The sequence below is a fragment of the Colletotrichum orchidophilum genome, assembly GCF_001831195.1.
Source record: "Colletotrichum orchidophilum strain IMI 309357 chromosome Unknown Scaffold_201.1, whole genome shotgun sequence".
NCBI lineage: Eukaryota > Fungi > Ascomycota > Sordariomycetes > Glomerellales > Glomerellaceae > Colletotrichum > Colletotrichum orchidophilum.
In genome coordinates this window covers 1-62,036 of record NW_019173157.1, presented here as the reverse complement: position 1 = coordinate 62,036, position 62,036 = coordinate 1, and the positions used below count along the sequence as shown (strand labels likewise).

Genomic DNA, 62,036 nt, shown 5'->3' with positions numbered 1-62,036 from the left:
ACCCTAACCCTAACCCTAACCCTAACCCTAACCCTAACCCTAACCCTAACCCTAACCCTAACCCTAACCCTAACCCTAACCCTAACCCTAACCCTAAAACCTTAATATTAAAAAAACTAAATATATTCATTTTAATAATAAATAAAAAGATTAATATTACGTCGTAATAAAATGAAAAAGATTATATTATATTAAAAATATATAAAGTATTTAAAATATTATAATATAAAAAAATCATAAAATTATTTTAAATTACTTTTATAGTTTAAAAATAATTAAAATATATAAAAAAGATTTTAAAAAACGGAAGTTATTTATTAAAAATTTAAAAAGTAAATAAATTATTTTTGTTATAATAAAATTATTTTTTAAGTATTATACTTTTTTTATAAAAAAATAGTTTATATAGCCGACTTTGTTAATTAATAAAAAACTATATTAAAATTAAAAGTGGTTGAAAACTTAAAACTCGTATATATAAGGCTTTTAATCCGATATAAATATAATTTAATATTAATTTTTTATATATAAATTATCTATTTAATATTATATTAAGGCTTATAAAAATTTAAAAACTTTTATTAACTTTATATTATTTTTTGGTTTTTGTTTCTTAAAACCTAACCGTTCGGCTTTTAATTGATTAGCTTTGGCGCTTTTTGACATTCGGGTTATTATGTTGAATAATTAACGTCATTCAAATCATAAGGCCGTGATGATAATGGCTGCGATGCTCTCGCGTGCTAATAAAGTGCTTAAGAATATATTAAAGCTGCTAGCGAAAGCTTCAGCTCCCAAAGCCGCTGTGAATATAAACAGTCTTCTCGAGCCGTCTGTCTAAATCCAGGTCCTTATTGTTTGGTGTAGGTTTTCAAGCTGGTAGCGTGTTGACGTCAGCATTTAGGACAGAGCCCTCCGGCTGTTCCGGTAAGACATAGAATCTCGCTCGGGGTTTATTAACCGCGGCTATTCTGTACCAAGCGAGCCGACGGGATATTTATACTTTCAGTCCAGTCCTGTGATGCCAGAGACGAGACGAAGAGCGGCGCGGTCGGATGCTATTTTTCAATTCAGTTTCACATGTGAGAAATAACCTTTGGCATTTTGAGTCTTAGAGCCTGTCAAACGTTGTTGAGTAGTCTGGCTTGTGCGCACCGGGTCCTCGGACTCGCATCGAATTCGTAACCGTTTCACGAAGACAACTTAGCTGTTAATTAACGAGCTTAAATCATCTCGCAATCATGTGGTTTCTCAAGAATCAATGGTAATGATGACCTAGTGGATGTCCCCAAAAGGCAACTAGCCGCGAGCTCATTAGCTTCGACGGCAACTCAGTCCACGAGCGAACCCCGAACAGAACACAGACCTAAGCTGAATATATAAACGTCCAAGAGGAGAAGGCAACAACACTCTCAATAGTGCGTCCCACGGAAAAGAAAGCCAATCAGACAATTCGGATACGATCTTGAACATTATCAATCTCAACATGACGGAAACTTACAGGTCTACCATTGTCCTAGACGACGATAGTGCTGTCAAGAACATCCACAACCTTAACAGTAGAGTCGATCACTCCTTTGCCATTAAAGAACATTCCCAAGGGAACCCCCTCGTCTCCTCATGGCTTCCCACCGTTCAAGACACTCTCTCCTCACTCCTATGCTGGACAGGCTCCTACTCGTCCGAGTTGCGTGAGCACTATCTCAACTTCGCGCGTGAGATTGTGGTTCCCTGTCTCAACCCGCCTCGTGCGGCCGACTGGCCCCGCTATATCGGCTCGCACAATCATGGGCCTTACGAGCTAAGTATCGCTTTTGCACCTCAAAAAAAGGCCAAAGTGCGGTTTTCAATTCAGCCACTGGCGGATGGTAATTCTGTCGATGACCCCCTGGGGCAGAAGGATCTACGCAAGAAAATCGAGGACATGGCGTCCGCGTGCGACGCAGACCGCAAGCGGTTGAATACTTTTTTCGATTCAGTATTCCTCACTGATGAGGAGCTGGCCAACCTACTTGAAAAGCATGCTAGTCAAAACAACACGGCTGACGTGCTGCCGCAGCAGAACTGTATGGTTGCGTTCGATCTTGAACCCGGGAGCCCGGCCATTCATATGAAGCTGTACCTGTTTCCGCAGCTAAAAGCTCTCGCGACAGGCCGGGACCTGATGGACGCTACAGAGTCGATTCTAATGAGGCTTGCGGATGGTGACGAGGCGCTGCTAGCGTCCTGGAAAACGCTTCGAACGTTTCTCACCTCTGATGGGAAGGATAACCTCATACATTTCCTTGCCATCGACTGCGTGGGGCCCCATATGGAGCCTCGCTTCAAGGTCTACGCCCACACACACGTCAACTCACTCGCCTCAGCCCGCCGTGTCATCACCCTGGGTGGTCGGATCCCCTCACCCAAATTCCTAGATACTCTTTGGCCCCTTCTTATGGATATGGAAGACGTTCCTCTAGCCGAAAGGGACGGACTGCAGAAGCCGCTCCGCGAACCGGATAGCAAGTACTGCGGACTCAATCCCACATTTGAGCAGATGCCAGGAAATGCAACCCCAATAGTCAAGATGTACGTGCCCATTTGGCAATATGCGCGCGACGAGCCCGGGATCTTGCAGCGCTACCAGCGCTTGCTACAGACCCAAGGTTTGGGGCACTACGACATTGAAGCTGCTGCTCAATGCGTATTGTAAGTACTATACCCACAGCGGCAATCCTTCCAGTTACGTCAATGATTGTACGTAGTTACTAATTAGTTCAAAATAGCGGCGATGAGAGGGACAGAGGCCTGCACAACATGGCATCAATTGTTTCTACTGGAGGCGGAGAGGGCGCAGCATTCACTGCCTACCTTGGGCCAATTTTGTGGGAATAAGCTGGGTGTTGATCTACTAGGAGTTTACTGAGTTGTGGTATAGGTCGTGTGTCATGTTTCAAGTTGTCCTTGAGTGCGATTCGGAAGCTGCGTGAATTGCGAGAAGTTGAATTACAGCGAAAGCCTCTCTAAAAATTGTTAATGATGCTATTTACACCTCTCGACACACCTCCATGATTTCATGAAACTTGGAAGAATGGTTCTTGTGTAGCGCGAGTCTCTAAGCTGGTCTTGAATTAATAAAGACCACTGGTTCTATCTGGTTTGCGTGTTATTCATTCCTTGCCTTCTTAGTGAATGCTCTTTTGTGATAAATTCGGTAAGAGAAGTTTCGCTACGGAGCTTAACGACGAAGTCAGCCCGGCGCATCTCGCATAAAGCTAATGAATATAATATACAGATAATAACTAAGTACTTTTTATTAAACATAAACGATTTTATTATAAATAGAAATTCTATAAAAATATATAGTTTATAATAAGACAATCGTAAAACAATATAATAATAAATAATATAACTTAAGTAAAATATTAATTATCTAAGATAATATTTATTTATTCTATTTATTCAATTTTTATTAACTTTTTTTTTTTATTTTAATAAGTTATGTTTGTTTTATTAAATATTTTTTATTAACTTTATTATAGTTCGTTACGTTTATTAGGTTAGGTTAACGGTAATTATAATATAGAAGAATGATTGAGACATATAGAGATAATTATTAGTAAGTCGTTGTTCTGTGTGCCGGCCTTGCGGGTAGCGATAGCCTTGGCCTGGCGGGAAGTGTCTTTAATAAATACGACCTTATAGCGGGGGAACACTTGACTTTACCTTCACCTTAGTAGTTGCCACCGCTGCGTCGGAATACGGCGCGTCCGTGTCACTGCTCGTGGGCTTAGAGCCGGGCTGGGATCTCTTTGATCGTCGCAGCTGGGCGCACGTCAATAGCTTCCTTAGTCACGTGTCCGATCGCCGTAATTGCGAAGTAGGGACGACAGTGTCGCCTCTTGATGACTCTATAGACGTTGACGGCACACGTATGTGACAGCAAGGATAGATAAGTAGATCCAGAGTGGTTGGTTCGAACCTGGAAGGATAGCGTGGGAGACATAATCGTAACGGTAGTCCTGAGACAAGGATTGAAAAGTAATGCAAATTGAACCCTGATTACTTATTCCCCGGATTATTGGCGGCAAGTGGAGCCACAGCCCGGCCAGCCAGTCGGCACAGCCCGGCCCACAAAACTCAAACGAGAAGCAGTTCCCAAGATCGAAACGTTATCTTCTAAAAAGATACGACACCTACATTAGGTTTCCGCTAGTATTTTAGATAGAACGTTCATTATTCGCCAGGCTCATGTTTCTAACGCCAAGTAACTAAGTAAAAGACGAAGGGATCACTCTTGCGCCCCTCATTCTTTCAAAGACAGGGCTCCAAGTCTGCAACGTAGTTGTTTCCTGTGTGAAACCCGTTCCGTATATCTTACTAACATCATAAGGCCGGTCAAAGTCCATCCCCGACACCATAGCATGCTCCCATGTGGGAACCTGGAAAGGCCTTTCGGCAAAGCCGCGCTGTAGGTCATACTTCTTCTCCATGCTCTCCCACGCCTTGTGGTTTTCTTTGATGAAGGCCCTCATCTCGATCGGATCATCGGCTTCTAGCTTGACACCCTTCAGCCCGAAGTACGAGCAAATTGCAGGCCACCTTTCGCTCCAGGTAGACGGTTCCAACGAATCTGCTCCGTTATAGGCCTCACCCTTTTGTTGGCTGTATGGCGGGGTCAATGACACATGAATAGCCTGTCGGGCAAGCATGTCAGAGCTTGAGCTGCTCCAGATTGCTTTCCAGCTCTTCGCCGTTCCGGGATAAGGGCACTCAGCCCCCTCGCCATGAATTTCTCGGAACAGGCTGCAGAAGACGCCGATGGTTGCTGCGAGGTTGTAGGCGTTGTGGCCGGGAGCAAACCCAATGACGATATCAGGCCGAGTCTCACACCAACCCCACTTCTTGTCTGCCGCATAAGATTCCAACCACTCTAGTTGTGCGTAGTAAAACAGCTCGTCGCGAAACGGCTGAGGGATCATTGGCATATTCTCTTTGTAAGGGGGAAAAATGCCGTCTGTGGGACGGTCTTCCCCAAGGTGCAACCCGTAGTATCTGCCGCCATGTTGCAAGACGACAAATTCAAGCGTGGGGGCGAGGCTGTCTAAGGCCGTGATGGCTTGCCGCAGCAATTTCTCATTATCTCTGACCTCTTGGAGAGCGTCCGTCAAGCTCGCCTTGTAGGCTGGTTTTGCGTTAGTGTTGCTTGAATGAGAAGAAATAGAGTATTAAAAAGGTATTTTCAGCTCACCCAGGAAGTACGCATGGGTCACTTTTTCAATGCCCGGCACCTGGCTCTTCAACGTCGCCGTAAGTTCTTCCTGACTGGAGCCGAGGAGGTCCACGCCTGACACGATGCTCAGTCTCTCGGTGTTCGGCCAAACTAACTTCTCGCGAGAAAGGGGTCTGTTGAACAATGCATGGACCTGACCCCATGTGCCTTGCGAAGGATAATCGTTCAACAACTGGTTCACAAACGCCCAGCCAGAGACACCGCTGGCGCCGAAGACAATAGCCGACTTAGGAGCCATGTTGAAGGATACGGTGAGTAGAGAAGATGAACTGTTCAGAGATAATGCCAAGCCAGGGCATGTGCGGATGAGTCTTTATACTGTCGTTTGGTTAGGTTCCATTGAGAACTTTCGGTCGCGGACTTGAATAGGAGTCCGAAAGATCGGCACCCTGACTAAGGGGAATCCACATTGTAAGAAGGCAAGGGCCAGAAGTATTGAGGTATCTGGGACCCTAGTCGCCGTGTGAGGATCACAGGCACACATGCTTAAGCTACAGCCGGACTAAACCCGGAGTCCGCCTTCTACATACCTAATCTGAACGTTTCCAACCCTATCGACAAGACGTGGCAGGATATAAAGTAAGGCAATTTGAAGCCGATTACTTACCTACAGCCGATGCGAGGTCGAACAGCAATGCGAGCGAGTCAGACACACAGTGTGAAGAGTCCCCATTAATAACACTTGGCCTCTGCGTCCGTACCTGTAGCGGAATTCGTCTGAACAGCTTATCTGAACGGGCGCTCGTTCGAAGAGGACGGGATCGACAGATGTGACAGCAGCGAGACATAATACGACCATCTCGGACTCCAAAGTCTAGCCCGGTCTAGGAAAGACAAGGAGCCCCTGTAGCGGGTTTAGGTGCCGTCCGCCCCCATCTGTCGATCGCGGGTACTCCACATTATGCGCTGAAAAAGGGTTCGGGCGCCATCGGCCTCCGAAGTTTTTCCAATTTTCCTTATGTAAGCGGCTTAGGTTCCAGATTTCATGACTGCTGAATATTGAGACCCATGTCGTGTCTTGGCCACTGGTTGTCAACAACATGCAAGTTGTCTCAGACGCACAGTGTGGAGTTTTACTGGGCTTCCGTTTACGATAGTGAATCATCAGTTTGGTCTCGACAGATCAGGATCGTTGGGTCTCTGTCCTTGGCCGGACCGGTAATCTCAGCGGCACCCGGTGCTTGACCATGCATTCAGCCAACTGGAAGAGTAAACAGACTTGCTGGTTGATTGTTTCGGATTCTGTGCCCACAAGTTTCTAGAACCAGAAATTATAAATATTCCTCGTCCTTCCATCATTCAAGACCTCTTCTTAATCAGACATTACAAATCTTGCTCACATTACAAAATCATCTATCATCCTCTTACATCCTCTAACATGGCCATCTCTCAAGATCCCCAACGCGACCACCAGGCCGAAACGAAGACGGCAAAGCCAGTGCCAACTGAAATCAACTTCAAGACCAACACTATCGTCGATGGAGTCCTACGCTATCCTCCTATTGGTGTCAAAGCCGTCATCGTTGGTGGTGGAATTGCTGGGCTTTTCGCTGCCGTCGAGTGTTGGAGGAAAGGTCTCGAAGTGGTAGTCCTGGAGAAAGCCGATGAGGTCTCCATGCACGGTATTTCCTTGCATAATTCGCGGACCCTGGGTATTTTGTCACTAATCATTGATAGGTGACGTGATCGGCGTTGGCCCATCTGCATTGTCAACCCTCCAGAATTACCCAACCATGGTTCAAGAGTACAACGATATCGCATACAGCGCACATTGGCGTTTCTGCTTCGAAAATGGCGAGCCTTTCACTGAACCCTTCGAGTACGAATATAATGATGATGGACTGGCACAGCATGCCGCCTATCCTCTACGCATCAAGTCCATCATCAAGCGGTCAGACCTTGCCAAGATGTTGGCGGGCCAATGCGAGAGGTTTGGCATCCCCATCCACTTTGGCGTGTCTATCGCGGAATACGAGGAAGACGACACCACTGCAACGGCTATTTCCGAGGATGGTCGCCGCTTTTCTGGTGACGTCGTGATCGCTGCTGATGGCATCGGAACCAAGTCGCATGCTGTGGTACTGGGATATCCAACGCGGGCCAATAGCACGGGTTTTGTCAAGTTCCGCGCTGTCGTCCCCACGTCCAGTCTCGCCCATATTCCCATCGTGCAAAAAATCATGAACAAGGAGCAGAGGCCGGAAGTGCGTCTTTACATGGGTGGTTCGGAAGGCCGACACCATGCGGTGACTATTTTGCCAGACGTAGTCTGCTACGCCTCGGCAGTCAAGGTAAATACCCTCTCCATCAAGCATGTCGTTTTGCCTAACACCATTCTTAGGACAATGGCGGCGCATCTGAGTCCTGGTCTGGTCGCGTGGACGGTGCTTATGTGCTATCCCAAATGGACAACCTCGACAAGATTGATCCCCTCATCGTCGACGGATTCAAGGCATTGTCGTCAGACAAGTCAATTGTTCATTGGCTCTTGGCCATGCGCAATCCCCAGGGAAAATGGGTATCAAAGGGTGGTCGCATCGTGCAAGCTGGGGATAGCGCACACAGCTTTCTCCCGACCTCGGGCAGTGGTGCAACTACAGCTATCGAAAGCTCCCTTACTATTGCCGAATGCTTACGGCTTGGGGGTAGCAACGTCAGCCTTGCTACTAAAGTATACCAACTGCTCAGGTAAGTTCCCGTCTGGTTGGTTCTGATATGATTTCTGAGTTTTAATCTTTCACAGATACCAGCGCGTGTGTATCCTCCAGCAGACAGGCTTGCGGAATCGCCAGCAGATGTCTAGTCAACCCTCCAGTGATATCCTACGCCAGGGCAAGTGGCATTGGGCTCATCAACCAGAGACGTACGCAAGGGACAACTTCTCTAAGGCTCGGGCTCATATTGAGAACGACGCTCCGTTCGAGAACACGAACTTGCCCCCTGGCCACAAGTTCAAGGAGTGGTCACTTGAAGACGAAATGGCCAAGGAGCAGGCTGGTATCTTTTCAGCCGACTTGAAGACCAACGGAGACTGGGGCTTGGTTTAGTAGATTCAAGCTTTGCGGAGCTCGCGCTATAGAGTTGAAATTATGTTTCGTTAAATAAAGCTGTCTAGTGGTGTTTGTTTTCTATATGCTTGCGTGATAAAGGCAGAGAAAATAGTTTATAATATTCCTCTTTAATATTTTTGCTAAGCAATTATCGTAAAAGAGAAATCTTACTTAGCTACTTAAGTTAAAGGTTTATTAAAATATTACTTTAAAACTATATAGTTTTCAATATTTATTAAAATTATAATATTCTTTAGCCGTTATTAATAATAAACAGTTTATGCTTTGATAAACTCTTTTGATTATTTATATAAATTATAAAAGTAAATTTATTTTATTTAGCTTATCAAATTAAAATATATAGTATAGTATTAAAAGTTTATAATAAAAGTCTAAATCAAAAAGTTTAATTAAGATTAATTTATAAATAAGCCTTTAACTTTTAAATAATCTTTCTTATATTATTTTTTATTATTAATAAAAAACAATTTTATTTAAATTAAATAATAAGCCTTTATTATTTTTTATTAATATTTTTAAAAAAATATACCCTATTTAAGAGTTAATACTTTAAAATTAATAATCAAAAGCTATATAAATACGAATATTAATAAATAATAAGTTTTAAATATTATTAAATTATTAATAACTTGAAAAAAATCAATTTTATAAAACTAAAACTATAACTCATTAATATACTATAAAATAATTTAAAAGTCTTCTTTTAAAAATAAATTTTATTAAAGTATAATTATTTAACTTATATGAAATTAAATTTGAGTTAAAAAATAAGTATTATTGTAAGTCTTTACTATGGATTTAATAAGGGTTAATAAATAAAAGAATTATAAAATTTAAAAATTTATGATCAAAGTCTCTTATATAATAATATTTTATTTAAATTAACATTTAAATTTAATCCAAATTAAAAAGCTTTATAATCTACTAAAACTTTAGTTCATAATAAATAAGTTTTTTAAATATTAAGTAAATATTAATTTAGATAAAAAATTTCAGTTTAGTAGGTTCATTTGAGTTTGATATTTAAACTTCCGAATTTAATCTATAATAACGCCTATATGGACGGCGATATTTAGGGTTATAACCTAAGCATTACGAAATAAAAAGTGTTTTCTACTGAGCCATAAGGAATGAGTCTGATTTCCGTTCCTTGCAAGCATATCTTTTGTTACTGTTGTTCTATTCAACGCCAGCATGTCCTCTTGTACGGGAAACGGTGTGCGCGTCATTACCTAGCTAGCTATCCTACTAATCTAATTACAATACCATCTACGTCTTTGAGGGCATACCATATCTTGCTTGCACTCTCCCTTGATCCAGATACTCCGTGACCGCATTGTTCGCCTGGACTGGGTCATCCACATGCAGTAGCACGTGGTGGTCTGGCCTCACAATGATCCCTTTCCCTCTCTTGATTTCTGGGACCACCGTAAACCAAGTTTCGGGCAGACCAAGGCTTGCCACATCGATGGCCCAGTCGCAGGATGCGAACGCGGAATTGGCATAGTGCAGCACGGTGAATCTATCGTAGGGCACGAGGTCCAAGAGTGACAGCCCATTATTAATAGTCCCATGTGGCAGCCTTGCCCCAGGACACGCTCGTGGCACGTATGATTTGGGGTTATCAAGAAGAGCCCGCGTGCAGGATGCGTCGTCATATATGAAACCAAGCTGGAGGCCCAGCGAGTCAAAGTGCTTGCTCGCCTCCGTGACTGCTCCCGCTGCTGCAGCGGAAATGGCGGGCCGTTGGAGGAATGTATCCATGGCGAGATCCGGCGCTTGCGCCCTTGCTTCCTGATATTGAACAGCGAGGCCAACCAGTGTCATACTGACGGGGTAGAAAGCCGCCTCACTGGCCTTGGAGTACTCGATATTTGCTAGTGCAACGGGTTTACGCTCACGGGTGAAACTAGTGAGAAGGTGCGAGGTGCCTTTTCCCTGGATGATAGCAGCCAGCTTCCACACCAGGTTATGGGCATCGGCGATGCCCGTGTTAAGACCCAAACCACCATGAGGCGGCAAGCTGTGGGCTGCATCTCCTACAAGAAACAGTCGGTGCTTCGCGTCGCTATACGAGGATGCCACGCGAGGGGCTGTCTCCCAGGTGGTACGAAGAACCTCTGAATACTGTAGACCCGGGAGGCAGGCCTCGATAGATGGTGGCTTGGGTTGTCCGCCAGCTGAGGCGGGGTCCATGACAGGCGTCATGTGAACGAAGGAGGCGTCGAGATTCTGTGCGATGAACTCGCTGGGATGATCAGGGTGGAAGCAAAAGTAGAGCATAGCCTCGCGACCCGGCGGAAGCGCGGAGCGCAGACTGCCTTTGCAGACGATCGACTGGTAGACATGGCCTGTTCCCATGGACTCGAACTCGATACCGGCCATCTTGTTCCGCACGGTCGAGTGGACGCCGTCAGCGCCAATAACAAAATCGGCCCGAATGCTCTGTCTGTCTGCCGCGTGGCCTTGCTCCGTTACACTGCACGAGATGACGCAGCCAGCTTCCTCAGTCTCCGCGACATCGACTGCATCGACCTGCCAACCCCTCCTGACTTGAACGAGACCTGTTTTGGCTACCGCCTTCTCGAGCAGGCTCTCGAGCTCTGGCTGCGACCAGTTTACCAAGGGCTCGGGCGTCAGGCTGCTCATACTGTCGTCCTGGCGTTCGTACGGGAAGCAACCAATCTCGGTGTCGGCCAGGCCATAGACAAGACGCACCTGTCCGGCATCTTTAATCATGGCTGCATGCTTCCGGATATAGGCAACATCCAAATCGGCCTGGCGGAAGATCTCGAGCGTCGTCGGGTTGAGGGTGTGAGCTTTAGGGTGCTTCGATACGCTGTATCGCCTCTCCAAGACGACGCACTCGATCTTCTGACTGGCAAGTAGGTAGGCCGTGAACAAGCCCACCGGTCCTGCGCCTACAATAACGACACGCGTATTTTCCATTTTCTCCGTGAATGTTGATCTCACAGTACGTTAATTGATCGGTGTTGGATTCGCCGGTAGTTCGCGATAACTATTCACCAGTGTTGAAATGTGTACAAAGTGTGGAAATCTACATGCGTGTCCAGCGGCAAGATAAACTGGGATATATATTCCTCGAAGTGGCTAAGCGGCTGACCTCACCTTCCCAGGTGTAGCTGGCAGGCTCATGCTTTCCTGTCTCCTGCTGCCTCCGCTTACCTGATTGTCATTCGGTCGGAATCCTGCCAGGATTCTCGCGACAGATTTCCCCTTTGTGATTACACAGGTCGGTCTGCACGGACCAAAGCTTAACTTAACTCCTCGCCAGCGCTTGGCGGCCGAGAGGCAGGTCAAGGTACATTCCTTGTCGAATACGAACCTGACGTACGTCATTATCTTGATCCTGAATTTACAAGCAGTAAGTGTTGTTGCTGGATGTCTTGGAGTGACATGAATTGTGTGAGGGAACTGACGTCAAAATAGATCGCCAACTGTTACCAATGTAGGTTTAGCGTAGTAAACTTTACGCTGTGACCTTAGAGGTCTACTTTTAGGTTTCTCTAGAGCATACAGTAGCTCGACCAATTGATCAGTGCTCTATGAGGAAGGTTCCTCGTCGACAGATTCCCAGTGTCTTTTTCTGCCCAATGCCGCCCCATACCCCTCATATCCCTTGACACTTAGACTCTCGGAAAATTGGAAGAAAGTTTGTTATGCGTTGACACCACTCGTAAAGATTTATGCGGATTGAACTCTGTTTTCTTTTGTTCTTTTGGGTGCTGGGGCACTCTTTTGACAGGCGGGCCGGAAATTCTATTCGGATGGTCGCATCCATTACCTCCAGCTGTCTACACACTCTGCCAATACCTAAACGTCAGCGAACTACTTTCTTGCTGTTTGAAGTTTCAGGGTTGGTTTCATCTCACACCGATGCTGGGCAATAGTGAGCGGCCTTTGACGCAAATTTTCCTCCCCTACCTTTACAGTTTGCTATTATTTAGATTCTATCTCAACAGTCACTGAGGCATGCTCAAGCTCTCGATTGGAAGTATTCAATGTTGGGTACTAGCGTATGGTTACACATCTTGAATATATATCTTGAACAAGACGCGGTAATGAGAGTGAATCTTGACGCTAATTCTTTGTCTTTCAGAATAATTATTGAAGGTCAACATTGTATCTCGCCTAACGTTTCGTTTTTATTTTTCCAGATCAAGCAGTCCGGAGGGCTGTAGTTAAACTAAGTGAACTATTTTCCACACGGGTATCAGCAGCTGAACACACCTGCATCTTGGTCACCGGCCATGGCTACCAAATTCCCTGCAGAAAATATGGCAGAGAACGGGCGGCCAGTATTACGATCTTCGCGTCGGGCTCGCTCTCGCTCCTCCCTCGTGAGCTATCCGGGTATTCCCAGCGGCGACCGGGCCCAATCTGTGCACATTTCCGCAGATGAATACAAGACCATTACAGATCTCGTTGAGTTGGCCAAGAAATTTCTCGAGAAGCAACAAAGCGACGACATCTCGACCTCGTCGACCGAAAGTAGCTCTTTTGACGTCTCCAAGCCTCCAAAGGAAGGCGGGCCCCTCGACCCCTTTAGCACCAACTTCGACGCCCGGGAATGGGCCAAGTCCTTTTATCGCCTCCGCTCTGAGAGCTGCCAGGTGCGCAAGGCGGGTGTGGCCTTTCGCAATCTGAGCATTTTGGGCTACGGGTCCGACACGGCGTTCCAGAAAACGGTGGGCAATGCGTGGTGGCTCAAGGCCGTCGCGGCTGTGCGTGGGTTGTTACGTATGAAGCGTCAACAGGTGCGCATCCTGCATGATCTCGAGGGGGTGGTTAACGACGGCGAGATGCTGTGTGTACTGGGTCCGCCGGGCAGTGGATGTTCGACATTCCTGCGGACGATCGCTGGAGACACGCAAGGCACGCAGATGGGGGAGAATGCCTACCTTAACTATCGCGGCGTGAGTGCCGATGAGATGAAGCGCTATTTCAAGGGCGACGCCATCTACACTGCCGAGGAGGACGTTCATTTTCCGACCCTCTCGGTAGCGGACACGCTCTTCTTTGCCGCACAAGCGAGGGCGCCTAAGACCCGTCCCGGGGGGCTCACGACGGACGAGTACGCACGGTGGGTGCGCGACGTGACCATGGCCATGTTGGGGATTCAGCACACGATGCAGACACCCGTCGGCGGCACGGACGGCGACACGGTGCGTGGGGTGTCGGGCGGCGAGCGCAAGCGCGTAAGCATTGCCGAGGCGGCGCTGAGCTTTGCACCGATCCAGTGCTGGGACAATAGCACGCGAGGGCTCGACAGTGCCGCGACTGTCGATCTCTGCAAGACCCTACGAGTCCAGAGTGACATCATGGGCATGGTGAGCGCGGTGGCCATCTATCAGACCCCGCAGAAGGCCTACGAGATGTTTGACAAGGTCCTGGTTCTCTATGAGGGACGACAGATTTACTTTGGCAAGACGACGAAAGCCAAAGCCTATTTCCAGCGGTTGGGCTTCGTCTGTCCAGGGAACCAAACGACGCCGGATTTTCTGACGTCCATGACCAGCCCAGCCGAACGTCAGGGTATCGTCAAGCCGGGCTACGAGGCAAAAGTCCCGCGCACCTCTGATGAGTTTGCCGAGGCGTGGCGAACAAGCAGCCTCCGGCACCAGCTCAGTCAGGAAGTGGATGCCTATGATGCATCCTTTGGCTTGAACAGTTCGCGCACCCACTATGCCGACTTCCTGGCGAGCAAGAAAAGCGACCAGTCATTGCTGCAGCGATGGAAGTCACCCTATACCATCTCGTATCCACGGCAAGTTTTACTGTGTCTGTGGCGCGCCCTCGCGCTGCTCAAGGCTGCGCCGCAGATGATGGTGTCGATGTTCATCATCAACTTGTTCCAAGCGCTCATCGTGGCCAGCGTCTTCTTCCGGCTGTCCGACACGGCCGAGTCCATGAAGGCGCGCAGCACGCTCCTTTTTACGGCTGCACTGGTTAATGCCTTTGGGTGCGTGCTCGAGGTGTCGGCGTTGTACGCCAAGCGCGCCATCGTCGAGAAGCATGTACGATATGCCCTGTATCACGCCTCGGCCGAGGCCATTGCAGACCTGGTCATGAGCTTGCCTTACAAGCTGCTCAACGCCATTATGGTCAACACCATATTCTACTGGATGTGTAACATGCGCACGGAAGCCGGAGCCTTTTTATTCTTTGTGCTGGCCCAGTTCGCCATGACGCTATCTGTGAGCTTGCTTTTCAGGCTCCTTGCTTCTGTGACCAAGAGCCACGCGGAGGCCATGGCACCGTCGACCATAGTTCTGCTTGCGCTGGCGCTATACACTGGTTTCGCGGTCCCGCCGATGTATTACAAGCCGTATGCTAGGTGGATTGCCACGCTCAGCCCCGTGGCGTATGGATTCGAGGCCCTCATGATCAACGAGTTCGGTAACGGGCGCAACTTTCCATGTACGGCCTTTGTACCATCTGGACCGACCTATGACGATGCGGGTATGACAGCCCAGACGCACGTGTGTGCCGCCCAAGGGGGTGTCGCGGGCGCCACATTGATTGACGGGAGCGCGTACATCACCGGTGCGTTTGGGTATCGGGACAGTCATCGTTGGCGGAATGTCGGAATCATTTTTGCGTTCGCGGCGGCCTACTTCGTGCTGCATCTCGTTGCCACAGAATTGGTAATAAGCAAGAAGAGCAAACACGAGGTGCTTGTTTTCCCAAGGGGAAAGGTTTCGATGAGGCGGGCAAGAGACGTGGAGGACCACACCACCAAGGGATGGACAGAGGCACCGAACACGACCACGAGCACGCCCACGGCTTCCATATCCGGCATGCCTGTTGTGCCCGTCTCTACGAAAGGGGGCCATGGGGAAAATGAGATTGCGGGCATGTATCCGTACACTCATGGTGGTTCTCCGACGACAATGAGGACTAGCAAGGTGTACTATAGGGCTTCTGCTAGCAGAAGCAGGATTCCTACGGGCAAGACCCGGAACTCGCCAGCGCAGGAGCGAGACAGGTTTGAGAACCGTAGCGGCGGCAATGATGATAACGACGAGTGGGGCATCGACCGCCAGACGGCCATCTTCCACTGGCGCAATGTCTGTTACGATGTCAAGGCCAAGAAGAATGAGACGAAGCGCATTTTGGATTGTGTGGATGGATGGTGTGAGCCGGGAACGCTCACTGCGCTCATGGGCGTATCGGGCGCCGGCAAGACCACTCTCCTCGACGCCCTCGCCTCGCGCCTGTCCACCGGCGTGGTGACGGGCGAGATGCTGGTCGACGGCGCCCCGCGCGACGCATCCTTCCAGCAAAAGACGGGCTACGTCAAGCAGCAAGACCAGCACCTCCTCACGTCGACGGTACGTGAGGCCCTCACTTTCAGCGCCGTCCTCCGCCAGCCGGCTCGGTTTTCCCATAAGGAAAAGGTTGCGTATGTCGACAAGATCATTGACATTCTGGGCATGGAAGAGTACGCAGATGCCGTCGTTGGCGTGCCCGGAGAGGGTCTGAATGTTGAACAGCGAAAAAAACTGACCATTGGTGTTGAGCTGGCCGCCCGTCCAGCACTTCTTCTATTTTTGGATGAGCCCACCTCGGGTTTAGATTCGCAGACGAGCTTGTCGATTTGCACTTTGCTCGAGACACTGAGGGAGAGTGGGCAGGCTATCTTGTGCACGATTCATCAGCCGTCAGCAATTGTGAGGTTTTTCCCTCTCCCGCTTAGGCGCTTCTCCTTGTTCCCTCTGCTATCAAAAGTACACTGCTAATATGATATGGGATCGAACACCAGCTGTTTGAGCGGTTCGACAGGCTCCTTCTCCTTGCCCACGGCGGACGGACTGTCTACTTTGGCCAGATTGGACGCAACGCCAACGTTCTGGTCAACTATTTCATCCGCCATGGCGGGCCACGTCCTCACAAGGGGCAGAACCCCGCCGAGTACATTCTCGACCAAGTCCGCGCCAGCGGGAATGGGAAAAACGCCATAGACTGGCCCGACACATGGCGGCAGAGCACCGAGTTTGAAGAGGTCAAGGCCTACCTGGCCCAGCTGAAAGGAAGAGAGCATGCCGCGAGGTCGCAGCGCACGAAACAACAGCAGCAGGACGATCCCCCCTTCGCTGCTCCCTTGGCCATCCAGCTCTCCGAGGTGACCAGGCGTTTGGCCCGACATAATTGGCGCTCCCCGAGCTATATCTATGCAAAGATACTGTTGACATTTGGCGCAGCCCTCTTCATCGGCCTCTCGCTGCTCAACCTGCCCAACACGCAGGTGGGCATCACGATTCAGACCATCGCTATCTTCATGTTCCTCACGACGCACCTTAATCTGGTACAACAGATTGTACCCGTCTTCGTGGCGCAGCGCACGCTCTATGAGGGTCGTGAGCAGCCCTCACGCACGTACTCGTGGGCCGCATTTATGGGGGGGCAGATAGCCGTCGAGATGGCCTACAACGCGGTCATGGCTGCGCCAGCGTTCCTGGCATGGTACTATCTCGTCGGGCTGAACCGCAACGCGGCAGAGACCAACGACGTAGCCCCGCGTGGCGGGCTAGCTTTTTTATTCATGCTCGTCTTCTTCCTGCAGGCCAGCACCTTTGCGCACATGATCGGGGCGTGGTTCGACCTCGCCGACCAGGCCGCCGGCATCGGCACTCTTATATTTCTCGTAATGTTCATCTTCAACGGCATTCTCGCGACGCCGCCTCGCTTCTGGGTTTGGGTGTATCGCGTTAATCCGTTCACTTACCTCGCCGAGGGGCTATTGGTCACAGGGCTCGCGAATGCGGGCATACACTGCGAGAAGAACGAGTTTCTGCGCATGAATCCGCCACCCGGGCAGACTTGCGGCCAGTACTTGCAGACATACATCGCCCAGGCGGGCGGATATCTTGCTGACCCGGCCGCCGCCGGAAATTGCAGTTTCTGTCCGACGAGCAACACAAATGAGGTGTTGTCTGGGGTGCATGTTGAGTTCCGCAATCGCTGGCGCGACTTGGGCATCTTGTTTGCGTTCGTTTTTTTCAACGCCATAGCTGCCTTTGCTTTATACTGGATCCGTGTGCCCAAGCCCAAGAAAGAGAAAGAGGTCAAAAAATCATCAACATCACGCCAAGATGGCAGCAATACAAAACCTCCTGCAGAGACTCGGGATAATCTCACATGGAAAGAAGCGCGAGGCGGTGCTGAAAATGGTTCGCCAAAGCTTCCGTGGGACAAGGCTGAGAAACGGGCGAGCAAATCCTTCCAGGCCACCCATGCCAGGAAGGTATTGGGAACGCTTCGGTCGTCCATCAGCGGCAGTATACAGGGGCTCGGGGGCAGTGGCAAGAGGTATTGGGACGATAATTTGGATGATACTGACGATACTCAGGCACTTGATCATGAAGTAGAAGGACATGAGGAGGGACGGAAAGAGGAGGATTTGAGTGAGGGTGAAGAGTGGGATCAGGACGTCCCTATAGGCTATTTCTCGATGCAAAAAATGCCGGCGACTCCTCAATATTGGATTTGATAATAGATGAATCATGTGGTTGATTAAAAATCATGGAGAACTAGATTTCCTTGTCATCCTGAAGAGCACATCTGAACTAATACGCGTGGTTCAAGCAAGGTATATCTACTACAATCCATTGTAGCTACCAACCAGTCTCGCCCTTGTTTCCCATCCCGGCATAATCAGTCAAGGCATTGAGACTTCAAAAAAAATTTACAATGGAAAAAGAAATATTTTCCTTTCTGGGGGTGCAGTCATGAGACTGTATTTGTGTGCGCCTAGCTATAAGGTTCTGGTATAATGTGAGATTTTTTCCGCACCTTGGGGATGATTGTGGGGCTTTATCCGTGCCTCTAGGAGCGTCACTGTGGGAAACTAGGCGTTGGATCTTTGGACATGCGACTGATTTTTTCCGAGACAAAATAGAAAGAAATTATATTCAACAAGTTTGGCAGCTCTCGGCTGGGTACTACCGATCGCTGGTCGTGGCCATCTACACATCCTCCTTCAACCGACACTCAATGACATTCCCCAGACCACGGCAAATCCACACCTTCGTAATCTTTAAGCCAGCCGCCCCAACAACATTACTCAAGTCATCGAAAGTTCTCTGACGACCGTTGGCGCTGACGGCCAGAACGAATCCCGAGATGAGCCCCATGGCCTGAAACTCGCCATAATTCTTCAGCAACGGGGATGGCGCATCGGGTAGCAGGGTGTCGCCGCACGTCGGGTGCATCATGTACTCGCCGATGAGCAAGCGTGACTTTCCGGGCGCCATGGCGTTCTTGATGTGCGTGAATATCGTGGTCAAGTCGTCGTTCTGCCAGTCCACAATGACAGACCGGAACCAGTACACATCGGCGCCCTTGACGGGATTCTCATCAAAAAAGTTGTGCGCGGTGAGCTTGACCGCGCCCGTGGCTAACGCCTGCGGGTCCGTCTTTTGCCAGTAGGACGTGGCGTGCTCGATCATGCCGGGCAGGTCTTGAACGATGCCGACAAAGTCGTTCTGGAGGTCGGGGAAGTTGGTCCGCAAGGCCTGAATCGAGCTGCCGATTCCGCCGCCGACGTCGACGATCACGGCGCCATTTCGAAGGGTTAATTCCCAAGGGTACCCGCGCACGTCGGTCAGCCCGTGCAGGTACTCGCTCGTCGAGGCGAGCCAGAGATTGAAGCAGTCACGCCACTCGGTGTGCGCGTTCAGGTATTCTATCAGGCCCATGCCGTTGCCGACGCTCTTGGAGAAGGCTGAGTCTCGTGGTGCGTAGCTAGCACAGAGAACCGGGTCCTTAAGGAGGCTCGGAAGCACGTCGGCCGCGGGGAAGACGAAGGAGGCGTAGCGCACCGAGTTGGCGAGGCACTCGTCGGTCGCGAGGGCGGTCGACGCCTCATCGTTGGCGAAGACGTCGAGGGTCGTCTCGGTGAAGACGTGGTGCGCGCACAGGGTCCGCATCACGAGCCCCAGCTTGCCCGTGTCGACAACGCCCGTCTTGGAGGCGAGGGCTTCGAGGCGCATGGGACCATTGGTCTCCAGCAGCTGGGGTATCTCCCACTCGACGGCCATGTGCAGCGCGCGAGACACGTGGTAGCTGTGAGCCAGGTGGCCGAGGCGCCACTGGGGCGTCAACACGGCCGCCGTGATCGAGGCCGTGGCGGCGATGATGCGCTTGCGGGCCTCCTCTGCCTTGTGATTTCTCGGGATGCGAATATCTTGATGGTCTGATGTGGCTTTGTTGCGTGCTTTGGACTCGGTAGACGAAGACGAGGAGAGTTCGGCGATGAGGTCGTTGGTTGAGGTGGTTAGTACGTCCAGAAGGGAGCGGAGGTGGGTGATTTGTTGTTCTGCGGTAGCCATGTTGATTGACGATTACGATTTTCTTTTCCCTCTTACTTTCCACGGGTGCAATTGTTCTGTGTATCAACCTTTTTGTTTTCGCCTGCTTCACTGCCTTTTCAGAGGTCGAGGTAATTGCAAGTAGCTTTGCAAGTTAAGATGTGACTTGAAGTTTCAATTGTGACAACTGTGATTAATGTTAGAGAGGCGGACGTTTTTTGGCGTTTTATATTCGGAATTGCTTGTATTCAGATCTAATGTAGTAATTAGAAATAGTATTTATGTTCTCTGCAAGGCATATGAGCGGGAGAGCTAGGTCCGAAACTCAGTTCCGAGCGATTGAGTTGCAGGTGGCTTTGAAGTTAAGGTATATCAAAGATTTTGTGACATTAGAGATGACGCAATTCTTAGTCTTTCGTATGTGTGGTCGGAGTGACTGCAGCAGAGGAGCTAGTGGTGCTCATGTATTGCACGATTGGGAAGTCTACTCTATGACATAGCATTCTCACAAATTCAGGAATAGATGTGCCCTAATTATGCCCATGATACTGTGGCATCGTCGGCATTGTCGTGCTTTGGTAGATTCAGAGAAGAATACAGCATGTTGCTCCTGCGCTCGTTGACAGAGCCTCGCAAATACACCATACTTCGGTCGGGCCAAGGCGGTAAGAACCAGATACCGGCGGCGGAAGGGACGATTACCACAAGTTCAAAAGACATGCTTCGGTGAGTTCCCCGCCATTCCGACGAAGCGTTCTATTAAGGTTAAGGTCCGTGAGACCTTCGGCTTTACAAACCGCTCACCAAAACTTGATTATTCCACCAGTTTGCCGAGATGGTCCCAACGAAACCCTAAATTCCGCATGAAACTTGTTTTTATACCTCGAGCCCAGCTCTGTCTTCGTGTGCGTATTCGCTCTTCATGAATCACTTTGCTTCTGAACATCGTCATTTTACCTATGCCGACCCAGTGATAGTTCAAAAGAGGCAACTCGGTGCGAACTTCGGCATTGAACACATACGCCGCCAAAAGCAGTGGCCTGAATAAACTCCAAATAGGGACCTCGGGTCAGGACTTCGGATCATGCTAGATCCCCAAAGATAAGAAGTCGTCATCAAAGCGGAGACAGACAATTCGAGTACGAGTATCAGCCAGAAAGGCAGCTAGGATGCCAAAGTGGACAGTCAGAATACCATTACGGACACCAATATACTCAACATGGAAAATCACCACTCGACCACAGTTCCACAGGCCAACGGCACCACCAAGAGAAACATCTACAACGAAGTCGACGATTCCACGTCTTCCAAAGGAGGCCCTCTCGTCTCCTCATGGCTTCCCGCCCTCCAGAACACCATCTCCTCGCTCCTAAACTGGACGGGCTCCTACCCGGCCCACATTCAGGACTCCCATCTCACCTTTGTGCGTGAGGCCGTGGTCCCCCGCCTCAAGCAACCACCTACCACGTCTGATAGGCTGCACTACATTCTGACGCACAACCAATCGCCGTACGAAGCAAGCGTCGCCTTTGCATCTCACAAAATGGCCAAAGTGCGGTTTACGGTGCAGCCGCTGGTGGATCCTAGCCCTGCGGGAGACGATCCCCTGGGACAGAAGGGACTGCGCGAGAAGCTAGAGGGCCTGGCGTCTACTTGCGGTGCAGACCGTGTCTGGATGGATGCCTTTGTCGATTCTGTCTTCCTTACTGCCGAAGAGGAGGCGGGCTTGGTCGAAAGGGAGATCAACGGTGGCAGTGAAGCTACTGCTACTGATGCGTTGCCGCGGCAGATTTGCTATGCTGGGTTCGATCTCGAGCCCGACGAGGCCGAGAATGGGGAAGCGGCCATCGGCATGAAGGTGTATTTGTTCCCGCAACTCCAAGCTCTTGCAACGGGCCGGAAACTTGTGGATATCACCGAGTCCGTTGTGACACGACTTGCCGAGGGCGATAAGGAGATGTTGGCCGGGTGGGAACTGCTCAGATCGTTTCTGGTCTCCCACGGCGAGGACAACATCAACATATACTTCCTCGCCATCGACTGCCTTGCGCCCTACATGGAGCCTCGCTTCAAGGTATACGTTCACACCCATGCCAACTCGCTCGCCTCGGCCCGCCACGTCTTCACCATGGGCGGCCGCCTTCCGCCTTCCTCCGCGGACTTTTTACCACAAGTCTGGCCCCTACTCATGGACATGGAAGACGTTCCCCAGGACGACATGGACCTCCTAGAAAAGCCGCTAAACGAGCCGGACAGTAAGTACTGCGGGCTTTGCTTCGCTTTCGAGTTGAGTCCGGGCAAGTCAGTCCCGCAAGTCAAGATTTACGTGCCCATATGGCAGTACTCGCGGGACGAGGCCGGGCTCGTGGAGCGCTACGAGCGCTTACTCCGTACGCAAGGGATGATTATTGGGGATAGCGACTTTGGAGCTGCTGTTCAAGACGCCTTGTGAGTACTATTCTTGCTGCCGGTTTTTATCTAGGCGCTTGCATTCTCGTTAATGCTAACTTGTAAATCTTTTTCAATCCACAAAGCGAGAACGAGAGAGAGACAGGCCTACATACCATGGTATCGGTTTCCTCTTCTGCGAAGGGTGTAGGGCTTAGCACATACTTTGGGCCAAGGTTTTGGGAGAGAGCTTTCATTGGTCGACTTCATAGGAATCAAGGCAATCGTTACCTTACAGTCGTGAAATAAATGCTTTGAGGAGATCTGTTGATTTGGCTCTCTAAAGCTGTGAAGCTGGAAAACAATGAAAATGTATTTCAACATATACGCCCCAGTTTGTTATGGGATCATCACTTACACGAGGCTGCGCAGAAGGTTGAGCTATTCCGAGGGATCTGGGCTGTTTCGTTGGAAAAGTTGAATGAAGGACATTCCATGTTTGATAAACATGGTGCGACGACAAGATCAGAGATATTACAGAGGAAAGTATGACTGACAACGTCATGAACTACTTGAAGATATCGTGAGCCTCCAAATGGGTGTGACTAAGACGCACCCACTTATGTGAGGTCGATCGGCTGAATCGCTAACCCTAAATCATAGCGGGCGTCATTCACAACACGTCATATTTTCATTAATAGTGATTGGATTGATTTACTTATTAAACAGAAGACATTGAAAATATGAAACCGTTAGCAAAACTTTCTTTACATTTTACATTTTGAGTACAGTTTGAGTTTCACGGAGCCTGCATAACTTGGCGAGGTACCAACTTCACCCACAGCGGGTGCTTGTCCCAGATCCCGTAACTGTTCTGGTCCAACCAGTCAAAGCTAGGGTCAGCCAATTCAAGGTCAAAATTGTACAACAGACTGGCCATGATGAGCCTCATCTCGGGGTACGCAAGACTGCGTGAAAGTTGGCCAATAATTAGCACCTTTAACACAGAGGTAGAGACACATCACTCAAGAGAGGAGAGAGAAAACAAATAACTCACTTCTTGCCAATACAGTCTCTCGGCCCCGCCGAAAATACCTTGACGCACTCCCTCCGATCCCCAGCAAACTTGGCGGGCCGGTCGTTGTCGTCCAACCACCGCTCCGGCACGAATTCCTCGGGATTGACGAAGTTGTCCGGATGATGTGCAATCGCGTACAGAGAGATATCGACACGCGTGCCCTCTGGCACGTAGCGCCCGCAGACTACACGACCCCCCCGGGGTACCATGCGCGGCATGGGCGTCGGCGCGGGCGGATACAGGCGCATGGCCTCCTCGATACACGCGTTGAGGTATGGTAGCTTGCGTAGGCCAGTGAAGGTCATGTCCTCTTGAGGGTCTTTGATGGCAGCGTCGAGCTCGGCGCGTAGCGTGGCCATCTTGGCCGGGTGCGTGAGCAGTAGGTAGCTCAGGGCCGACGTGGCGGCCGTGGTGGTCTCGGTGCCGCCGATCATGAACGTCGCGGCGTTGGAATACATCTCGGCGCGGGTGATGCCGGGCCGCTTCTCGTCACCACTATTCTGCATGATCATCGACCAGACGTCGCTGCCCGAGTGGTCACCGCGGTCCAGGCGCTTGTCGACGCGGTCCATGGAAAAGCGGTTGTGCCGGGCGCGGCGCTCAACATTGTCGCCCCAGATGTATTTGAGGAGCAGCGGCCCCAGGGGCGGGTGCCAGCCCATCATGGCCATGCCGAGCGTAACCGTCTTGATGGTCGAGTACGTGTCGCGTACCCACTGCCGCGCCGCTTGGTCGCTCTCGAGCATGCCGAGCGGCTCGCCGTACATGAGATCGCCCATGATGTCAAAAGCTAGGTAGCTCAGCCAGGTCACGAGGTCGACGCGGCCATGAGAAGAAGCAGGCTCCCCATCCTCTTCAGCCAGCTTGCACATCAAGTTGCGGACATGACTCTGCACCAGACTCTCCTGCTTGAGCACGGCACGGTCAGAAAAGGCATGTGAGAAGATACGGCGCTGCCGCTGATGGTTGGCGTCGTCGGCGCGCACGATACCATTCTCGGGCGCTGCCATGTCCGGCCCCAGCCCGACAAAGTCCTTGGGTATGTCGCCCCCGCCGCCGGCCTTGGCATAGATGTCGTGCCAGGCATCGGGATGGCTGTAGCTCAGCTCGTTGGGGCCGATGCGTACAATGTGTCCGTACTTTTTATGAAGGAGCAGCGGCCAGCTGTGGTTGGTACCATGGGCGCGGTGCCAGAGCGATGTGATGGTGGTGATGCGTGCGAGCAGCGGCCCTGGGTATCCTGATAGAGGATGGAGGGTCAGGTAATAGATGGTCCGTAGCACAAAAATTCCGAGGATGGCTGAGCCGAAGCTCCATAGGAGCAGCTGGAAGTCCCACAGGTTTGCTACGTGAATGTAGGAAGGTATGTCCAGAATCATGATGACCTTGTTGGTGGGCCCTGGACCAAACTACTTTGCTAGTTGTGTTCTCGCTTATTGACTTTTCTTCGTTCCGGTTTCTTCAAGTGGTAGTTATTCTCCGCACAACAAGACGGATACGAGGAATGAGAAGACACTGTCGTCACTGTCCCGGCTTCTCCACATGACAAATATGACAAGTTTACCTAATAAGGCTTACTTACGCGGTGACTCTAACAATGCAAAAGCGAGCATCCCAGAACAGGATTTCCCGAAACTCGTATTATTCGATAAGCTCCGATCTTGAAAGTGACGTGGTTCGCATAGTCCGAAAGATCCGAAAGATCATTTTGACGTAGCCGGCGCCGGCCGTACGGCAATGCGGTAGAACCTCCTGGCATTCTTCCGAACTTGATCAGAGGCTCTAGAGCTTTCTCGCAAGATTTCCTACAGTGTGAGACCCAATCCGGAGATTATAAAAAAAGTATGATTTCCTAAACCTAGCGGCTAAACCTAAACACGTACAGTCCCCAATTTGGATAAAAGACTCGATCGGATGACATACATTGTGTAGAACCATACGTGCTCAAGCCTGGGCCAATGCACGACACATACTCGCAATCGTCTCGCTCGCCATTTTGGTTGCAGGTGGACTTTCGGACGGCGGTTGGCCCATTGGGCACTGCCGAGCCTGCTTGTCTGCGTGGGCTGAACGACCACTACGTAATGTATTTATGCCAGTCCGTCGTAGGTATCATCCGATACAAAACACCTCCCAATTAGAACAAAAGTGTAATGATGTCTTCGAGGCTATTTTCGAGTTGAGACCATTGGTGCTACAAACTTCCAAGCGCTGTCGGTAATGTACCTGTTACGCAGCAAGATTGACAAAAAATGCCTCTCTCCATGTGCCCGCATTGAATGTATATATATCTGTCTGTGTAAACTTACCTGTTCATAAGATTCATGAAGAACCGACTGAACCAAGCACTCGGGTATTTGATCTTTGAGAATAATTAAGGCAACGTGTCTTGCTATCTTTGGCGAGCTGGAAACGTTGATACCGCCTCCCCATTCGTCTTGTTGCGACGACTGTAAATCCCACTTTGTCTATTAGTTATAATTTCCACTTTATTTGTTGATGCCCCCTTTCATTACCATGCCGGTCTTTCAAAACCCTCCAACACCACCTTCGCCCCTCACACCACCATTATCCTCTCCCTCGTGGGAGAAGGCGAAGCAAGATGTGGTCAAGTGCATGACATCTTCATCGCCGTCACTTTCAATTTCGCTCAGTGCCCAAAAACCATCTGGAAGCATAGGCCTCATCACGCCACCTGAGACTCCAGTGAGGAAACAAGATGCTGCAAGCACAACAATCGAAACGGTGATCGATTGCCCTATTTCCAGGGCGAGTTTTCTGCTTGCTCAAGCCTCTCTGGCAACGGAGCTGTTCGGAAGCTCATCAACGACCGAATTCAAGTTCCGGGACCCGGGGTCACTGCGAGCGGGGACGGGAACGCGAACACTCCGATTCGGCACGGGCCTTGATGGATGTTTCAATCGCACCAGGGGCTTCCTGGGAGGTCAGGAACCTCATCAGAATCACGACACCACCCGTAGTGATGCCCCGGCACTCTCAGGCCAACGCCTACCAGCGTCCCTGGAGGCATGGGAGGTGGTTCATGGAAGTCTGCCGCGGTTACTCCGAGCGCGACGAGTGCGTCAAGCCGTCGACGCCTTGGGCGAGCGCGCGGCAGGAGAGAGACACGCGTGGGATAACTTGGAACAGCGCCATCTAGCGCGAGCAGCGCTGGTGCTGAGCGCGCTGGCTCACGCGTACATGTTTGGCGAGGAGCAAGGCAAGGGCAAGGAGAACCCTAGACGGCCGCAGCTACCGCGCCATGTCCTCGATACGTGGGAGAGGGTTTGCACGAAGTTGGGCAGAACTTTGACTGGGCGGGTAAGTACGGATGGATATATACTCGAACCACATAATCTACGCAGGACATGAGCTGACGTTTGTTCTACGCTACGACAGGTGCCCGCCGACGACGTTCTCAACAACGCCGTGGGCAATGACACGTTCAGCCTGAACAGTACCTACTTTGGCCTTCCGGAGGAAAGGCTCTCCTCGGGACTCCAGGGCACGATGGAGGCCGTTTTTGCGCCCGCGCTCTCGGCCATGGCGCTCGCGCAGAGCGGCGTGCTGGCCGACCAGCCCGACCAGGTCGCGCATTGTCTGGAAAGTCTGGCGGCGCGCATCGTAAAGTGCGCCCACGTGTTGGAGGCCATAACGCCGCGCGACACGGCGCACTTTGACCCCGTCGTCTGGATCAAGACGTATCCCGCCATGGGCCGCGCGGTGACGTCGGGCGAGCTGGGAAACAGCGGTGTCGATGCACCGCTGTTCCATGCGCTGGACGCATTCATCGGCCGACAAGACGTCAAAGGCGACTTGAAGGGGATGCAGAGCGACCGACGGGCCACGCTGCCGGCCAACATTCTCGCCTTCCTGGATGCCCTTGGTGACGGGGCCGGGAGTGTCAGGGACTATGTCGCTGCTGCCCGTGCTCGGCAACAGCATCTGCCCACTGAAGAGCAGTCGCAATACCAGCATCTCTCGGCGGCGTGGGACGGGCTTTTACAAATGTACGTCTGGTTTCTCGAGCGGCACCGTGTCAAGGCCGTTGGTGTTACGGGCGTAACCCTCAACACGGGATTACACTCGACAAGTAGCGGCGTCATGAGCGGCGACCAGAAAAAAGCAGCGGCACCAGGGAAACCAAAGATGAGCCCCGATGCCATGCTCAGCATGCAAATGAAGAAGGGTATGGCGTCACGGCTGGGTGGGCGGCCGCTATGGCAGGACGCGCAAGTGCAGTCGCAGAGAGTGTACCAGGACAGCGTGGTGGTGGCCGTAAAGTTGGATGCGAATTTGCCGCTTGAGCCGGGCGATCGAGTGCAAGTCTGGCCGCCGAGAAAGAGGAAGAAGCTCAACAGAACACTTTCGTACCAGCGACGGTCGCGGGCCTCCTCCCCCCCAGATGATCACGATGCGTCGCCAAGCAAGAATGACGATGATGCTGAGCCGAGATTCTACTCCGTCGCCAGTGCCACGCCAGAAGCGGCTGATGGGGTGACAGACTCAGGGGGGGGAGGAGGAGGAGGAGGAAGAGGAGGTATGACCATCACTCTGACTGTCGGCCAACACTCGCCTGAGGGACTGGTTTCCTCGTTCCTTAGCAGCGCCGCTCAAGGCACACATCTGCGTCTTCGTCCCTGGCCTGCTCCGCGTTTCCGCCAGCCACGCGACCTTGCCGTGCCGCTGGTTCTGGTTGGTCAGGGCAGCGGCGTTGGCCCCTTGGTCGGCTTTCTGCAAGAGCGGGCGGAATGGCTACAACGGCTCGATGATGACCAAGACGAGATTGGTGAGGTAGGCGATCTGCTGCTCGTGGTCGCTGCCAGAACACGCCGCCATGTCCCCTGTCCACTCGACAGCCTGGAGCAACTGACCAGGGCCTTGCCATTGGCCATAGTCTTGGCTCTCAGCCAGGACGCACACTTCATGATCCGCGATGGAACCTGGACTCAGCTCCCCCGGGGAGAAGGGCATGTCACCCGCCATTTGGTAGAGTACCGAGATTTTGTCCAGCGGCTGGTCAAAGAAAAGGGCGGCCACGTCTATGTCTGCGGCAGCTCCGACTTTGGGGATACAGTAATGAGCAATCTTGGGCTGGGCCGTCCGCAACACCAGCAGCAGCAAGAACGACAACAAGCAAAAGGTGCAAATGAAGAGTGCTACGATGACAACCGCACACAAATGCCCTCATCTCCAGCGTATTGGAACCAACTGCACGAAGATCTCTCTACCACTGTGCAAAGACCTTCCATCTCACGATATTCTCACTCTTCCTCTTCCTTGTCCCACTTGTCCTCACCCCCAGCAAGCCCCAAAACCCCCGTCATCGGTGCCTCCAACCTCGCAACCCACAACTCCATCACCTCGTGCTGGACCGCCATCGACGGAACAGTCTACGACATGACGCCTTTCCTAGCCACCCACCCGGGAGGACCGAAAACGCTCCTTGAGTCTGCAGGCACCATTGCCGACGCGCGCTTTGCCGAAACGCACGGTGGGCCGCACGCCCAGGAGATCAGGGCCTATCTCCAGCACTATGCCGTCGGGCGTCTGTCCACAGCTACCACAGACACTCGGACGCAGATGACCACGGCAAAACTTATCGATGTCCTCGTCAGGATGCAAAATGCGCTCACCAATAATAGCGCGTTTGACGCAAATCGTGGGTCGGTGCCAATGTACGTGTACGAGGATGCCTTGCCCGTGTTCGCCGATGGCCTAGACGACGTGGTAGGCACCTTGCCAGACATTGCCACCGACAATCACTCCTTGGAGCTGAGAGAAGCCATAACAAACACGCAGGTGCTGTTGAGAAAGGCTTTCACAGCTCTGAAAGATGGGTGTAAGCAGCACTTGATAGGCACTGGACCTGGCCCCAAGGATTCCAGCACCCCCACCTCAACATTGCTTGAAATGAGCGAGGTTTTGATCCAGAGCTTTTACAAGGAGCCCACCAGAAAGGTGCATGCGGCTATCAATGCTTGTAAGAAGGGTATCAGCGAGATTGAGTCAGTGGCAGAGGCGGACAGCGGTGACGGCATCTGTGATTCTTTTGAAGACGCATGTGCTGAGGTACTAAAGCGTGTCTTGGAGAAGTTTTGCACGAGTCTAACAAGCGTTGCCGACGACTTGCTCTATGTTATGGCGGTGGCTGCGGATCACGGTGGAGTCGCGGAGTTTCCGCAGCGCGGCATTAACGAACGGAAAGTATTCGAAGAACGTAACCTGCCAAGCCACACATAGACTTCCAACCTACCAGACCTATTAATAGACTAGCACGCGTGCCTATAGCAATAGACATTTTGCCTTTGATCACCTAATACTCCACCGTTGACACCGTGATAACCTCCCCCAACCCAGATTCGGTTTTCTGCCTAATTAGATAATCCACAGCTGCCGGATTCACCTGTAGTACACTTCATTACACCTTTCTTTATTGTAAACCTTTTTAAATGAATGATATCGGAGCGCCACATGTGGCGCTGCCTAGTATCCTGCCACCGAATATCGCTTACCCCAGAACGACTGCTCCGTAGGCTCGCTCCGTATGGCGTATAAATCCACGATCCCGTGCAAGGGCTTCTCTTAGCTGAATCAAGCCACTTACTATTGAATATGCCTTCCGCTCGATGGTTTGCTTTGGGAATATAAATGGTATCAATTGCAGAATTTGAAGTGCTTGACCTAACTTCAATGAACAATTGTAGCTACCTTTTGTTATCAAAGATTAGTAACTTTATTTTGGTCTCACTGTGGGAACTCAAACAGAGCAGCATTCCACTGCTGGCTTCCTGGCTGTGTGGGTGGTTTGCTGGCTCATGCATTGAATACAAAAGGACTAGATAGAGGTCGCCCTGCGTTGACTGGCTATAGACAATCCAGTGTTTTTCTGGCAACTCTTTATAATCTGACAGGTTAGGGCTTTCAGACGTGCCCCTTCCCCCCGGTAAACACACCAAGGAGCTGCTTGCAAGGAGTACTATTGAACCCACTCACATCTCTACCAATTCATCGAATCCTGTTGTGCCTACTTCGTTCGTTGCATTTCGAGAGATGAAATAGCTACCACCGCTCTGAATCACCTCGTTGACGAAGTAGATGCAGAAGATCATGAAGTCAGCAAGCCACTGCACTTATAATCTTCGCCAGCTGGTGCGATCGGTCGTTTGTTGACGCAAGGCAGCCGATTATTCCTTTAAAAGACATACGCGCTGATCAAGTTGTAAAGAATCATAGACTTTAACAGTCTTTCGGACATGTCATGTATGGTCTTGAATGTGCTTGAATAGTGTGCAGCGCGATTCTCTATCGGTGGCCGTGCCCTATGGCTTATATACTGCAAACTCGATCCGTCGTAGGTGTTAGAAATGAAATACTAGCCCACGAACTATTTTTCCCAACGTTTAGTGCCATAATCAAAGGGATCACTTGAAATTTTGATGTGATATCATGCTATCTTGCCCCGGTCGTGTCTGATTTGTGTTACAACTACCTTGGCTCAATCTTGCGTCTAGATCAAAACCCCCTTTCGGCCCCGGAGCTTTAAGGAGATGATTTAAGCACTGTGAGAACGGCTTTGGGGATAGTAAGACCTACGTAATCAAAACACAATAAGCCGCTTGTGAAAGCAATGCTATTATCAGGGCGGGTTGGTACACAAGTGAAGAAATCAGTAATAGGACACTTAACGGAGGGATCTCGAGGTAGGTATTGGTAGTTTGCAGCATTCGAGTCTGGCTGGGCCCCTGCGAAGGCTCTAAAGAAGGGTTTCATATCCCTAATATGACTATTAGTAACCCACCAGAGGGCACCCTTGTCAGGCACCTGACAACTGTAGTTAAACTTGACAATGGGAGCCAGCGAGGTGTAGTTAGGGTCTTTCCGAGGCACTTGGCCGTTTTACCGGCAATGGTGGCCAAAGGAGCTATTTATCCAGATCGGACCAGCCTGATTGACTGGATATTTAACCACCACCAGATTTACCCAACTTTAAGCACGAAAAATCCGTTCAAAACTTTCTTTTGCATGAAGTCCCAAAGTTGAAGGCGTGATGGGACGAGTAATCAAGTCGCACCCCGCCCTGGCAGAATTCCATTGGAGGACTCCACTAGCGCACGCCCTTGCGATGACTTACCGAATTAACAAGGGCGTCCGCCAATTTGCGAAGTGATAGGTAAGCATAGCACATAGTAGATACTAAAGTTGCCCGTCTTCCATCAGAATCTTGGTGATATCCGAGTGAAGTTACCACACACTACAGATTATAGCTTTCATCATCAAAAAGTTCCTCGACGACAGTCAAAGCTCCTCCATCATCATGCGCCCTGCATCCAGCACGCCTACGGCGCTCATCCTAATTGACATTCAAGAGGGCTTCAAGCATCCTACCCACTGGGGACAGTCACGTAGCACGCCAAAATTCGAATCTAATGTCGAGACGCTTCTGGCCACTGCGCGCAGATACAACGATGCGGCCAAGGCATCCCCGGCTTTACAAAAGACTTCGGTTCTTGTGCTTCATGTCCACCATCAATCCCTATCACCCACATCAGTCCTCCACCCGTCACACTATCTCGAAGGCTCATCAACACCGTCTACAACGCCTCTGCCGTTCGTAGCGCCCCTCGACCAAGAACTCGTATTTAAGAAGCAGTTCAACAGCGCTTTCATCGGCACTGCGCTCGAGGCGACACTCAAGTCCGCCGGTATCCGGCAACTCGTAGTCGTCGGGTTAACAACAGACCACTGCGTGAGCACCACGACGCGAATGGCGGCCAACCTTCAAGTTCTAGGCGACGATGGAGGGCCAGATGGCAACGGACATGATGTACAAGGCATACTAGTAGTACGGGATGCGGTTGCCACATACGAAAAGGGTGGGTTTGACGCCGAAACTGTGCATGCTGTCAACCTGGCTAGCCTGGATGGAGAGTTTGCGAAAGTTGTAAGCACCGACGAGGTTTTGACGAGTGTGTTGAATATGTAATTTCAAGTACATAATACATAAAACGCATCGTTTATACATCGATCACGAAATAATACCGAAGCAAAAATCGCAGGTTCGCCAAGTTCAAGGTTCCGTACCTGCGTGGCCCAGGAACCACCGGCCCCACCACGGGAGTTCCTATCGATAAGCCTCAGCGGGTCCGGAGCCGGCGGTAAACCCTGGCAGAATATTTGCTCCACGAAGTGAAGCCTCGTCGCATTCGCGACCTCCCCGTACCTCTCAATGCACGACTCAACACTCCAAGCTTCCCATACCCCACACAGATGCTGCTCACTTTATGTCGCACGTGGGTACGTTCTTCTTCCTCACGATGCCTGGTACAGACAGCCGGTAGACGCGCCGCTTCGACCAAGGCCACCAAGGCCGTCTTCGCCCAATCCATTTTCAAAGAGACGACCCCGACAGCGTCAGCGCTGGCCCAGACGGGTATCTGGACGACAAAGCCACGGGCAAAGAAGGGAGAAACAGTTAAAAATGTCGCGGCTCAATCCAAGACAAAGAAAAAGGTTAAAGGGGACAAGTCGCGTGTCAACATTGTGGACGAGAAGCTATGTGGTGCGGTCACGACGCCCGGACCCAGGCGCATGGCAGATGAATATGCTAATCCGGGTTGCTGCCAGACGACATCCTAAAATACATAGGGCCTACACTCGAAAGACATGTGGGCTGCGACTTGGTCGACATCAACCCGGGTGCCGGCGTCTGGAGCCGCAAGCTCCAAGAGGTGCTTCAACCGCGCTCCCACATCCTCATGGAACCCGACGAAGACCTGTACCGACCCTTCCTTGAACCGTTACTCGCCCATTCAAATACGCAAGTGAAAGCCCAGTCTGGAATCCTTTGGAATGAGCTCAACGAGGTGCTCGGCCACATCCAGAACCAGACCCCTCGGCCAAGGGGCTCTGGTATCGAGCCTACGCGCAACGACACACTCCTCGTGACGGCGAACCTCTCTTTCTACCCCAAGAAGCGTTACCGCAACTTCGATTCCGTCGCATCACTCGTGCTCTTCCAGCTCATTAGCAGCATCCGCACCGGCGCGCTTTTTCAAAAATACGGCCTCGTACGCATGCTGGTGTGGACTAATAACGACGATCAGCGCTCGTTCCTGGCAAGGAACCTGCAAGGCCGGCGCAAGTCGGCGCTTGAGGCCGAGTTCGCGTGCGAATGGCTCGGCGTGGTCGCCGGCAAGGAAGCGCACGCGAACTCGGACTCCAAGAGAGAGGCCTGGCACGTTCGCGATCGGTGGATCGACGTTGATAGCACGAAGGACACGCTGGCGAGGATGAGAAAGAATGGATTTGAGATGCCGGAAGGACGAAAACTGGATTCTACAAAGCAGGCTGAACAAGGCGCCATCAGCACTGGGCGTCACGCAGGCGAGCAAACGCCGTATCTCAGCCGGCCGTACATGGCGGAGCTCAAGGAGCTGGAAGGAGAGTTGGCGGCCGGCACACTCGAGACGTCGAATACGTCAAAGCCCTGGAAACGCCTTAAATTTCTGCGGCACCAAGTGAAATCCCACGAAGAGGATGCCGAAAACAACAAAAATCTTGTGGCGGAGATGTACGAGCTCAACCGGCTGCGCATGACCAAGGCCATCTCGGACGCGGAACTGGACGAGCGCGAGCGGGCGTGGGACGCCAAGGTCTCGGCGCTGGGCAAGAACTTTCTCATCGACTTCCGTATTATCCGTGACAACTTGCATGTCTTTCGGCAGGACCCGCCGGTGATGCTTTGGGACCGGCGTCCCTACGAGCCGCTCGCCGTCAAGCCGGCAGAGTTCTTTCCCAATGTCGAGTGCTGCCTGCTGGACATCCAGCCAAAGGCCATGCACCCTCTGCTCCGGCAGTCCGGGCCGGGCACGTCGAGAGCGGGCGACATGTTTGAACTGTTCCGGGGGTCGATGCTGGCTCAGGGCCTGGAGCCCGTCAGTAAGTCTCTCGAGCGCATCTGGCCCGGGGCTTCGGAGGGCATCCTGCCAAACTGCCCCAGCCTGCGGGACCCGGCGCAGGGCGGGCTGGCTGGCAAGGGGCATGGGGAGCTCTGCTCCAGGGTCCTGAATGAAACGCAATGGACTGAGTTGCTGGAGGCGTTCATGGCGTGGCCATTTCGGCCATCGTACGAGGAGATGATTGGGCGGCTGGCGGACGACATCGAGCCCGCGGATGACGATAACGGCGGCGGCAGCAGCATGTCGACGGATGCGGCACTGTCGTAAGGGGATTCAGGAGGAGAGAAAGCAGCGATCTTGTGATACCCCAGGATCGGCGGAAGCCGCGGGTAGCACCCAGGATTGACTATGCATGTACGATTAGTCAACCTCCCTGTAACTTTGTATGATGTAAAAGTAGCATATATCTTGTAAGTAAGTGTACCATAATAGTATCACAAGAAAAATATGAAGTGGTGGAGGGTTATTTGCCGATCATACGTTAACGGCCGGGGTATTGCGTTGAGCCACTCCAAGTCGGGACAGGTGAAAATGACGGCAACCTCGTTTTCATCTTCGCTGAGTTGAATCGGGTAGAGACGAGGGAGGAAATTCCCCTGCTCGCATTGTATTCTTACTCAGCCCCCAGACTCCAGTCGCATGGATGCGCGTACTTCTTTAGTCTGGAGTATTCGAGCAGCGGGGTGCGCTCGTTCGACGAGGTTACTCCGGTTCGAGACAACCATCATTCGCAGCCATTGTTCAGGAAAAATGTGGGACGCGAGCGATATGCCGTGATCTATCGGGGACACCTCGAAGCAGTCGCACGTTGTCCGTAGTCGATGCCTCGTCCGTATCTATCCGGCATAATGCGGAAGCTCGACGATACCTATATTCCCCTCCGGATTTCCCTGACCGAATTTGGCCGCTCGGCAGACGGCGTGTGGCAGACGGTGTAGCATACAAAAAATATGCCCAGGTCGGCACCGCCGTTCACCGCTGGAGCGGAAAATGAGGTGAAGCGGAGGCTAATCTGTCATGTCATTGGGAGATACGGATACGGCGTCATAGTCAAGGTCCCAGAACGAGGCTCGAGAGGTGGTTGGGATCGACAGGGGAGGGGATGGATAGCAAGCTGCGGAGGGGAGAGGGAGAACGCGCAAGCCGCGTCGCGGGTCGAGGGCCAGATAGATGGACAATGACGACACTGGACGGGGATGAGTTTTTTTCGAGGGGAGAGAGCCCGAGAGCGTCGTCGGGTCTTGATGGCAGTATATGACGGTAAATAAAGATATTGTATCCGTAGTAGCGTGAGAAATTGCCAGGAAAACAGTTTGGTGAAGGCTTGCGCAAACAACCTGGGAAACATACGAGATTGTGATTGGAATGTCGGATGAGCAAGTTCTTCAGTAGGCAATGCTGCCGTAGTCATGTCGCAGTTCGAATACACGCGTCGCCCTGCATGTCACTCTGCTGAGTATGCTTGGTTCACTCTTGATGCATGAGATACATACATGATGAGTGGTGTACGGAGACTTTGGTAGTCCACGACTCCACACAGTACTCGACTCCTCACTCTCAAACACGATACCAAGACTGATCCCGCGTGTGGTTTCGAGATGATGGAGAATCTGATCGTCTGTACAGAGTACTACCTACTATGTATGGTATGATGGGCAAGTTTAATCCCTGGCCGTGTATTGCGGGCAGCGATCCACTGGTCGTGAAATGCTGCAACACGAAGAGAGAAGTACGGAGTACTGCTGCTTAGATAATCTGTTGAGCACCCTCATTCCCTGTAGACACTTGGCAGGGTTTTACTTTGGCCCGCAACCGCAGTATTCAAACTTCAAAGCACAGCCATGATCCATTGACGGCGTTGCCGCAATTCGGTTTCTCATACAACGACGAGATGACACAGGTACTCAATTCCGGGGATGGAGAGACAGGACTGGGGGAACAGGTGGAATCTCGGCTCTTTGTTGCATCTCAATTGGATTGACAGTGGAACCGGACCGGACGAGACGGCGACTCACTCCCCATCCCCCATCATCTCTCATTTCCATCGAGAAGCCCACACTCCACAGCCACGGCCGAGGCCCATCTGTGAGATGATGCGAGGTGGTTTGAGGTGATGTGTATATATGTGTGTGTGTGTGTGCGCGCGCGCGCGCGCGCTCCTCTGTCTGTCTGTGGTTATGACGGATAGGCTGGCGAGAGGCAAAGGACACGTTTCCATTATTGCATACACTTGCTAGAGGTGTCTGAAGCGATTGTGCTCTGGGTGGCAGAGGCAGGGAGGGCCAAGCCGAGGGAGTACTCGAGATATCTAGAGTGAAGCCAGATTCAAGACAGACTCATGGGCGGTCCTCACATGTCGCTAAGATGAGTGAGTGGGAGATTAGTGTAGAGACATTCATGAGACTCGATGTGCTCAGGAGGTGACTGGATTGATGAGTGAGTAGGTAGGTATCCGTAAGGTGAGCGCAGTTCGTGAGGTGGGTGAGTGGATTATTGGCCCCCCTGCCTGTCAGTCGAGGCGCTGGGAGAATCGCTAGCTCCAGCCTCTAGGGCCAATACCGAGCGCCGGGCAGCACGTTGCCCCTTACTGTTAGACTAGTAGAGGTAGCGCGTGCCGGCGCCAGAAGACGTCACGGTGGAGGCCGTTAGGTGCACATGTATCGACACTCGCAAGAGATCACAACCATTATACCTTTTGGCTGGCGCAGCTATGGGCAAAAGTGTACTGTGACTTTGCTTCCCCCGTGGCAGCGCCAGGTCATGTCTCTGAGGAACCGTTGACTCGGGCGCACCTCCTAGTATGCCCCTCCTCCCGAGTCCCAAACGGTATAGATTCTCTAGCGCCTTGCTCCTTCCCGCAGCCTCCTTAGTACTTACCCCTGGGCCCTGGCGTGAGTGTCCTTTGTCTGAATGTTTTGTGTTTCGTCAATTCTGCTCTTTGGTGTGCCTCACCTCAGGAGACGTAGTATCTGTTTCACACCGAGGCATCTTGCATAACCTCGAAGTACCTTACAGAGTAGTCGACGGATGTCCAAGACTACCTAGGTAATCGGCAATTAGAGTGTTCCATTAGCCTGAGCATAGTCGTGCCCTGGACTCCTGTTCATTGGACGCTGTTTGAGTTGTCGTGACAAACAGTACCTTAGGGGCAGCATGTTGCCCTGCCCCCTTTTCGTCTTGATTCAGTTCGAGTATACTTCGTGCTCCCGTAGAACCAAACCTGCCTTCTCGTCTTGATGCATCCCCGGCCTGTCGTCTCTTGGCTCCCAGCTTCAATCCCGACCCTCCCCTCCATTCTTGACGCAACTCCAAACTTCACCGTCTATTCGCAGCACGGAAACCAAAGAAATCCGACTGACACAAGTTGTCTGCTGACGAACCGAGATTTGCATTATCCGTCCAAGTTCAATCTCTCCTTGTCGGGAAAGAAACCCTCAGAGACATTACGGAAGACGTCCAACTCCAAGCTATCCAAGGTGCCGACAAACGGCGAAACCAGAAACCACCTCACCTCACGTCTCCAAAACGGTGGCATCAGCCTGTAGAAAGACGCAGCTAAAGCTTGACCCGAAGAAAAAGAGACCCGAGCATCCTGGGGATCCCCATGCTCATTTGAAACTGGCCTGGGCCTTACCCTCTTGCCAGTTTCCCCCACCGCCTACCGCCTACCGCCTACCGCCCACCGCCCAATCGCTCGGCAGCATCTTCAACCCACAGCAGCAACATCCGCATTATCATCATCGTCTGCATCTGCATCTGGACCTGCATCAAGCATCCGCCGCGCCACACCACGCACATCCCGTCCATTCCCATACTCATACTCGTCCTCATCCTCATCCTCGCTCGGTGACGTCTCTCCTGGAGTCTGCCTCTCACTGCTGCTCCCCCTCTTCTTCTTCTTCTCCTTCCTCTTCCTGCTCATCCTTCCCGCCATATCCCGTATCATCCAATCCGCACCTCCAAATTTACAGTCCACACGTCCTGGGCCCCATTCGTCCAACCATCCACCTCTCTCAGACATCAAACCTTGGCTCACACCTCAGATCAGCATATCCACGTTCGCCCATCCCACTTAGCTCTCGTAGGCCCTTCCCAGCGGCCGCTCTCTGCGTATTGCATCCCGCATCCCAATCCGAGCAAGGACCTAGTAACTTGGACCAGTCTGCCGTAGCTTGGTCTCCCACCGCACCGACTTGACCGTCCATTGACACTCCCGGCGAACGAGCCCTCTGCGCGAAGACGCCTCTTCTCTGTTCCGACTTCCCATCCCGACCTTCCCGTCCGCCTATCCTCGTTCAATGGCACGTTTGTGATCATCCGGCCGTCTTCCCTCCCCAGCGGTCAAGCTTTTTCTTCTGTCGCTCCCTTGCTTTATTATTTTTTCGATCCAATCCAATACAACTCGGCCGGTCTTTTGAACCTCGTTTTCGACCTCGCGGTGCCTCACATTGTGGGATCCTTCGAATTTCTGTTGACCACCTCGAATCGTTGCTCGCAAACCTCGACTGCAGAATCCTTTTGACCGACACCAAGATCCCGCCTCCGCGCGTCGAGCGCCCCCTCCCGATTCAACACTGCTGCTCGCCAGTTGAACTGGCCTGGCTGAGCCGGCCGCCAGGTCAACCCCCCTTTCCTCCGATATTCGAACCATCCTCCCGCTCGAGTCGATCGTCGGCCGAGGAGCAGATTGCGACCACATTCTACCTCTGTCATCCCTCACGCTCGCGACTCCGCGACCGCCGCACACCATGGTGAAGTTGATTTCGCCATCCTTTCCGCCCCGGCGGCCTTCAAGCTTTCTCCGCTACGCCGCCGCCGTCATATTTTTTGTAGCCCTCTTCTACTACTTCGACCCACGATACCCAAGAGAACCCTTGACACCGCTTCGACCAGAAAAGCCAGAGCAACCACCTTCAACACCGAACTCGCGGCCTCCAGTCCAGGCTGGGGGTGCCGAAAAGCCGATCCCTCGACCCGAGACGACGCCGATACCGCCGACAGACAAACAAGCAGCATCAACAGCCAAGCCTCCCCCGGGGGGTGCTTCCAATCCCGAGGTGGTCGCCAACCCGTCAAAAGAACATCCAATTGATACCCTGATCAAGGAGGCCGACGAGATGTTCAATGACTTGCTAAAGAAGGAGTCCAAGACGCTGCCTGCCGCGGCCAAGGCCTACCGCGAGCGACGTGGTCGCCATCCCCCACCGGGCTTTGACGCCTGGTTCCAATTCGCCCAGGACCGCAAGGCCGTCATCGTGGAGGACTTTTTCGACCAGATCTACCACGACCTTCGACCGTTCTGGGGCCTTGAGCCATCGCGCATCCGAAAAGAGGCGGCCGAATGGGAGATGGTTATCAAAGTGCGCAAGGGACGAGCGACCCGTGTGAGCGACTGGTTCTGGACGATCCACTGGACAGACATGCTCAAGACAATCGAGCACCTGCTACCCGATATGGACATTGCCCTGAATCCGATGGACGAGCCACGAATGGTGGTGCCGTACGAGGACATGGAACAGCATTTGAGGGACGCTGCCCTGACGGAAGGGATACCGGAACCGAAAATGGTTATGAACACATTCCAGGCCCTGCCTAGCAATAAAAAGGAACTCGACCGCAACGTCAAGGTCAAGAGCAAGCACTGGGACAAAGTCACGAGTATGTGCCCTTCCCTCCCCTTCTCTCCCCCACACACTCGTCTTGACATGTCAACCTTAAATCTTACCCTGACGTTCACGTACAGAACAATATTGGCTCATTGCCCGTCGGGGTTGCCCCCCCGACAGTCCTGCCCGACTGGCGAAGACGCAAATGACCTTTAATCATCCCCCCGCCGTCTCAACAAAGTACGCCACGCCGCATATGCGCGACGGCTTCGTCGCCAACTACACCCTCTCGACCCAAATCTGTCACCAGCCTGACCTACAAGGCCTCAATGGCATCTTCATTGAGCCCCTCAGCACAGCGGCCACGCCCGTACTGTTCCCCATGTTCGGCGGTTCCAAGCTGGCTGTCAACAACGAGATCCTCCTGCCTGCGGCCATGTACTGGACGGAGGAAGAACGGTTCAGCGGCGGCGGGTACCATGGCGGGCCCTGGAGCAGGAAGCAAGACTCGGTGCTCTGGCGCGGTGTCGCGACGGGCGGGCGCAACCGTGTGGATAATTGGCAAGGTTTCCAGCGCCACCGATTCGTGGCCATGAACAACGCCACAAAGGTCACGGGCGCCGAGGACGGCACGATGGACCCCATCAACTTTTCTCTTCCGGACAAGATGTACAACCTCGCCGCGCAGGCGGTGGGCGGGCTGGGCGACTGGATAAAGTCGTGGGCCAACGTCGGATTCACAGATCTCATGTGCGAGCCCGAGGGCAAGGCCGGCATGTGCAACTACACCAGCCCCTACTTCGATGTCATCGACGGCGTCATGCTCTCCGAAATGTACGACAGCAAGTACCTACCCGACGTTGACGGCAACAGCTTCTCGGGCCGGTACCTCGCGTTCCTGGGCAGCACGAGTCTCCCCATCAAGTCGACATTATGGCGGGAATGGCACGACAGCCGGCTGGTGGCGTGGAAGCACTTTGTGCCGATGGACACGCGGTACAATGAATACTACGGCATCATGGAATACTTTGTGGGATACGGCGACGAGAGGCCGGGCCACGACGCTGAGGCGGAGAAAATTGCCATGGACGGCAAGGCGTGGGCGGAGAAGGCGCTGCGCAAGGAGGACATGCAGATCTATACGCTGCGGTTGCTCCTCGAGTACGCGCGCGTCACAGACGAGAGGAGGGAGAGAATGGGCTGGGTGCACGATTTGCTGGCGGAGCAAACGTCGACGTGAGGGCATAAGGCAAGGTTCGTTCGTCGTCGTAAGGATACCACATTGCGGGATACGGAAATTCAAAAGGCATGGCGTTTTTCTATTTTGATTTGGTTTCCTGGGGGAGTTTTGGGTGGAACATGCAAGGGGCCCCCCTACTTGCCCTTGTCGTCTTTGTGTGTTTTTGAAACTTTCGTCTACGGATACCACTGGGACACTCTCGAATGGGAGAATTAGAGGGCATGAGATCAATCATGATTATAGGTTCATCATAGGTACGGTGTACAATTACTACAGCATTATCCAGCAGCTTCTCATTGCTCTACATAGATGAGTGGCGAAGATGGTTGTGGGAGCCGCACACATGTTGAGCATTTGAGGATCAAGGACTACGTAGCTAGTTCGGGACTCGGGAGACGATCCCGCAGGCCGAAGATGCCGCTCTAAGCTGATGTCCACGGCGGGTGAGCCAAGCAAAGCTGGACGTGAGCCTGGATAACTTTAGACATTGTGAGTACCCGGGCAGGGTAGATGTCGGGAACCTGATCCGACATTTATTTCTTCTCTTTTCTCCCCCGATATCGAGCAACGTCCACGTTCGCGGCTCACCACACTTGTCCATGCAGATCATAGTGAGGTCACTTGATCACCTCAACAGCACGCGGGAGGAGGGGCGGAAGGGGGTCCACGAGTCATAAGTCTAAACCGCCTAGACGATTACGCGATGATAAGGCAATTTCGACACTGGACAAGACGCCTCTTTTACGTAAAGCCAGGGAGCGTCCTTGCTTTCCCACGCGAGGGGAAAATCGGGATGGACCATGGAGACAAGCAGATGAGTTCCTGTACGTGCGCCTGTAGCTGACGGGTTGACACTCATCATCTTTACCTTTAAGCCATCCCAAAGTATCTTAGGATATAAGCAAACAGGACGTTGAACTGGCCGGCGGGCGGGTTAGCCGGCAGGTATTAAGGATGGATGGAGAGGTCGTGTGTCAGAGAACGGTCATGGGACCCGGTGGTTGTTCCCGCCTAGTGCTGATTGATAACAGGAATGCGACGAAAAGGGCGACAACAAGTGCTACATAGATGCGGACGAGAATCTCGAAGTGGGTGAGGTGAGATGGATCAAGTCGAGGGATGCCGGGGATTACATGAGGTGCAGCAGCGAGGCGGGTCCGGGAAAGCCCTGGTGAGTGGAGGGCCTCAAACCGTTGCGGCACATTTCGCACACAACCGGGAGGTGCAGGGCGCTGAAGGCGAGTCGAAACCAGGCTGATAAGAAGCGGACCAAGCGATAAGCTGAACCGGGTGCGGTGAGAAAGGCGCGAACCTCGAAAAATCAGCACCGGTGTTCCGTCAATTGGCAGCATCGTATGTATCCAGGCGAGAGAAACAAAACAATCATCAACGAAAATAGAGAATGGAGAGAAAGGCGCTGCAGTAGGGAGGGCGGTGCGCATCACCCCCTCTTTCTCAACAAAACAGAAAAAACTCTTTTCTCGTAATCCGAAAACGCCGAGCTCCCGTCCGTCGTTCTTGGTCGTAAGAAATCGTCAAGCCCCTTCGCGTCGCCCTGCCATTAGGGAACATCACCAAGTCAGTCGTGTGTGAGGTGTCCAGCAGACGTGGGCGACGGGCCTCTTTAAATAATGCCTCGCGCGCTTTTGCTGCGGCTCACCTGCCGTTAAGTGGCACACCTCCGGGCGCGCCAGACCCCTAAGTGCAGGTGCTCCAGCGGTGGCACAGCGGTGCGACGGGTTGCGACGGGTTGCCCCCAGCGGGCCCAGCGGTGTGCGGCGGGGCCACGCCGCCGATACCGTACACGCACCGCTACTTGGTGACCCATAAGTGTCGGAGGGCCCACTGATGTTCCCCTAAGTGCAGGTCTACCCGCGGTGGGGATGTTCGGGGGTGGAGGGTGAGGGAGGTTCAGGGGTCCGCAGCCTGGAACACGCTGGTGTCATTGCCGTCGCCGTCGCCGTCGCCGGGTCTTGTCTCGCTCCTCTCACGAATTTGCGTTCCTGCGCTGTCCGGTAGCGTCACGTTCCTCGCCGACGGCCAAGCCTGCAGAACCGGTAAGTACCTTTCCGGCGTGCCGACTGCGGCGAGATACCTTACCTTACATGAGGGGCACAATACCTCATCTAAGGTACCTAAGTAGGTGGAAGGCACCCCGCCATGGAACTCACCTCAAGACTCAATGGAAATGATGGAAGGTACCTTGCCTTACACACCTCAGCATAGCTTCTGTCCTGCCACTTGCGTGCGTCCCACCTTCTCTCTTTCCCCCCGTACCCGTCCACGTCCTTCTCGTCAGGAATGCGCCCGAATGCGACGGATCGAGGGGCCCGGCTCTTCCTCCCGACTTCCTTCCTGCCAGGACTAGGCGGGCTAGCCCTCCGGTCATGGTCATGGATGACCATGCTTCGCGGTCCGTAGCCCTTGGAGTCGCCGGTGACGGAAAGGCTTTAAACAGACTTTGATCGCCCACCCTCTACTGATTCAAGACTCGGTCCTCTCCTTCTCATACCTCTTCTATCTGTTTCGCTCGCCAGCTTCCACCCTCTCCTTCTCCTCTTCCTCCCCGTCTCCCTTTTATCCTATTCTCCGTCACATCTCTTCCATCTTGGTCAGAGTCGACATCGTCAGCCTCAACTCTCTTCCACCACCAACCCACTCCCATCTCCCAACAGACACACAGCTCGCACCCGCTGCGCATCGCAATCATGGTTTTGAACACGTCAATGGTCAAGTCCAAGTTCCTCAGCAACCCCGAGGATCTCGGCGTCGTTGCTGTTGGCTTCTCTGGCGGACAGGTAAGCATCACCAACGTCTTGTGCCCTCGCCCGCCCTGCCCAGCTCTTCCCTTTGAGGCCACGAAGCTGATCGCGCGCCCGCCCGCAGTGCAAGAAAGGCGTCGATGCCGCCCCCAAAGCCCTCATCGAATCCGGCTTGCTCACCCAGCTCCGCGACGAGCTAGGCTACAAGCTCCATGGCGACGATGAGGTGCACCTCTACACCGACCTCGTGCCTGCCGACGACCCGCCCTTCCGCAACATGAAGAACCCCAAGGCCGTGTCATCCGTGACGGAGCGCATCGCCGACCAGGTCTACCAGCAGTCTCGCCTCGGCCGCTTGACCCTGACCCTCGGCGGCGACCACAGCATCGCCATCGGCACCATTGCCGGCTCCGCAAAGGCCACCCGCGAGAGACTCGGTCGTGAGATCGCCGTCATTTGGGTCGATGCCCACGCCGACATCAACACCCCCGAGACGAGTGACAGCGGCAACATCCACGGCATGCCCGTGGCTTTTGTCACGGGGCTGGCCAAGGAGTCCAGGCCCGAATACTTTGGCTGGCTCAAGGATGAGCACTTGCTGAGCATCAAGAAGCTAGTTTACATTGGTCTGCGGGACGTCGATGCCGGCGAGAAGAAGATTCTACGGGAGAATGGCATCAAGGCCTTTAGCATGTTTGACATTGATAGGTATGTCGCCCTGCATTTTCCCCCACCCAAGTCTTATTTGGCCGTGCTGGAATGCAGCCTCTTGTCTGTCTACTTTTCGTTTTCTTACTAATCTTGGCCCCTTTCAGATACGGCATTGGACGCGTCATGGAGATGGCGTTGGCGCACATTGGCAACGATACCCCGATTCACTTATCATTTGACGTCGACGCACTCGACCCCATGTGGGCGCCGTCAACGGGCACGCCGGTCCGCGGCGGTCTCACTCTGAGAGAAGGCGACTATATCTGCGAGTGTGTGCATGAGACGGGCAGTCTCGTAGCGCTGGACCTTGTTGAGGTCAACCCGTCGCTTGCGGCCGAGCAGGAGGGCGCGGCGTCCGAGACGGTACGGGCGGGCTGTTCGCTTGTGCGATGCGCTCTGGGGGAGTCGTTGCTTTGAGTTGTTTGTGTGTGTGCGTGGCAGTGGAAAAAAAAGAAGATGAATCGAGGAAGAAGGATTTCTCAACTTGAAGACGTTGCAGATGGTGAACGGCAAGCGCTACCTTTTGGCGCGTACAGAGACAAACACAAGAAGAAACAGAGGGCGGAGGCGAGATCGAATCAGTGCATAGCCCGGGACAGCATCGAATAGCCGGGGAAAGATAGATGGAGTTAGTCAAAGGCTTGAGGTAGACAGATGCCGACTTGTGGACTTGATTGATATCTGCTTATCATGATTAATACCAACCAGCAATATTCTTAAAAAAAACGTTTCCCCTGTCACCCCCCCCCCACCCCCCCCCTTCCCCCCATTTTTGACCGATGCTCGTATCATGTAGATCGTTCACGTGGCTCAATTTTGAGGCTGCCATGACAAGTGAGACTGGTCCGATAGGCATTGACACGTGTTGAAGCAGCGGTGACGGGAATCGGCGGCGGCTCGGGTGCGTCTCGGCAGTGGGGGGATATGCGGGCCTCGGAGGGCCGGCGCGGGTGCCTGATAGCTGCGGGAGAACCCTACTCTACAGCTCACCGATGCGTCGGGTTCCATTTCGGGTACTCTAAGTTTTCCGCCCAGCCATCGCCATTTTCGTACCAGAATGTGGATGAGAGATGGAAGGAAGCTGGTTCGCCCAGCCACCTTGCAACGAAACTCTATTGGGGAGGAGTTGGATCGGGGTCGCAATCAGGAATGGTTTATTTTTCATTCGGTACCTAACAAGAGTGCTGATCACAATCGCACCTTTTTGGGCTGCATTCTTCCCGACGTTCACCTGCTGTGTACCTTCCATTGGTGGCACACGAGCCCGGCCATTCGGGTCGAATCTCACTTACCTCTTTCGAGGCTTGGGGTGCTCCCGAGTCTGCAACAAAGACGAGTTCTCGAATCATTGCCCTTTCGAATAGACAACACACCCCACAGGTTAGGCACACCTCGGCGGCAGACTTCCCACGTTTGCCTTTCAATTTGTGCCTCTTGACGTGGCACCCTCCAGAACAGCCGCCGCTTCAGCGCCGGCCCAGCAATCCACCCAATCGTCGCAACAAGGCGTCAGGTCGAGTCCGAGGCCCATCCAATACTTTCAGTAACGCCCATCTCATCCCGGTCCCATTCCGGTCCAGCTGCCGCCCCTGCCGCGCTGACAGGACGAACTAATACTCGTTACCCAAAGAGACGAAATAACCCTTCTTTCACCTTCAACACAGCCAAGTCGACTGATCAAATCGCGCTGCGCAACATTGTACCTTACACCAGGAGGTGAGGTGGTCCCTAGATAGCGTCATTCCGGTCCCTCCAGTTGGCTCGACCAGACAAAGTGCGCCCAACCCCGGAGACCTCCAGCAGCTAGCGCCAACCGTGTGCACTGTGGCACCGAGGTCGCGACAGGCGCACGCACATTGGCGATAGCTTCCTGCCCAGCCTTGCCCAACAACAACCCAGCCCTACTCACGGTTACCCATTGCGCACCACCTCTCTGCCTTGCTCCCGCCGCCCAACCAATTGCCAAAGTTATCTTGGGACTGAGACGTGTCCGTTGGTTCAAAGACACGACCGATTAAATACCAACATTGGAGAGACAAAGGTCGCTCGCGACACACGATTTACAGCTGCTACGATTCCCGATCACGAACTGAACCAACCTCCCAGCGCCTGATCCGAGCTCAAGGGACACTCACTACGACACGCGAGAGTACCCTCATCAGCCACATCAACAAACCGAGCTGTCAACAGCAAATACAAGCACAATGGTTGCATCGACAGTGACGGGCAGCTCCCTCTACGAGAGGCGGGTCGTCGAGCGCGTCCACCGCTACCAGTGGCCCGGTGTCCAGCTCAACCTCTGGATTCTCATCATGCTCGTGGCCGCCTGCCTCATTATCGGCGTCTTTGCGTCTTTTATCGAGACCCAGCAGCAGCTACTTCTGCCGATACCCTGGTGTGTAACCCCCACTGCCCGTCTTCATCTTCCGGCATGTTCAAGGATGCGCATCACGAAAAGACAGGCAACGCTAGGACGAGAAAAGGCCTCGAGTTCAAATAATTAGGGGAGAAAACCAGACGAAGAAAAATGCTAACACGATGACTCTTTTCCCCCCGCGTGCAGGTACTTCCCCTATTATATCACCGTCGCATCCCTCGTCATCCTTTTCATCGGCCTCCTCCTCTGGCTCGTCTTCCAGCGCCGCCTCCTCCCGGCCATTGTCATGATTGGCGCCTTCATCCTCTTTATATTGTGGTTCGTCGGCCTCGTCGTCGTGAGCATCCAGCTCTGGGGACCCGACGGGTCCGTCTCGAGCAACTGCAACCTCGCGGTATTCAACCGGAGCCCGACAGGGCAGAGCCTGGATACCCTCGCGTGGCTAGAGCAGAGAAGCATATGTGCGTCTTCCCCATTTTTCTTTAAATGACGAGGTTTTGTTTTATTTTCGTTTTTTTTACCCTCGGCGACCAGGAATGCTGATATCTGGGGTCCGGTGTAGGCCAAGCATGGCAGGCGGTGTTTTCGTTTGCGCTCGTCGGGGCTATCTTCCTGCTTTGGATCATGGTCATGGCCTACCAAGTATTTGCCAACTCATGATGCAGCCGCGCTGAAGTATGCTTGGAGACTTTCAAGCCGCGACGTACTTGCCTTGACCATGTTCTGTCTCTAGAGGAACATTGCAAACCTCAACGCTTTTGGACATTTTTTTCCCTTGTCATATTCCGACAAATTTTGAGATATTCCGACATATACACACTACCTTAGGATACACAGCCTCGACCGGCCTATGGCCTTGCGCGGTACTTACACCGATTGAGCAGCCAGAGACTGATTAGCGAGCACGCGCATGATTTGATGGATTGAATGTCCAGGGCTACGGTGGGGGGTCCTCTTCTTTCTACTGCCTCTGGGAGACTGCACGTGTAGGCGTTTTGGATTTCCTGCGAGTTTTTCGCGGTAGCTATTTGTTGCTGGGTAAGCGGCAAGACCCCGTGGCGGGCATTGGAAGACGAGTGATGATGAGTGAATATGTGATGCTTTTATTTAATGTATGAAGATGATGGAGCGACACATTGTGAGAGCTAAAGAATGAAAGTTGGATAAATTATCAGCCGTGCATTTTGCAGTGTCTGGACTGCTCTCCACCAAGGCATCTTCCGTACTCGGGCTGACTTTGGCATGGTTTACGGAGGCCTCCTCTCTCTGGCCGGTGGCTTTGGGGATGTGGCTCAGCTCCCGCAATAAAAGTAACATATGATTTTGGCAGAAAGCTAGGCACCTGGTGCTTCACAAACATCGGATGGGGGTTTACGCGCTGGAACCCCAATCTCGGCGTCCTGTCTTGCCAAAAGCCTCTTTTGCGTTCGTAGCGGAAGTGACCGCCGTCACGCATGAACCGTTCCCGTCATCCGAGAGTAGAAAGTAGCCCAGCGTAGAAAGCATTTCATCACCGTGATCGTCGTCACATGTTTGTTTGACGAAGTGAGTATCCATGTACCTCATCCGTCCGACCAATGTTGGTCGATCTGAGGTGACGTAGCCGTAGCCTGGAAATACGTACACTCACACAGCTTGACCCTTGAGGGAGTTCTTCGTACCTACCCACCCACCCACGTGCCCTCGCACGGTGGGTTGTCGTTCAGCCAGGTAGGGATGTCAGAGATGGTGGAGCTGTGCATGCGCCGCACCCGCGCAATTTAGGTCGACTGCGTTCATGTCCTGTCGACAGTGTGGTGCTGAGGTTTGGCGAGCTGGAGGGCTAGATTGCTCTGGGTCTACGTCAATCGATAAATATGTCTTTGGTATTTGCCTGCCCGGTTCGATTTCAGCCTGCCAAGCATCTTGGATTGGCGTTCTTTCGGGGAATAATGGCACGAGTGGGTGAGGACCCTGAAATTCCTTGGCAAATAGGTTGTGTGCCTATCTCTATCTCTCTCTAGTCATGCTTGTTGGCATCCTTGGGTTCCAGCTGAGGTTAGCCAAGATGTTGCACGGCTCTCGTCAGGTACCAGACCGTCCAGAAGTAATAGCGGGAGGCGACAAGACAAGATCCAAGACCAGGTTTCTCGAGAATGAAGCTTGTTTTCTGCGTGTGGGGTGGAATTGTATCTGTCTCGGCTTTCTGGCTTTCTGCAGCAAAATCGGCTGGGACTGCGTCGTCAAGTGGAGCGGGATTGAAGGAACAGAGCGGTAATTATGGGTAGGCGCTTGGTCGACTGGGTATCCGTACAGCGCCGGCCTGGAGCCCAGCAGATGAATCATGATGGTCATGTTGGATTGGTGACTTTCTTTGATCTGGTGGTGGACTGGGAAGTACCGGGGGATGACGTAGGTACTCTTTTTTGGTTCTATGGCGCAGGTCCGAAACTGGGAATTTGCGGACTTGGGGGCGAGGAGAGGAGGATTAGGTCATGGCGGGAAGGTCTGGCGGGGGGTGAAGCGGGGGAGGGGCCCTTCCTCCTGGTGTCACCCGGTCGTGGGTTACCTCTGGCGCTTGGAGATGGGCAGGCTTGGCTGACCTGGTAGAAGGCGAGATGTATATAAGACGTAGGCATTCCTCGCTTTTCAAATGCCAGAGTACCTATCAACCTTCGAGCCATCCCAATAACAAACAATCCACGCAGACATAATCAGCGAAATCACCCAACAACTACAAGCCTTCAAAATGGACAAGCTCAAGAACCTCGCCTCCGGAAGCACAGGCAACAACACCGCCGCCGCCCCCGGCCAGCAGAAGCAGGATCCTGTCGATAAGAGTGCGTACAAACGACCTACCAATCATGATTGAAATACTGACATAGTGCAGTTTTCGACATCGGCTCCAAGAAGGCTGGCCACGACTTCTCCCCCAGCACAGACGAGAAGATCACCGATGCCGGTCGAGGAATCTACGAAAAGGTGACCGGAAAGAAGGTCAACCCCAAGATCTCCAACTAAATGTACAACACCACCATTTTTACGGCTATGACTTTTTCACGAAATCAGGACGGGAATATTAGCGGCGATGCGATCGTAGTATCCATACAATTTTAATCAACCATTTCATCGACCTTATGTCAATACCCTCGTGTGAACATGACCCAATAGACCGTCGTATACTTTACTTGCGGCGACTTTAGCTGCAAAGACGCACTCGCCTCGGAGATGTATTAAGCTGTCGTCCACTTCGCTGTCGTGCGAACGTGCTGCAAAGCTCTACAGCCTGTTGGCATGCTGTTGTGACTAAGCGTACCTGCAAGCGAATACGCAAATGTGTAGGTACCTGGTTGCAACGACAGCTAAGCATTACAGATGCATCTGGCTGGATCGCGGTCTCGAAGCATGATGTGTCCAGCGCGATGATGATCCGTCAACGCGACAGCTAGTGACGATAGGTTCAAGTGGAATATCAAAAGAGCCAGCATGAATTGGTAGATGAATGGCTGTTTTTGGAGAGTCTGTCCAAATGTTCACCACAAGTCATTTCTCCAAGGCCTTGATGATGATGATAATAGATATCCCAAAAAGATGGAAACGACGGGCTATTGCTTGCAGCACTCATGCTAAGCTCTCAGTAACGTATCACGGATCAATTCCCATCACTTGCATGCATGATAAGAATCGAGATAAGGGACACCAGCACCCTAGGAATGTCCAGATGCTAGGCCGGGATCCGGGGATCATGGCAAAAAAGTGGTTTGTCGGAATTGAGAGACTAATGAAACGTGGCATACGAAATAAGGCGCATCATTGGCGGACGTGTCGACGCGACAGAGGACCGGCGCAGTGTTTGAGTTTGGGCCGATGGACGGGGGAAGGGGAAAACTTCTCTTTGGCATGGTGGATGACAGGGAGCCTGGACATGCGGGGCACTACCTTAGGGCAGAAGGATGAGGTGGTAAAGAAGATGGTGGTGCCCCTATTACTTGCATCGTCTCTAGCATTGGTCGAGCAGTATACACCACGCCGGGCAAAAACGCGAGGCCCAGATGTCCAGATGGAGAAGAAAAGCATACGTAGTAGGAAGGGTTAGCGGACGAGGTATCCGTAGTGGACCCCGCTCGACCACTGGCGCGCAACGCGCCCCTTCGCGGCAGAAGCGCACATTAGGGGAACTCTCGACACCTTCATCAGCTGGCAATCCATTCCTTCGTCGCGGACTCTTCCATCTGCAGTTGATATTTATGTTTCAAGATGCATTCATGAGTTCCATTTTCAAAGCTGACCGGGACATTATTCCGTATCCTACGTGGATAGAGGGTCGCTGCAGACGCCATCCACTTCTACAGTCTCAGTTCGGCTGGGTATCACAGCAACGACACAGGAAACAGGGGTCGTCCATGGTGATCCGAAGGGGGGTGGTCTGGGCGTTTTCGAGATCCATATCCCTTAGGTAAGCACGTGAGCTGGTACTTCAGGTACGAACACACCGGAGTCGCTTCCGGCGGCGATTTGTGATTGAACAGTCGTTGACAGGAGGAATAAACATTTTCAAAAGAGACTTAAAAAAGAGAAAAGAAAATAAAAAGCAACTGCCAGGCCAGAGACTCAAACTGGAGCTCGGTGTTGTGAGTCGTGAGCCTCTATTGTGTTCCTTACCTAAGGCACCTCCTCAGAGACCTCGGACAGATGCATTTGAGAGGGACCGAGCGCGCCGCCGTGCCTGGCCCCCCCAATTAGACTGCAGTTTTCTGTTTGTGTTGCATTTTCGCGGATCAACAAGCCATCCTTCGTTTTCCAGCTCCTCTTCTGGAGGTGCATGGACAGTGCCTTAGGTACGGATACAATATCTCGTACCCTACCTTACCTACCTTACCTTACTGCTTACGTGCTTACCTTACCTTCCCGGCCTGCATCCAGGCACAGCACATCATTCCCCTTAGCCTCACCCGATACAAACCCGATACGGACATCTTAGCGTCGTGCCCACCTCTTCCTTCTCTTCCAAAGCCAAGGTAAGGTACCGACCAACCTTGCTTGCTGGCCCAAGGTCGCCAGGGCAGTTGTCCAAGCGGTCGAAAGAAGGGCGGAAGGAACACCCCTAGGTACGTGCTTTCTTCTCTGCAGCGTTCATGATACATCCACGTCTGCGTCCACAACTCCACGCCCACCGCCCGCCCACGCACTTGTTCTGTGCGACACGTCGACGTCGCCTTCGTTGCTGCTGCTCCATCCTAATACCACCACAGACTCCCGACTGACGAGGGAAGAAAAGTCTGACACTTCGTAGCTACTTTGCTTTTTGTTGTCTGTGCCGTCCGTCTATTCTCACCGACCATCAATCGCAAATATATCCTCGCCTGCAACATCTTCCAGCGCCCGCCATTCCCCGGCTCGAGCCCTCTCCCGAAACGGCCAATCCTCCCCTCGAGGACCGACGACGGGCGAGACAAAGAAAAACCACATCCTCAACCAGCCGAATGCATCCCCCGAACCGCACAGCCACTTCCCGCCATGGAACATGATGAGACCCGGCCCTCGAGCCGTACTAACCAACCCGACGACTCCCGCCCTACTACTGCCCGCCGGATAGACGATTATGATGATACCTCGCGGCTCCATCATTCAGAAAACGCTGCCGCTGACGGCTCGCAAAACACACCAACCAAGACCTCTCACGACGGACATGATCACGACCACGAATCAGGCCGCAGCACCCCGTCCAACAGCCGCACCCATCCCGAACCCCCAAACGAATCCATGCTCCCTCCCCCGCGACCCCAGACCTCCGCCGCCCCGGACACCAGCTTCGTCGAGGGTCCCACCTTTGACGACTCCTTCCATGGCGATTCTTTGGCCGAGTCTGCTGTCCGCGCCCATCTTCAGGACGTCGAATCAAGCTTCGTCTCTCGAGTCTCCCCCATTCCCACAATAACTCACGAGGGCACCGACGACACCTACCTCTTCGATGGCGCAGCCGCTTCTGCAAGATCCCCTGCCCCAGCCAGACAACCCCCTGCGAGTCCCAGCCCCAGTCCAAGACCGAGACCCGAAGCGATCCCCGAAGAAAAATCGGCCATCAGCGACCTTCCCGAACTGCGGCCTCAAGACTCGGCCTCTGCCGACGTCTCCAACACAACATCTGCTCTGGAAAATATGTCTTCGTCACCCGCCGCCGCCGCCGCTGCGCGAACAATCTCCAGAGCGATTTCCAGCGCCAGCAACCGGACCGACAAGCAGTCACAGGGACCCGTCCCGGGCGACGACACGGACGAGGAACGGTCGCTGTCTCGCGCAGAGTCTGTAGCCGAATCGGTATCCACGACCCTCCGAAGCAAGCGCTCTGACGGGAGCCTTCACGGGGGCTCGGTGGATGCCGGCAGCACACCCGGCCATTCTCTCCGCTATGGCACGCGGCCTAAGTATCTGCGCAGCCGGGGCGCCAGCCAGCGATCCTCCGTCTCCTCTTTCATCACCAACCCCGATACCCACGATGAGCTTGAGAGCGAAGGCACCGCCAATTTGGGCGCCGATTTTGCCCTGCAATCTGGTGGTGCAGCCGGCACGCTAAGCCTACCCCGTAGCCTAAGCAGCATCCTGTCGCGCTCCGTGAGCATTGGCAGCATGGTCTCGGGTATGGACGACCCCGAATCACTCCCAAGCCAACTCGAGACCCTCGCAGAAGACAACAACAGGTTCTCGTCGCGCCGTCCAGCCCGAAATGAAGACCTACTGGCCACCCCGAAACCTTCCAAAGAGAATCTGACCGCACCCACCGATACCGTCATTGCCCGGCATGTTAGAAATGTGCATGTCCCTGAGTCGCTGGCCATGGAGTACAGGACCAAGAGCGGCTTCGTGACGCCCCGTAAACCCTCGGACATGCCGCTTGGCGCCTCCACGAGATCGGGTAAGAATCTGACGCTCAAGGAGCAGAGCAGCACGATTGAGCGCCTTTCCAAAGAGAATTTCGATCTGAAGCTCAAGGTCATGTTCCTTAGCGATCGCCTTGACAAGCTATCCGAAGAGGGTGTTAAGGAGATGATCTCGGAGAACGTGGAGCTCAAGACGAGCCTCGCCGTCATCCAGCGTGACAACAAGGCATTACGAAGGCGGGTCAAGGAATTGGAGAAGCAGTTGAAGGACGATCAGGATCGCCCCGGAACGGCCAAAAGTGTCGGCTCATCAAACGACAGCTCCTCCGACCAGGATGCCCAGGAACGCGAGGAAGAGTTGATATACTTACGCGAGCGCGTCGAAGAATACGTCACCGAGATTGAGAGGCTTCGTAATGATAGCATGGCAAAGGAAGCAGAAAAGCGCAAGCTCAGTGAGGTGGTCAGATCACTAGGCGAGAGGACAAGCGGCAATCTCGGGAGTCAGGAAGAGGCGGATGTATGGAAGGACCTGCTTGAGCAGGAAACAGCCCGACGCGAGCAGTCTGACGAAGATAACCGCAAGCTACGCGACGAAATCTTCCGCATGAAACAGGAAGCGAGTGGCGGCCACGGTGGCATGCACCACACCACCAACATTTACAACATCACGAAGAAGCATAGACAGGTCTCTCCGAGCCGCCCTGTGTCTGGTCTATCAGGCGATCTCGAGACCAATGGCGGCTTTAGTGCCGCGAGTACGTTGGTCGACGAGCTGCGGAGAGAGAGTGAGCAATTGCGACACGAAAACGCCGAATTGAGACGCGAGGTTGGAGCGCAGACATCCATGCTGACGTCGAGGAATCGTGAAAAGGAGCGGTTATACCAAGAGATTGAGGATCTAAAGATGGCACAGCGGCGAGGAGGACCGGCACCCTCAACGGTCGACTCCCTTCTTGAGCGTTCAGCATCCCGCGCCGGTGCCCACCACCGGTCCATGTCACGGGTGAGTGCCGGTAGGACGCAAATGACAGATATAGACGAATTGGAGCGCGAGGAGCTGGAGAACAAGCTCGCCGAAACGCGCGACAAGATCAGCGAGATCAAATTACAGAACCAAGAGCTCCAACGTGAGCTTGAGGGATGTATGGCAGATTTTGAGACCGCAGTCGAAGGTAAGAGCCAGGCTGAGGAAATTGCCGTCACACTCCAGGAAGATCTCGACAATGCCATGAACGACCTCGTGGCTTTGCAGGCTGAGAGGGACGAAGCACTCAGGGAGCAGGCAGATATGGAGACAGAATTCGAGTCGCTACGGAAAGAAGCCCAGGAGGAAATTGATGCGCTGGAGGGCGAGGCCGATCAACGAAGCGACGAGATACAGAGGCTACAGCTTGAGCTCAATGACCGTACAGAGAATTTCGATGCACTGCAGGAGGAGATGCGCAAGATGAGCGAGGCGTTGGTGGGATTGGAGGACGAACAAGCAGCCAAGATTCGCAGGATTAAGCAGCTAGAGCAAGAACTCGCAGACGCCAATAAGGAATCAGAGGAGCTCGAGTCCAAGCTGCTCGAGTCCAACGACAAGGCACAGCGGCTTAGCGTGCAGCAAGAATCTAGCCAGGGCGAGATTGCCTTCCTACGCGAAGAGCAAGAGGGCGACAAGATCCGCATCGGCGACCTCGAGGCAGCCCTTGCGAATACCGAACAGAGCTTACGCGATGAGCGTGACAGGATCAAGGAGTTGGAGCAGCGTCTCGTCACTGAGCGTCGCCAGCACGAGATGGTCTCCAATCAGGAGAAGGAGGAGGTGACGCAGTTTGTCAACGAGCTCAACCGCGAGATGTCGGCAGCCAAAGATGAGGCCCGGAGGTTACGTAAGAGTCTCACCTCACGCGAAGTCGAGGCGACCGAATGGAAGGAGAGGCTTATGGAGCTGGAGAACAATCTCAGAGAGGCACTGGGCGATCTTAACGGGACACGATCCAGCCTTCTCAAGGTGAGCAAGCTAATTGCCTCCAAACGTACCACATGCACTAACAAAAGCAGTCGATTGCCAAGCTCCAGCGCGAGCTCGAGAACACTGTTCGCGAGTTGGACACCACCAAGGCATCGCTCGTTGAAAAGGATCGCATCATTAAGCAGCGCGACGCCCTGCTTGAATCCCACGGCTTGGAATCTCGCAAGCTTGGAGGAGAGCTCGAGAAGGAGAGACAGGCGCATCGGACGACGAAGAACCAGTTTGAGACATTCCAAAAGACGCACCTGCATGTGTCGAGGACCGTCAGCACCCAGGATTTGCGCATCACGGAGCTTGAGTCATCACGGACCCAGGACAAGAAGAAGATTTCGCATCTCGAAGCAACCTTCCGAGATCAGCTCACTGAGCGCAACAACTTGCTGCTTGTGCTGTGGACACGACTCTCGGCCCTCTGTGGCACTGACTGGGCGCACGACAACAGCCTCATCAATGGGCGCGCGTTGCCTTCCTTGGAGGCTGTGGCTACGATGCTGCCTGGATTCAGTAAAAACTTGCTCGGCGCCATCAAGATGATTGAGACCATGGTGGGCGGCTTCTCGTCTCGCGTCAAGGGCGTAGAACGGGACTTGTGGCGCGAGTACCAAAGCCTCGAGAACAACCTCGAGATCCGGACTAAGAAGCTGGAGCGGCTGGAGACGATTGTGCGCAACAGCGTAGCGTCCGGGAGCCTCGGGTCTTACGAGCAGGCCAGAATGGAGCGCCTCGAGGATGCCTACCGCCAACTCAAGGTTGAGAATGCGACATTGCGAACCGCTCAGGACGTCAGGAGTCGGGCTGCCTATTCAGCAACCAACGACCCCAGCGCGGTCATCACTGAACCTGGCAGCGGAAGCCCGTCACCGTCCATCCCCACGGGTCCTCGAGAGCGGGAGAGGAGGCCTCGCAAGGGCGAGAGAACATCCACAATGACGCGTAGCGTTTCCAGTCACACCGTGACAACGCCTGGGTCCACCAATCACAACCCGTTCGAAGCCACGTTGGCGGAGAGAGACCCAGCAGACAACCGATGGATCTTCAAGCTGCGCGACCTCGAGAACAAGCTCAAGGCTGAGCGCGAAGGCCGCTCGCAGGACCGTAATGCGGCAAGGCAGCGGCTGGGTGGTCTCGAGACGGAGAACCGCGATTTGAGGACGGAGGTCAACCGCATACGGAGGGCAAACGGACAGATGGGGGACAGCTGAAGAAGCAAGAGCGAATGAGAGAGTGTGTCCCATATTTTCATTTGTATTATTCCACCTTTTGTAACAACACCAAAGCCGGAGTGGGTGGGCAAACGTCTCATTTGTCTTTCATTCTATTTCTTTTTTCAGCATTTGTAACGTCAGCGACGAACGGCCTTTGCTGGGGATCTGGAGGAGTTTTGCGGATTGGCCGCCTTTTGGGTATGATAGTCTAATACCAAAGCCTCTGTCTGGCGTTGTTTAGCCGCCTGCCAGGAAACAGATGACGGCCCCCCCTTGAATCGCCTCGTGTCGAAATGTGTCGAGCTGCAAGGTGTCGTGTGGCTGACGTTCCGTCTTTTAAGCTGCGAGCCTTACTGAGGAGCAAGAAGGTCAATGTCGGGGCCCATTTTTTTGCTAGAGCGGAACCGGACTCGGGCGCAGGTGAAGGCGGAGGGAACCCCGCTGAGTCCTTCGGAAAGGGGAAAACCCAGGCTGGGTGCGGCGGTGCCACACGCCACACGCTTGGCCTTCCACTTACCCCAAATGCGCATTGCTATTCGGGGATGGGTCACACTGAGAGCCCAAGGGGATGATGCATGTCATCATGCTACTGACCGGGGCGGGGCAAGCGGGGCCCCGCAGTGATCTTGCAGGTTGGGGCCGCCCGCCTCAACTACGGCAGTCTGAGTGAGTTGCTTATGGATGTGAGTATGACGGTCCGTCGGCGTTGCCAACTTGAGAAGGCCGACGACGTTGCTAGCGATAAGATGTGTATTGGGAGGGCTTCTGGTTTGGTATAAGAGGCCAATGGAACCTGCTTCTGTCGATGAACCTCGAGCCCATGATCATTAGCGAGGTTGAACAGGTTCGACATTTTACGAATCCGGCCTTGATTTGTTTGGATTGGAGTTCCGAGCAATTTCTATTTCATTGATTTCGGCCTCCCTTCCCAACGGCTTGAGGAATCCTTTTACACGACAGTGGATACTACATGTAGGATTTACCGATCCTTACGACAACCTTTACTCGATATTCATATGTGATACGCACTCATCTGTACACTAATAGGCTGTCAAAATGTCCCGTCTCCTTGGCCTCTCCCGAGGCAGAAAACCTGCCCTCCTCTGCTTCTGCTTCTCATCATCTCAAAGCCGTACCGTGATGATGGGCGCCGCAGCACCCAAGAAAGAAGGCGACATCTCCTCCATCTTCGTCTCCCTTTCTGGCACCGCCCGCGAAGCACTCCCGGACCGCTTCCGTGCGTTGAAGAAGGACCTGGTTGCGGGCCACGAGGAAGCCGTCGTCGCGTCTTGGGGCCGGCTTCTGCGTGCCTTGCGGGAGGAAAACGAGGTGGTCCGGGAAAGGGGGCCTGCCATCATCCCGAGTGTCGAGTTCAAGGACTTGGAGGGCGACGTAGAGAGACTAAAGGGCGAGATTCGCAAGCGGGGTGCCGCTGTTGTGCGTGGTGTCGTTGATGAGAAGGAGGCCAGGGGGTATAAAGAAGAGGTTGAGGAATATGTGAGGAAGAACCCGTCAACAAAAGGTGTGTTCGCTGTGGCCCTGTCCTCCTCTTGCCCTTGAAGGGAACGTCCATAACTGACCAACACTTAATGAAAGCTTTCCCAGCGGATAACCCCCAAGTCTACGAGATGTACTGGTCCCTCCCGCAGCTTAAAGCCCGCTCCCACCCCAACATGCTCAAAGTCCAGTCGATCCTCATGCGCTCCCTCTGGAACAAGTCCCCCTCGGCCGCCATCTCCCTCCAGCCCCTGACGTACGCCGACCGCCTTCGCATCCGCCAGCCCGGCGACGCGACGTTCGCCCTCGGCCCACATATTGACGGCGGGTCCGTAGAGAGGTGGGAGCGCGAAGGGTATGGCAAGACCGGCACCTACGACGCCGTCTTCCGGGGCGACTGGGAGGGGTACGACCCGTGGGACGTCAGCGCCCGCGTCGAGGCCGTGCAGGATTTGTACAACGGCGCCGGCGCCTGCAGCATGTTCCGCATGTTCCAGGGGTGGCTGAGCTTGAGCTCCTGCGGCCCGGGGGAGGGGACCTTGTTGGTGAACCCGCTCGTGCAGCTCTCGACTGCCTATTTCCTCCTGCGACCCTTTTTCCAGCCGCTGAAGGAGGTCTCTGCGAGTGAGGACGGCGCAGGAGGGGAGGAGTTCTTGCGAGAGGAAAACTGGGCGTTTACGGGTGGCGAGGCGATGAGGAGCGAGTTGCAAGGTGCGACGCCGGGACACGGACAGGAGCTTAGTGAGGCCCTGCATCCGCACTTGCAGCTTGGCGCGACCATGGTTCACGTTCCGCGGATCAAGCCGGGCGACTTTGTCGTGTGGCACGCGGATCAGATCCACGCGGTCGACAAGGTCCACCAGGGCCGAGGGGATTCGAGCGTCATATATATACCCGTGTGTCCGGTGACGGATCTGAATGTCGCTTACTTGGCGAGGCAGAGAGATGCGTTCCTCGAGGGCCTGCCCGGGCCGGATTTCCCTGGTGGAAAGGGGGAGAGCGAGCACGTTGGCAGGCCTGGGGAAGATGCTATTCGGGGGGTGGAGGCGAGGCGGGCGATGGGGCTTGAGAAGCTGGTTGGCGCTGGGGATGGGCCTGGAGAGAGGGATCTGATTGGGAGGGCGAACAAAGTCCTGTTTTTCTGATTCCAAAGGATATGAAGGGGTTGTGTGTGTGTATCTACGGTGTGGGAAGTATCAGCTCAGGACTTGGACAAAGGGCAATTTGCAAGCACATGATCAATTCATGGCTTTCTGTTTTTCGCCAATCTCAATGCAACCACGATAACATTTTCTTGATGAATCTATCTTGTTCTCCCTCTCCCTCTTTTTGGGCTTCGGCTTCGATGTCAAACCATAGTAATCAAGCGCGCTCTCCCGGCCAGAGAGGACGCGCATGTCTACGTCCCATATATATAGAGCGAGTAGATCAAGGCAGAGGTAAAGGTAAGGGTGTGAGAATGAGAGTGAGAGTGAGGGTGAGGGTGAGGGTGAGAGTGAGTCTGGAGGGAGGAGAAATGCTTTTCGAAGTACGACTCGAGGGCCGCAAATGCGGGGAATCATCATTGGGTCAGGTTCGAGATGTCCAACTTTCTGCAAGGCTCGTTCTAGAGTTCGGGAGTGGTGAGGGCATCGGCCTTGCTGAGGTGGCATTGCGGGTTGAGTTGTCTGGAAATGGATCGAGGTTGCGTTGGATTCACTTGAACAAGTGAGCTGACGGCTCTTAGAGAATTATGTACGGTATGACAGAATGCAATGATGAGCATATAGGAGAGAGAGAGAGGGTGAATAAGTGTGTACTAGGTCTGTGAGTGAGAAGGTGAGCGAGTGAGCGAGCGAGTGCCCTGCGCAAAGGCGCATGGAGGGGTCGAACAAGATTGCTACCTACCTCACCTTACCTTGACGCGGCGCGACAAGCGGTGGTGGGGGCGGGGCACTGGCATGCTCGAATTGGGTCCCCCCATTGGTTGACTGCCACATTTGGGAACACATAAGCTTTTTAGTCAGCACAGCTGTCCTCCGCTAAGTGAGGGGTCGTCACTACCTAGGTAGGGTAAGGTAGGCTTCACCAGCTTCGCCAGGTTCATCAGGAGATGCCCGCATAGGTAGGTAACAAGCCTGTAATTGTTTGGATAGCACATTACCGGTGCGCTCTCTAGACTCCTTGCAACATGTGTCCTTTTACTAAGACTTTGGCGAGGGCGAGGAATAACGTGGTATCGCCTCTAGGACACTTCAGGACGCACATTTTAAGACGTACTAAAGGAGTTCACACTTATCAAGTAGTCGTCAAGTTCATTCAATTCATCAACTTTTGGTATCCGTGATATGCCCTATTCCAGACTCTCCGGAGTCTCCTGGGCGCCATCCTATGACGACTTATGCTCCTCTCACCACAACGTTGCCCCCTGCCCCCTGCTCCTGAAAACATTCCATTACTCTTTACTGTTGCTGCACGAACGGAGCCATAAAGGGGGTGATGTAATCGCTCTTGCCGAGCTGAACGCCCTTGGAGCGCAGGATATCGTAGGCCGTCGAGACGTGGAAGAAGAAGTTGGGCATGCCGTAGGCCACGAGGTAGTCGCGGGCCTTGATCTGCACCTCGCCCTTGCCGTAGCCGAGGCCGAGGGGTACGAGGGCATCGGTGCGGGCCTCGAACGTCTTGGGGTCGGCGGCCTTGACGACGGTGATGGCGTGCTCGACGCGCTGGCGCAGTTCGCCGAGGCTGGCAAACTCCCTGCCCAGGGCCTCGGGCTCGGTGCCTTGGACGCGGGCGATGATCTTGATGGCGCAGTCGCTAGCGACAAAATACTGGAAGGTGAAGGGGAGCATGTCGTCCGCCAGCTTCCAGTCGAGGATCTCCTTGGCGTCAATAGACTTTTCCGCGGCGTACTCCTCGGCCTTGGCGACAATGTTGAGGAGAGAGTTGAGACCCGCGAGGAGGAGGGGGACGGTGGCGTCGTACAGAGTGTAGGCCATGTTTGCGGCTGGTGCGGTGGAAATGGTGAACGTTGATGTGGTTGCTTTTGATGATTGATGAAGGGGGTTGTTGATTTGATGCTTCAAGGCTGCCGGCATGTGGTCAAGTCGATGGGGGACTAGAAGATTTTTATGTCTTCAACCGCTTTCCAACTGGGCAGGAAGTAGGCTCTCGAAAGAGCGGTGGGAGAAGGAGCAGATCCAAGGCCCCTGACCTGGTGCAGGCAGGTGGTGATCGGGCGTTTCTGTCGAGTTCGACGAGCGGGTCTTGTTGACTAATGCGCCGGTGCGGGTTGGAGTGCTGGGCTAGGAACTCGGCACGGCAACTGTCACAGTCTGCAGCCCTCGTAAAATGAACCTTTGGCCAGTCTGCGGCCCCTTGCGTCGTGCGCGGGCACTCGCCAGGTCCATGCCGGGGCTGTTTCTCAGTCTCTCAGTCTCTCCGTAGCTAATGGTCGGCTCTTGCCTTACCTTGAGGTACTTCGGACTCGGGCCGTGCGTCTGGTCTCGCAGGCTGATCAGATCCATGAGCGAATAACGGCGTCGGGTGCCGCTTGCCGGGTAGTCACTGGAACTGAGGGTCCGCTGACAAATCCGTGTCCTCCTTGTCTCACGGGCTCGCTCTCGCCTCGCCCATCCTTCGCCGAACGAAGCTCTCGATTCGCGCCTGTGGGGGG

At 53.2% G+C, this 62,036-nt stretch overlaps 18 protein-coding genes across 18 annotated transcripts; 12 read left to right on the top strand and 6 right to left on the bottom strand.

Annotated features, from left to right (window-relative positions):
• Window positions 1–1,486: 1,486 nt before the first annotated feature.
• On the top strand, window positions 1,487–2,877 carry CORC01_13600 (aromatic prenyltransferase; the record flags this gene model as incomplete). Its single annotated transcript, XM_022625216.1, has 2 exons — window positions 1,487–2,691; window positions 2,769–2,877. 2 exons carry the CDS (start codon window positions 1,487–1,489, stop codon window positions 2,875–2,877), a joined length of 1,314 nt encoding a protein of 437 aa, XP_022468292.1.
• Window positions 2,878–4,253: 1,376 nt separating this feature from the next.
• CORC01_13599 (SirQ) lies at window positions 4,254–5,513 on the bottom strand (the record flags this gene model as incomplete). The annotated part of the gene is made up of 2 exons (XM_022625215.1): window positions 4,254–5,167; window positions 5,234–5,513. The coding sequence occupies 2 exons, from the start codon at window positions 5,511–5,513 to the stop codon at window positions 4,254–4,256; spliced, it is 1,194 nt and encodes a 397-aa protein (XP_022468291.1).
• Window positions 5,514–6,653: 1,140 nt separating this feature from the next.
• Window positions 6,654–8,322, top strand: CORC01_13598 (uncharacterized protein; the record flags this gene model as incomplete). The annotated part of the gene is made up of 4 exons (XM_022625214.1): window positions 6,654–6,897; window positions 6,953–7,566; window positions 7,617–7,963; window positions 8,019–8,322. 4 exons carry the CDS (start codon window positions 6,654–6,656, stop codon window positions 8,320–8,322), a joined length of 1,509 nt encoding a protein of 502 aa, XP_022468290.1.
• A 1,293-nt stretch (window positions 8,323–9,615) lies between these two features.
• Window positions 9,616–11,295, bottom strand: CORC01_13597 (FAD binding domain-containing protein; the record flags this gene model as incomplete). Its single annotated transcript, XM_022625213.1, has 1 exon — window positions 9,616–11,295. The coding sequence occupies one exon, from the start codon at window positions 11,293–11,295 to the stop codon at window positions 9,616–9,618; it is 1,680 nt and encodes a 559-aa protein (XP_022468289.1).
• Window positions 11,296–12,617: 1,322 nt separating this feature from the next.
• On the top strand, window positions 12,618–17,860 carry CORC01_13596 (ABC-2 type transporter; the record flags this gene model as incomplete). The annotated part of the gene is made up of 2 exons (XM_022625212.1): window positions 12,618–16,040; window positions 16,133–17,860. The coding sequence occupies 2 exons, from the start codon at window positions 12,618–12,620 to the stop codon at window positions 17,858–17,860; spliced, it is 5,151 nt and encodes a 1,716-aa protein (XP_022468288.1).
• A 475-nt stretch (window positions 17,861–18,335) lies between these two features.
• On the bottom strand, window positions 18,336–19,700 carry CORC01_13595 (O-methyltransferase; the record flags this gene model as incomplete). The annotated part of the gene is made up of 1 exon (XM_022625211.1): window positions 18,336–19,700. The coding sequence occupies one exon, from the start codon at window positions 19,698–19,700 to the stop codon at window positions 18,336–18,338; it is 1,365 nt and encodes a 454-aa protein (XP_022468287.1).
• Window positions 19,701–20,898: 1,198 nt separating this feature from the next.
• On the top strand, window positions 20,899–22,376 carry CORC01_13594 (aromatic prenyltransferase; the record flags this gene model as incomplete). The annotated part of the gene is made up of 2 exons (XM_022625210.1): window positions 20,899–22,127; window positions 22,214–22,376. The coding sequence occupies 2 exons, from the start codon at window positions 20,899–20,901 to the stop codon at window positions 22,374–22,376; spliced, it is 1,392 nt and encodes a 463-aa protein (XP_022468286.1).
• Window positions 22,377–22,866: 490 nt separating this feature from the next.
• CORC01_13593 (cytochrome P450) lies at window positions 22,867–24,524 on the bottom strand (the record flags this gene model as incomplete). Its single annotated transcript, XM_022625209.1, has 2 exons — window positions 22,867–23,035; window positions 23,125–24,524. 2 exons carry the CDS (start codon window positions 24,522–24,524, stop codon window positions 22,867–22,869), a joined length of 1,569 nt encoding a protein of 522 aa, XP_022468285.1.
• Window positions 24,525–25,662: 1,138 nt separating this feature from the next.
• On the top strand, window positions 25,663–29,388 carry CORC01_13592 (cytochrome b5-like Heme/Steroid binding domain-containing protein; the record flags this gene model as incomplete). The annotated part of the gene is made up of 2 exons (XM_022625208.1): window positions 25,663–26,466; window positions 26,545–29,388. The coding sequence occupies 2 exons, from the start codon at window positions 25,663–25,665 to the stop codon at window positions 29,386–29,388; spliced, it is 3,648 nt and encodes a 1,215-aa protein (XP_022468284.1).
• A 2,074-nt stretch (window positions 29,389–31,462) lies between these two features.
• Window positions 31,463–34,373, top strand: CORC01_13591 (uncharacterized protein; the record flags this gene model as incomplete). The annotated part of the gene is made up of 4 exons (XM_022625207.1): window positions 31,463–32,127; window positions 32,205–32,289; window positions 32,476–32,707; window positions 32,794–34,373. 4 exons carry the CDS (start codon window positions 31,463–31,465, stop codon window positions 34,371–34,373), a joined length of 2,562 nt encoding a protein of 853 aa, XP_022468283.1.
• A 3,439-nt stretch (window positions 34,374–37,812) lies between these two features.
• On the bottom strand, window positions 37,813–38,052 carry CORC01_13590 (uncharacterized protein; the record flags this gene model as incomplete). The annotated part of the gene is made up of 1 exon (XM_022625206.1): window positions 37,813–38,052. One exon carries the CDS (start codon window positions 38,050–38,052, stop codon window positions 37,813–37,815), a length of 240 nt encoding a protein of 79 aa, XP_022468282.1.
• An 802-nt stretch (window positions 38,053–38,854) lies between these two features.
• CORC01_13589 (capsular associated protein) lies at window positions 38,855–40,952 on the top strand (the record flags this gene model as incomplete). Its single annotated transcript, XM_022625205.1, has 2 exons — window positions 38,855–39,764; window positions 39,850–40,952. 2 exons carry the CDS (start codon window positions 38,855–38,857, stop codon window positions 40,950–40,952), a joined length of 2,013 nt encoding a protein of 670 aa, XP_022468281.1.
• A 2,708-nt stretch (window positions 40,953–43,660) lies between these two features.
• Window positions 43,661–44,842, top strand: CORC01_13588 (arginase; the record flags this gene model as incomplete). Its single annotated transcript, XM_022625204.1, has 3 exons — window positions 43,661–43,750; window positions 43,839–44,422; window positions 44,530–44,842. The coding sequence occupies 3 exons, from the start codon at window positions 43,661–43,663 to the stop codon at window positions 44,840–44,842; spliced, it is 987 nt and encodes a 328-aa protein (XP_022468280.1).
• A 1,787-nt stretch (window positions 44,843–46,629) lies between these two features.
• CORC01_13587 (uncharacterized protein) lies at window positions 46,630–47,476 on the top strand (the record flags this gene model as incomplete). Its single annotated transcript, XM_022625203.1, has 3 exons — window positions 46,630–46,820; window positions 46,989–47,267; window positions 47,365–47,476. The coding sequence occupies 3 exons, from the start codon at window positions 46,630–46,632 to the stop codon at window positions 47,474–47,476; spliced, it is 582 nt and encodes a 193-aa protein (XP_022468279.1).
• A 2,054-nt stretch (window positions 47,477–49,530) lies between these two features.
• On the top strand, window positions 49,531–49,802 carry CORC01_13586 (uncharacterized protein; the record flags this gene model as incomplete). The annotated part of the gene is made up of 2 exons (XM_022625202.1): window positions 49,531–49,621; window positions 49,672–49,802. 2 exons carry the CDS (start codon window positions 49,531–49,533, stop codon window positions 49,800–49,802), a joined length of 222 nt encoding a protein of 73 aa, XP_022468278.1.
• A 2,496-nt stretch (window positions 49,803–52,298) lies between these two features.
• Window positions 52,299–56,881, top strand: CORC01_13585 (microtubule associated protein; the record flags this gene model as incomplete). The annotated part of the gene is made up of 2 exons (XM_022625201.1): window positions 52,299–55,658; window positions 55,709–56,881. 2 exons carry the CDS (start codon window positions 52,299–52,301, stop codon window positions 56,879–56,881), a joined length of 4,533 nt encoding a protein of 1,510 aa, XP_022468277.1.
• Window positions 56,882–57,940: 1,059 nt separating this feature from the next.
• Window positions 57,941–59,526, top strand: CORC01_13584 (uncharacterized protein; the record flags this gene model as incomplete). The annotated part of the gene is made up of 2 exons (XM_022625200.1): window positions 57,941–58,406; window positions 58,481–59,526. The coding sequence occupies 2 exons, from the start codon at window positions 57,941–57,943 to the stop codon at window positions 59,524–59,526; spliced, it is 1,512 nt and encodes a 503-aa protein (XP_022468276.1).
• A 1,296-nt stretch (window positions 59,527–60,822) lies between these two features.
• Window positions 60,823–61,359, bottom strand: CORC01_13583 (uncharacterized protein; the record flags this gene model as incomplete). Its single annotated transcript, XM_022625199.1, has 1 exon — window positions 60,823–61,359. One exon carries the CDS (start codon window positions 61,357–61,359, stop codon window positions 60,823–60,825), a length of 537 nt encoding a protein of 178 aa, XP_022468275.1.
• Between the last annotated feature and the right edge of the window lie 677 nt (window positions 61,360–62,036).